Source organism: Pempheris klunzingeri, chromosome 13 (genome assembly GCF_042242105.1).
Source record: "Pempheris klunzingeri isolate RE-2024b chromosome 13, fPemKlu1.hap1, whole genome shotgun sequence".
Taxonomy (NCBI): Eukaryota; Metazoa; Chordata; class Actinopteri; order Acropomatiformes; family Pempheridae; genus Pempheris; species Pempheris klunzingeri.
This window is the reverse complement of record NC_092024.1, coordinates 17,328,835-17,399,107: the sequence shown is the minus strand read 5'-3', so window position 1 is coordinate 17,399,107 and position 70,273 is coordinate 17,328,835. Positions and strand designations below refer to the sequence as shown.

Here is a 70,273-nt window from a genome sequence, read left to right as displayed (position 1 = left end):
GAATGTGTGTGTGAGACAGGGCCTGTGTGAGGAGGAGCTTTGTGTGGGTGTGTGTGGGTATGTGTGGGTATGTGTGGGTATGTGTGGGTATGTGTGGGTATGTGTGGGTGGGTGTGTGTGTGTAAGATGAACAGGAGAACATGCCCAACCCGTGTAGCCCTGCAGCTATGGAATTCCTACTGAGAGACAACTTGTCTCTGCCTGGCCAGCCAGCACCCAACATTCAGTCCAACACACACACACACACACACACACACACACACACACACACACACACACACACACACACACACACACACACACACACACACACACATACACACAGAGCCTTTGAAAATGCACATTAACACTGGACTGGGTCTAATTTTATCCTGCCGGGGCAAGTATACACTTGTCCCATCCAAGATTGCTGAGGAATGAGGCAGCCTGCTAGGACCTGCCCTGAGAAGGCAGAAAAGACGGAGAGAGGGTTGAGGAAGAAGTGAGAGCTAAGTAGATGGATGAGCACTGGAGAAAGAGCCGCACACACTTCCTGGGAATACAACAGATTTCATTCATTACCTGGTCTTCTGTAAGACGCAGAAGAGGCAACAAACAGGTGAGTACTTAGCAGCTTGTATGAAAGAGGTGAAGACTTTGAAGGGGCGTAAGGTGAGTTATTTAGGAGTGTCTCATTGTCTGAAGGCAGACTAGCTCATTTGGTTTTATGCTTTATAACGGTTTGACTCTTTTCATGATCACTTAACATGATCTAAGGTGGTGTCAGGAGCAGTTATATCTGAGATAGCATCCATCATAAAGCATCAGTACAATGAATGTTGTGGGTGGGGGGTTGATGTGTCTTCAGCTTGTGGCCTGAGGACATTTTGTGAAAAATGGCTATTTTTTTGAACCACGAAGGCCTAATGTTGTGTGCACTGGTTAATGTGTGAAGGAAAGGATCCTGTATTTGGATATCTTCACTGGTGGAGCCTGATTTCATTTATCTCAAGTGGCAGAGCTCTTGCAGGAGCAGCACTTCATAGGCAAACCTACCTGAGCCACGTCTGTTATCCGTGTTTGATACACGCTGTGTCATCGGCGGTCAGACACAGGAAGTGAGGAAACCTTTGTTTGCTTCCTGTTTCCTGTCTGTGATGTCACCATAAATGCAGGCTGCAGCGCAGAGTTGATTGAACCGCTTGCTCTGCAAGACTGGATGAGGTGCTTTTGTGGTTGAAGGTTTTATGTGTGAGTCTACAATCTCAGTTTTCACCTTATTAGGGTAATGGACAACACACAGAGAGTCTATAGTGGTGGAAGAAATAGTCATATCAAGAACCAATACAACAGCGTGGAATGCTCCTTTTATAAGCAAGTCTTTAACTCAAAATCCAACTGAAGTGAAAGTTCAGTGAAAGTATTACCAGCGAAAATAAGTAAAAGTCCTTGTTCTGCAGAAACATGGCTCATGGATGCATCAATAACATTTTAGTGTTGGAGCTGTGCACAGTTGGTAATTTAGTCCAGTCTTTTCCAACCTAAATGGTCACAAGATAAATCTGAGCGGCTGTGAGATGATTAATGGAAGAGGGAAGAAGAAAAACTAAAGTTCCGCTACACATTTGTATTTTTTTTTTTTTCTTTTCCCAGATCTCTCAGTTTTTGCAAAATATTGGTTAGTTGTATCTGTTTGGGGCGCAAAACAGTTACTTAATAAACCATCGTCAACCTTTAAGAGGTGAAATGCGTCTTTAGAAATGCTGACAGTTCACAGAGACATCTGAAATGTGACAAGGGGACCCAAGACACAAGGGGTTCCAATGCAAAACCAGTGATTCAATATATGACATTACACTGAATATGATAAGCATATCATGTCTTTTTTTATGGCAAAAGTTACAATCTGAAAAGGTGGTAGTAACTGTAGCTTTCAGATTCATGTAGTGGAGTAAATAGTAGAATATTTCCCCCTGAAATCTAGTGGAGTAGAAGTATGGCTACATCATGCTACCCTGCTCAGTTCTTCTCCTCCTTAGTGTTTTAACTCCAGTTATTTTACCATTCTCACTCACTCACTTATAGGCTCTCTGACTCTCTCTCTCTCTCTCTCTCTCTGCCTCCTTTCCTTCCTCATTCATTTGTACCCATGAGCGAGACTCAACACGTCACTTTGCCTTTTCAGTGTTGCTTCCTGTTCACACTCTCTGTTCCCTTCGCTCCAACAGCCAGTGCTGATCCACAGATTGTGGCATGGACTGATTAATGAAGTCTGTATGAGTTTTTCTTAATGTGTTATTGAGTTGTGTCCTTCTCTGTGTAATGTAGGCTAAGCTATAGTTGGATGTGGAGCCTTTTCTCTGTGGCATTTTGGGCTAACGTACATTTTTGGCTCGTATTGTGAAATGTACAAAAAACAGGAAGAAGTCAGCCAGTGTTTGAGCGTGCGACAGACTTACTGTGTTTCTTGTATGTATTGTCATTTGTGCGTCTCATCCCGTCTGCGCAGGTGTACGTGTGTGTAGATGTGCGACAGCGGAGTGTGTGAGGACAAGCCCCCTGCCCCCCCTGTCAGGATGAGCAGCCAAGGAGGAGGACCCAAGGACTCCCAGTCAGCCAATCACAGCTCTCGGCCACTGCCGTCTGTACCGGAAGAGAGGAAGTCCAGAAACAAGATCATCTCCATGTTTGCCTCTGAGAAAGGTGTGAAGAATTCACACATCTGCAGTACGTAGACGCTAAAAAACATTGTATTGCAGTTGATGACCAACACTGACCGTTACCTGCAGGTGGCAGGAAGAAGGACCGGGACAAGGACAGGCCCGAGATCTCCTCCCCTTCAGACTTTGAACACACCATCCATGTGGGCTTTGATGCTGTCACTGGAGAGTTCACTGTAAGCATCTAACCTGAACACTATGCACTGTGCTTGTTTATATTTGTGACATTTTACAGACCAGAATTTGGGTTTCACCAGCTATTCATGAATCATAAATCATTAGAAATAAAAGCTTCAAACTAGTGATTTACTAAATTGTGTTGCACTGTTCAAACGTTGCTAGCTGTACACTTTGGGAAATGTGTTTATTTTCTCTTTACTGAGAGTTAGATGAGAAGATTGACATCACTGCCATGTCTGTATGGTAAATATGTAGCTGGAGTTAAGCCGGTTAAGTTAGTTTAGCTTAGCATAAAGACTGGAAACAGAGGGCAACAGCTAGCCTGCCTCTGTCCAAGGTCATTTCCAGCTACATATTTACTTTACAGACATTAGAACCACATCAGTCTACTTACTGTTTGCAAATACTACTAACCTTTCCATAAGAACTAGTTTGTGCAGTGCCTAAGCTGTCCCTTAGTAAACACTCAGCTAAGTTTGAACCTATGAAAAGCTGGTGCAAAAGGCTTGAGTTGACATTTGCATCACTGAAGCTGGAAGCTGCAAGTTGGTAATTGAAAAAAATTGGGATACTGGATGGACTCCCAACCAGTTATGACTAAAGCTGAGACCTGTGGCTCCAGGAGATCCACATATGCAGTTTAGGTGCACAATCTGCGTTAATAGCGTCTTATTTTTGTTCAGTTTGTTTAACGGGAAGATCCCTGTACATGTATTTTCAATATGTGTGTGTGTTTGTTTATCCAGGGCATGCCGGAGCAGTGGGCCCGTCTCCTTCAAACCTCCAACATCAGTAAATCAGAACAGAAACAGAATCCCCAGGCCGTGCTCGACATTCTCAAGTTCTACGACTCCACCAGTGGAAAACAGAAATACCTCGGTTTTTCAGCGTCGGGTCAGTTCTCTTTTGCTCAACACATAAATTAAAGTCCAGTGTTGTGACTGCATAGACTCACTGCTCTGTCTCTTCCAGATAAAGACTCGCAGTTGGTGAGTAGTTCATCACTCCCACTCTCATCCACAACATCACGTTGAATGCTTTCAGCCATTTTTGACTATTATTCTGTTAAATCTTTGTTTGTTTGCTGTTGCAGACAGGCAAGCAGGATACAGCAACCTCCCCATCAAGTGGGAAGGATGGAGAAGATGATGACGATGACGATACACCACCTCCAGTTGTTGCACCACGGCCAGAACACACGAAATCAGTGAGACGAGACAAAAAGATTACGATATTTTGTTTTTTAAAGCTTGTAAATACAGGAAAGTGGCGCCGGAGAACACATTTCATTTCATAAAGAAATAGTTGTACTTAGTGTGTGCTAATCTGATCTAGTTTACCATTTTATTTAAGGCAATTAATTGATGCTGTTACTATAGTTGTTACTTTAAAGTAAGTAAAAACGAGGAGGACATGATCATCCAAGGTCAGCCTTCCTGAATTTTTCATGTGTCAGGTATACACGAGGTCGGTGATAGACCCACTCCCGGCCCCAGATGGAGACGCCGCCTCGAAGGCAGCTGACAAACAGAAGAAGAAGGGAGGCAAGATGACCGATGAGGAGATCATGGACAAACTCCGTAAGTAAAACACACCGGAAATGACTCATCACAGGCAGAGCTGCATCTTTTTTTGGCTTCAGTAGAGCTGACTTAGCTGTTTTTTTTGTTGTGACTCTTAGGAACTATTGTCAGTATTGGAGATCCTAAGAAGAAATACACTCGTTACGAAAAGATTGGCCAGGGGTGAGTCAGAATTAAGGATAAAATAAACTTTGAACATTTGAATTTGATGGAGGCTCATGGAGGCTAAAGTTAAAGGCAAATTTTATTTCACATCTTACTGTTTTTCACTTCCAGGGCATCTGGCACAGTTTACACAGCCATAGATGTTGCCACGGGACAAGAGGTACGTTTACTTCATTTTGTGTCTCTGCCACAGCAAAAATCACATCAATGTCCCCTCAATATGAGGTCAAGGTTGGATTGAACTGTGAAACAACAACCCAAACATCAGTGGTAGAGTCGAAGGGTACCTGGGATTTTAAAATGATTGCTTCCCATGAATGTGTCACTCTGTTTCTGGGATTACCAGGATTTCTCACCATAGGGAGGAAATGTGGATTATTGATTATAAAATCATGTTTACTTTTTTCATATTCATTAGTTCATGTAGTAATAGATCTCGCAGCACATGCAGCCATGTGACGTGTTGCTTTTGTGGTTTAAGTAACCAGAAAATTGACTTAGGGACGTTTTTGCACTTTGCTTTTTTTCACACTTCTCTCTAAATACTATTTAGAGCTGGACTGCAAGTATAAGGAATAAAAGTAGCTGATCCTGTTATATTTCTGTAATTATGGCATTTTAAGATTAGTCTATTGCACAATAGTTGCATTACTGCAGTTTTGAATTTTTCAATACAGGTATTTTTCTCGGAAAACCTGTTAGAGGAGAGTTATTTTATCCCATTGCAAAAAGATTTTTACTCAAAATGCACACTTAAGACCGAATTTATCTTCCATGGCAACTTTACATCTTACAAAAAGTATGCTAACAGTATAAACAGGTACCTTGGCAAGTTAATTAGTTGTGCTTTGATAGATGTGTGGTAGCACATTCACAGGATGTTGTGTTCTGCAGGTGGCCATCAAACAGATCAACTTGCAGAAGCAGCCAAAGAAAGAGCTCATTATCAATGAGATCCTGGTCATGAAGGAGCTGAAGAACCCAAACATTGTCAACTTTGTGGACAGGTAACACTGACCTCAGACATGCTGTACAGACAAAACATAGAGCATACACCCACAGCACTGAGTGTGAGTCGACTGCTTTGTGGACGTGACCGTGTGTGTTTGTTTTTTTAGCTTCCTCGTAGGAGACGAGCTCTTTGTGGTGATGGAGTACCTGGCTGGTGGCTCCCTAACTGATGTTGTGACGGAGACGTGCATGGACGAGGCACAGATCGCCGCTGTCTGCAGAGAGGTAGGATTGTTTTCAGACAACAACAAAAGTAATTAACAAACCCTCATATAAATATCAGTGAAACCCAGTCAAAGCACCTGGGTCACATGATCCACGTCTCACACAAAAGCAACGCCCGTACAGCCTCATGGCAACAGAAAAAATGTAGCTCGATAACTCTTACAGCACCTCAGATTATACACAGACTTATATGATGCTGCGTTCATGCAAATCGTTTAAGTGATTATGCAGCTATGCAGTTCTGTAATACTCTGTTATAGGTATTATGAAATGATGCGAGAGATGATTCAAGTCACCTCCTATTTTTATTGTACATATATTTCTTTTTTAAGCTCATGCAAATTGCTTATTGGTAAATATCCTCAAGAGATATCAGGTGTATCAGGTACCAGAATCCTGTACCAGGATTTTGACAGTATTAAAATACTTTTTGAACAAAGTCCATGAAATTACCTCTCGCCCTTTTGTATTTACCGAAACATATTAATAATATCACAAAACTGTGTACATTTTCTAATTCTTTTATATTTGTCTGTGTAATTCTAGTGTGCATAGCGCATTAGTCTTAGCGGATCCTAACCTTTCTCCCTCTCTGCTTCCAGGTCCTTCAGGCTCTGGAGTTTCTTCATGCCAACCAGGTCATCCACAGAGACATCAAGAGTGACAACGTATTGCTGGGGATGGACGGATCGGTCAAACTCAGTGAGGGAGAACACACGCAAAAACACGCACAGATCCACAGACACACTGATTTTTTAATTTGCGTATGTACCTCAGTCTTAACGACCTTAACTGTGGCGAGGACCCTGATTGAATTGGTCTCAACAGATATTTTTCTCTCTCTTTGCAGCTGACTTCGGCTTCTGCGCCCAGATCACTCCGGAGCAGAGCAAACGCAGCACCATGGTGGGGACCCCGTACTGGATGGCCCCAGAGGTGGTGACCAGGAAAGCCTACGGACCCAAAGTGGACATTTGGTCTCTGGGGATCATGGCCATCGAGATGGTGGAGGGAGAGCCTCCATATCTCAACGAGAACCCTCTCAGGGTGAGTTTGGGGTTTGCGTTTAAATAATGATTATTCTCAACTTCATAAATCTTTTGAACGTTTTTCAATTAATCTTTTAGTTTATTAAATGTAATGGAAATTACACACGTACATACCAGACGAATATTTCAGGACATGCAGGATTATACTATACTATACTATATATGTCAAACTATAATAGGATACGATGGATGTGAAATATTTTTCAAAGGCATTTGACAGATATTTTGGGAAATTTGCTTACTGCACATTTGCTTTCTGAAAGAGACTTTGGTGAGAAGACGGATACAACTCTGATGTCTGGTGGTTAGATATAAGGCTACAGTCAGCAGCTAGTTAGCTTAGCTTTGCTCAAAGCAAACTGGAGACCATAGCTTAGTTTCTGTTTTTTTCACTGTCTCTACTTACCTAGTAGTGACCATTAAGCATCACATTTTATCCTGATTCATTAGTTTGGCGTACTTTGTCATCTGCCAGGTGTTGCGAGAGTCGACCACTGAGAAGGAATTAATGTCGAAATGGTCCAAGATTGTATTATGCTGCTTTTCTTACATGTTATTTTGCTGCTCTTAGGCATTGTATTTAATCGCCACCAATGGGACTCCTGAGCTGCAGAGTCCAGAGAAGCTGTCTCCTGTCTTCAGATCCTTCCTGTCCCGCTGTCTGGAGATGGACGTGGAGAAACGAGGATCAGGCAGAGAACTGCTGCAGGTAGAAGAGGCCTACACACTCATGTTGAATATATCGCTCTGAAAACCACACCAAACATTAGGATCATTATTTTCATTATTAAGTAATCAGCTAAATGTTTTTGTTCAATTAATCATTTCATTGTTTTGTCTAAGAAATGTCAGAAAATTGTGAAAAGTGTCTCACGGCGTATGTTGACATATTGAAATTGTTTGTTGTATCCGACCAACAGTCCACAAAGTAAAGGTGTTCATTTTTACAATCACATGAGACAATTAGCACATTTTCCCAACTAATAATCTGGAACAAGAGAATGCTTTGCATTTGTGTGCAGAAGTTATTTTTCGTGCACTGTATGATGGTAACTGATATTCACATATTTGTCAAAGTTGATCCTTAAGATGGAAGTGATTCCTCAACATTTCATGTGTGCACTCCTTTGCCTGTAGCACCCATTCCTGAAGCTGGCCAAGCCTCTGTCCAGCCTCACTCCGCTCATCCTGGCAGCCAAGGAGGCCATGAGGAGCAACCGCTAAATCCCAGTCTCTAAAAGACTAAGAGCGAACACCAGTGACAGCCAAACCAGCCAGCGTCTTCTACTGGTCTACGTATCATGACCATCAGCGACCACCTAGTGTTTTGTTTTTATTTCTTTTTTCCAAATGGTCACAAAATGCCTCTCCAGTCCTCCCAGCACTTCTGTACTGATGTCAGACATATCTTACCTCTGTGCCTCGTTCTAAAGCTGCACACAGCCATAAATGTGTTTTCTACATGTTGCAGCAGGAGTTCTTGTGTTGTTCTTGTTGACATTGGTTACTACAGTATGTATATCAGGGATGCAGGATCACTGTTGCAAAGGTTCAAGACTCTTTGCGCACCAAGGGCCACACAAAGGATCTTAATCTAAAAGGTCTAAACGGTGCTATAAATTGGAATTGAAGATATTGCAAGTACACTAGGACAGGAAACTGCATTTGTCCAGGTAGTTGCAAGTTTGATTTCATCATTTGAGTCATCATTTTTGATTTATGGGTCCGCTGCTTGGACCCATAACAGCTACCTGCGGCTGATAGTCACCTGGACTATGTGTCAGACTTTGTAGCTAGTTTTAGCTCAGAATTTCTCTTTTAGATTTAGAAAAAAAACCCGTCAGGTAACTTTAATCATTTTTAGTTTCTTGTTTTCGGCCAGTTAGGAGCTACTTTTAGCCATAGTGTGTTTTGTGAAATCTTTTAGATATTTTTAATTTTGCGTATCAAAGTTTCATGAAAGGTGTGAACCTTTGTGTGCGGAGAGGCTGGAAACCTTTTGCAACTGGTTTCTGCGGTTGCTGTTGCTGTAGTTACACATGTGCATTCTAACAGGGTCCAATAGTTTTGAAATTGGTGTGGAAAGTGAAACTGTACCAATGCTGTGCTGTACTGTGGCCAAGCATGGGACAGGGCAGTCTTTGTGCAGTACAAATGTCCTTGTTTGACCTTATATCTCACTCAAAATAAAGCCATTCCAGAAGTTTTTTACAGTCTGGTTTAGTAAATAAAATTTCTGTCTGAGCAAGCTGTTCTTCAAACTATGCAAAGGCATCTGAACACTCTGATGCGTCAAAAACTCTGTTGGATTCTTGAGCTTAATGGACCTAAAAGCCACATTTCTGTCTCTATGATGTTTCAGTTCAATGTTCTGTTTGTCTCTAGATGTGCCTTTTGCAACACACGCCTTACTGCTGGTGTGTTGTTGCAAGTAGAACACAAATACTGTATGAAATTGTCTGTCTGAATGTGTTAAACTGGAGGTAGACTTTTGTTTTTTTTGTATATTATGTATTGGTGATGTCCTCTATTTTTAAACGGCTTTGAAAAAGTATGTATATCATTGTTTTATATTTGTAACTAACACAACAGAAGACAAATTTGTTTTTTTCACCATGTTTTTGTGTACCAATTCATCTCTGGTTCCCTGAACTGTGCAGTTATAGTCTAATTGATAAGCCTGATGAGTCAGTCACGCCAGACACAAGTTAAGAAGAATTTGGAAACAGTTCTTTGTTTTGCCAAATGAGATTTGTTCATACCTCATTTTCCAGCAAGTTTAGACAATCACTGGAAAACATTTGAAATGTTTATTAATTTCCTTTAACAGATGCATGATGCAGTAAAACCCATTTGAGTACTTGCAAATTCTATTAACATGCAGAAATACACTGTTATGTGGCTTTTGAAAAGAACACACATTCCAGTTATACGTGTAATACGAGTGATTGGAGAGTTTAAAATGAACGTGCTGTTGCTCATCATGAAACCATCAAGTTCTGGTGTTGAATAAAATCCATCCAGTATGTAAATTATTATTAAAGGTGACCTAAATAAGTGTGTGGTCTGGATCATTGAACAGGCCTTAGGGGCCCAAGCGTCTGGGGGCTTCTATTTAAAGTGACTCTTGGCACATCTAATGCTAAAGTCAACCAAACAACTACCAAGAGATACAAACTGACACAGAAAACCAAAAAGGGATGCAAAATGACCATAAAATAGACCCCACTAAAAACAGTGTGTCTCCCATAAAAGAGGCATGGTGGGCCTTTGATATGTCTGTGACAATTGTTTCTTAATCCAACCATGATGTGAGTGATTTCAATTCTTTTACATTCTCCTATTTTGACACAAGAGAGCAGTATTTATCCATATGTGGCAGAAACTCACAGACAATTCTCAAGTGTGTTCACCCTTAGACACTGGAATTTGAATTTCTGTTACGCTTCTCTGCACATCAGATCTTTTTAAGGCGCCACATCTTGTGCCAAGTGATGCATAATTATACATTTTTGTCACACATCCAGAATGACGCCGCTACTGGTTTTCCTGCTGGTGTTAGCAGCCCACATTCAGGGTGAGATACTGATTTATTGATTTGACTCTTGTGCATGTTAGTCATGTTTTTACATCAGAATTGTTCTTTATAATAATAATAATAATGTTTTATTTTTTTGCGGGACCAGGTGTGAGTTCTTCCGTGACTCAGTCTCCTGTATCAAAGTCTGCTGGTGTGGGAGAGACTGTGTCTCTGAGCTGCACAGCCAGCACAGGAGTTGATGATGATCTCAGTTGGTACCTGCAAAAACCCGGACAGCCTCCCAAACTGCTCTTTTATAAAATAAGCAGCCGTCAATCTGATACTCCGAGTCATTTCAACAGCAGCGGATCTGAACCTGAATTCACTCTGACAATCAGAGGAGTCCAGGCTGGAGATGCAGGAGATTACTACTGTATGGCAGCTTATGTGGGCCTGCGCACACAGTAATATAGAGTCATACAAAAACCTCCGTCACATTAGACTGCGTACAGATTGCAGTGCGTTGCATCTGGGACCTGCTGCAGGAGATTCTCACATGCACCACTGCTCACCTGAACATGGCTCAGTCAGCCAAAGCACAAGCACAACTTAGAGAAACGTCCTCCTCAGTCAAAAGGGAAGTGAAACAGTCAGGTTTTGTTCCCTTTTACAGCTCCACGTGGTAAACGTACACTCAGTCATCAGAGAATGTGATGTATACTTTTTGACATAGCCTGCTTTGTTGTACATTTTTCGGCAAACAAGAAAAAAAAAAAAAATCAATGATCTGAACAGCATGTTAGATTTGTCTTTGAGGAAAGATTAAGCACTGTTGTGTCATCACTGAGTGGTTCCAGGGTTTAGTCCGAATAGAATATACAGTACGAGTAGCAGTATGTTGTATAACCTGTAATCTACAGTAATTACCAACAGGGACAAGAGGCTACAGCTGCTAGTGCTTGTGTGAGGCTGTACTTAGGCTTTCAGCCAAATGCCAATGGTCAGCATGCTAACATTCTCACAGTGACCATGAAAACATAACGTTAAAGCCTGAATACACAGTTTGCAAAGGTTAATTGTGGTTTAAGTTTCACTGTGATATGTTTGGAAGAGTTTGATCAATAAAGTTGAGAAGATATACACTTTATTTATCAAGAATAAATCACGTTGTCACAATCACTTCATGAGAACAAGTAAAAAACATTTTATTCCAATTTTATGGGCAACAGTGTAGATAAAAGAAGAAAACATGACAACAAAACAATATGGTGCTTTATTCAGAGAAGCATCCAAAATACCGGTTTTACATGTGTCTGCTTTTCTCTTATCCTCATATATGTAGCGCCTGCAGCCGGTGTGTCAGAACGATGAATCATGAAAATAAGGAGGGAAATCAAAATGAATCAAACAGTGCTACTGCAAGTAAAGACAAGTTGATGTTGCATTCAAGATGGATTAATTCACCAGCAGGGGGCACCATAGACCTGTTAATGGGGACAAAATCATGTGTTGATATTAAGAAGAATGAAGGACAATATTTATGTAATGAAGTACATGGGCTAAATAGACGAGATGGACTTGAATGACCAAATGATCGTCAAGATGATGAGCTGTCACTTCCCACCTCTGCTTTTCCTGTTTCACAAGAACAGGTGTGCGTTTGCCTTCTTGAACATATTTGCATGACTTTTATGCATCACTGCTCCTCACAGTTTTAAGTTCTTATGTCACAGAGAGTCTGAACTGTTTTCATGCACTCAGACTGAAAACTGCATCAAGATGAAGTTGGCAATAACTCTGTTTGTCATGTTGGGTTTCCTGATTCAGGGTGAGAGAGTTTTATTGTGTGGTGCAATTTCTGTCAGTTATTTTCAGATTTTTTGGATAGTTTGCTTTCTGTTTTCATCTTCTTTTTAATGTTATGATTATAAAACTGCCGCTCCATGTTGTTCCCTATTAAATATTTATTCTCAAACTCTTTTTTTCACTTTTCTCATTTCAGAGTCTTCTGCCAACAATTTTCTGACTCAGACTGACAAATCCAAGTTTGTTAGTGTTGGAGGGACTGTGACCATCAGCGCCACAGGGAGTTCAAACATTGGTGCTGATCTCAGTTGGTATCTTCAGAAACCTGGACAAGCTCCCAAACTTCTTATATACGGGGCATCAACTCGCTACTCAGGGACTCCGTCTCGATTCAGTGGCAGTAGATCTGGTTCTCACTACACTCTGACCATCAGTGGTGTTCAGGCTGAAGATGCTGCAGATTACTACTGTCTGGGTGCTCATGGTGGTGCGTTCACACAATGATTTGTCGTCGTACAAAAACCTCCCTCAGTTTGACTGAAGTGAACGCGGCCTGCTGCAGGTGCAGAGGGTTGGTGAGGAGACTGTGATGAGGATAACTGGTCCAGTGAGCACAACACAAGAGTCATCAAGCAGAACCACAATGAACCTAAATAAAACTGAAACCAACTCACACACACTCCTCCATAAACAGCTTTAGACTCATAGTTAAGTAAGTTAAAGTCTTGCTGGACTATAGCCGGTGACATCAAAGCATCTTTGCCAGTGTCTCTACTGACAATAGTATAATATCAAAAGTCTACACAGAAACACAATTTTACCGATTTCTTACTCAACATTCTGAAAATACAAATGGTTTGAAACTCAAAATGAAATATTTTCTTATCAAATGTCATAAAGTCATGAAAAATAACCATCTCCCCTATTATCATGTGACTCGTTTAATGTTCATGCCAAATTTTTTGAGAAAATAATAGTTTTTCTTTCAGTAAAACTGAGTGAAACAGACAGATCATACCAACCACAGTGGACACAAACTTCTCCTTAAATCTTAAATGTATCTTCTAATATAAATATTTCCTCTATTCCATTAAGATCCTAGATGGTGTAAATTCAGCAGTATATTTTGTGCCCTCGTTGCCTTCAGTGTGCTGAGAGCAGAGAAATCATTTCCATACAGAGGAGGCTTTGCATCGTCAGCTGATCCTCCAGTGAGCTGAGAAGGTTTATAGTCCTGTGAGTTCAACACTGCAGGACTCACATCTGTCAGCCAGCACAGCAGAAACCACAACCACCATGACTCTGATCACCATCCTCATCTGGACGCTGGCCTGCTGCTTCATCAAAGGTCAGGATTAGTTTGAACATAAACAAGTTTTTCACTAAAAACATTATAATTCATTGTCTAATCACTGGATTTAACAGATATGTGTGCAGATGTTAAAACAAGTCAATTTATGTAGTGCTCTTCTCCTTTTTTTCAGGATCTAGCAGTGAACTGACTGTGACTCAACCTGCTGTGGTGTTGTCTTCTCTTGGATCTGCCGTGACTCTGAACTGTGAAACCAGCCCAAAAGTTATGACATGGACGGACGGAACCAACAGAGTGCACTGGTATCAGCAGAAAAGAGGACAAGCTCCTAAGTTGGTCATGAAAAATGCTAAAAATCCCACGAGTGAGTTTTCCTCCAGATTCTCTGGCAGAGGAGACGGAGTGAACACCGCTTTGACCATCAGTGGAGTCCAGACTGAAGATGCAGCAGTTTACTACTGTCAGAGATACGATGAAATAAACAGCAAGTGGGTGTTCACACAGTGATTTGTCGTCGTACAAAAACCTCCCTCAGTCAGACTGCAGAGACTCTGAGCTGTTGCAGCAGGAACCGACTGCAGCTGCTGAAGAAGGAGAGACTCTGACTCAGACCACTGAACACAGAGCTGACAGTAACCTCACCAAGCACAGACTACAGATTCATACACACTAATTAAATCTTAAAAATCTAATGACAACATCATGATCCGTTAATATTTAATGTCAACTAAAGAGACAAATGTTACCTGCTCACATATTTGAGTTATGAAACCAAAAACCTATTTTCTTCATCGTGATAAAAGCATGTGTTCTTGAGTTTTTCATATTGTTAATATTGTAAAGTTCATTATAAATGAAAAAGTGATGTTTTACATATATTCATGCATATATTTAATATTTACATGATCTATACACAAACTTTTCTTTTCAAAATCATTTCATTTCTCATTTGTCTTCATAAGATAAAAGACCAAACACTTCATAAAGTCATTTATCAGAGCAAGCTTTATTAGCAGAAACATCAGTGATCAACATGACAGTTATGAAGCACACTCACATCCAGCTGCTGAGCTACACACATTACTCTCTAAGTTGCTGTTGTCCAACACTTTACAGCAGTGTTGTTCTCTGTCACACAGTTTCCTCTACAAACATTAAAGCTCATATTGATGAGAGCGACAGGTGTGTTCCTCCTGCTCCCCCGACACAGAGCTCCTGTCCTGGGCTCCAGCCAGCCCCTCTAGCCCTTACACTGGCTCCTGTGGAGGGACTGGGTCTGCCTGTGGTCCTGATGGAGGACCTTGCAGGAGTACAGCTCTCCTGCCATCCAGCGCTCCTGGCTCAGGCTCAGGGTGCTGCTGCTGCTGTAGCGTCCGCTCTTCTCCTCCTCTGAGCTGGCCAGCACCCCCTCTGTCACCTCTCTGCCGTCCACCTCCCAGCTCACCACGGCTCCCTCAGGAGAGTAGCCGGTCAGCAGGCAGGCCAGCGTGGCCGAGCCCCCGGAGAGCTGCACAGAGGAGGGGGGAAGCAGAGAGACTGAGGGCCTGACCGCGGTGCCGGCTAGAGGGGGGAGCAGAGACACATGAGGAACAGATTAACTTCCACTGCAGGACAGACGGCTGAACACCAGACACTTGTGATACATGACAGAGGTTAAAACTGCTGTGGATTAGCTGTGTGCACGATACTGTGATCAGACAGAGGAGAGGAGGAGAGAGAGGGGAGGAAATGAGGGTTCAACTAATAAAACAAGTTGGTAAAACTTGTCAGGATTTTGACATTTAAAGTGATGAATGTTCTATTGTGGCAATAATTATAAATCACTAAGAATTCAACAATCATTTCCTACATAACTGAGGTGTAATTGCAATTGGCATTTTTAGTAATCGTTGAATGAAATGTTACATCATATCTGCCTTATAATACATGACAGTAAATCATTTTCGTGTGGAAAAAAAAAAGGTTAAGTCTGTCGCCGGTTGAAGACTTTATCATCTGTCTGTTTCACTTCCTTTTCACCTCTTTAAACTAACGAACTGTGAAGGCAAACTACAGCTCTACTGGATGTTCATATAAACTCACTTATTCACTTTTAAACGTATTGAATTTCATTTTAACAACCGTTTGAATCTTAAAAATACAAAAACAAGAATCTTGATGTTAGTTTTGAGCATTAAAATGATCCTCTGACAAATTCTACAACCACATTTGTTGAACAAAACCTCATTTGAAAATAAAATATAAGAAAATTCAAGTTATTTGGCAGATATTTCTAATGATGACATTATCTACTATGAACATGAATCTCTGCACAATGTTAATGCCAAAATGCGATATCAACCAAGCTCGATAAACAATAAAATATATCCACACCATTTAAAATACCCACAATAATGTCTTGTTTTCTGACATTATTTTGCTAAATTTACTGTAATGTTTCATGTTGTAGGAATTAGAAACCTCTGGTACTTACAGTTAATGATGAGTTTGGTTCCTCCACCAAAAGTGTACCACAGTGATACAAACTCATTGAGTGGCCGTACAAAAACCTCCTGCACTGTGAACAAGCATCTATCCACTGAAAATTCACATCTTATTCTCTCAAAAGTGGATTATTATAACTTTAACTAATGTACAAAATGTTTTAAAGCATGTAAATTCAATTTTTGTCTTGAATTTTTGTCATTTCTATCACTACTGAGAAAGTTTTTCAACTAACACAATTACAAACAGATAACAAATTTAGATTTTCTATAATAATTTCATAATTCTAATAATGATAATAATTTTACATTAGTCTACATTATTTTAGACAACAGTAAACATAAAGTTTACAATTAATCATAGATTTAAAAATGGTTTCACATCGTATCTGTGAAACCAATAAAAAAAACTTCAAATACCAACCAGTCCCACAACACTATATACAGTAAATCCTCATCTGTATTTCTAAAATGTTTCCTCTATTCCATTAAGATCCTAGATGGTGTAAATCCAGCAGTATATTTTGTGTCCTCGTTGCCTTCAGTGTGCTGAGAGCAGAGAAATCATTTCCATATAGAGGAGGCTTTGCATCGTCAGCTGATCCTCCAGTGAGCTGAGAAGGTTTATAGTCCTGTGAGTTCAACACTGCAGGACTCACATCTGTCAGCCAGCACAGCAGAAACCACAACCACCATGACTCCCATCACCATCCTCATCTGGACGCTGGCCTGCTGCTGTTTTACAGGTTACTTCACTCAGCAACATCTCAAACACGATGTGCTGCCTTTTCTCTCGTTTATTTCTGCTGATAAATGAATGACATGTTTTTGTCTGCAGGATGCAGCGCTCAGGTGACTGTGACTCAGCCTCCAGTAGTGACATTTACTCCAGGATCCACTGTCACCCTCACCTGTAAAACTAACCCAGCTGTTCACAGATGGTCTGATGGTGATGAGGGTATGTACTGGTATCAACAGAAATCTGGACAGCCTCCAAAGCTCCTGATATATTATGTGAAAAAGCTGCTGTCAGGAACACCAGCTCGGTTTAGTGGCAGTGGAAGCAGCACTGACTTCACTTTGACCATCAGTGGAGTCCAGACTGAAGATGCAGCAGTTTATTACTGTCTGGGCCTCCATACTGGTGATGTGTTCACACAGTGATTTGTCGTCGTACAAAAACCTCCCTCAGTCAGACTGCAGAGACTCTGAGCTGTTACAGCAGGAACTGACTGCAGCTGCTGAAGAGGAAGAGACTCTGACTCAGACCACTGAACACAGAGCTGACAGTAACCTCACCAAGCACAGACTACAGATTCACACTAATTTATTGGCACATTATAACTTTCATTTATCTTTCAGACTTGCTTTGGCCGGCTTTGCGAAAAAGCCTTTAAACAGCTTCATTGCCTTCGTGATAAATCTGTCTAAAAATTTCAATTTTAATTCCATTATTTCCCTGTGACCCCACACATTAAGGTACTGAAACTCATATTTGCATGCTATTTTTTGGTTTTCCCCAGACAAAAGTCTAGGTAGAAGATATACTTTCAGAATATAAGTAAAGTATATACATTCACTGAAGGGCTGCAGCCTAACTAACAAGAGTTTGGAGGTTCTTATAGCGACTTGAGATTTCCCACTTTCTGCTACATTCTTTTTCTATTGCAGTACATTTGAAAGAAGCATATATTGTACAATCATTTTGAAATCAACAGACACACACAGTGTGTGTATCCAGTTTGTACCATTTGTTGATCTCGCTGCCTGCATAGTTCAAGAAAAGGATTAAACGTTATTGGATTGGTTACAGGTGACGTACGCAGACATTGCTGAACAGGAGAGAGTCAAATTTGGATCTGTTCCCAGGTCAGCATGGACGCTGTGACGTCGGCAGACGTAGGTCAAGACATGCAAACAACACAATAGAGAGAGATAACTGGGATGGATTATAGCAGCGGCATGCAATGACTTCTGTCAGCACCTCTACTGGTCGCAGAGACTTTACTTTAGATTACCTTCCTCTGATCTACAGCCACACATGAATAAATCTGATTTTACACATTCTCTTTAACAGCCTGTTGGGTTCCCAGTTCACGCTGCCACCTCCAAGTTCATTTGAGGCACCTCACTGAGCCAAGAAGGTATTATTTACTAGTTAAAAGGTCCTGACGTTGAGGCCTCTTAGTGTCCTTGCAACTGAACGGACAACAAATCCTGGTAAGGTCAAGGAACAACAAGTGTCAGGGCATGTTCTCAGCACGAGCTCTGATGGTGGTATTGTACCTTTGGCCTCGGCCCTCTGATGAGGCTGCTTGTGCAGTGTAACTCCTTCACTTGCACGTGGTGAAACCAAAATCCGCCTGTATGTCCTTAGAAAGCAACAACTGCATCAATGTTCATTTAAACAGCAACAGTCTGGGTCACACGTCACCTTTAATACAACGGCTTTTATCTTGTTTAGATAACTCTAATTTGTAATTCCTTTCAATAACCTCTGTCCTGTGACTCATTGTAATCTAATTAGTTAATTAAGCCAAAACACGATTGATTGGAGGATGACCTTGTCCATATGAGAGCTGAGTGCAAGTCACAGAGGTGAAAGTTCGAGCCCCTGTTTTATGAATGGGATGACTTGGAGGGGGAGTAGTAATAACTCATAATGAGCTATAAATGGAGGAGCTAATCAGTCTTGCCTTTATCCTCTTTAATAAGCCTATGTCGCTGTAGAAGAACCTCTGTTGGCATGGGATAGGGATAATCCTTTTAGGCAATGGTTTACCAGGAATCAATTAGTCAACGCTTCCGCTCTCAGATGGGCTGAGCTCTTCAGCGTGAAACAGGACCAACATTTGATCAGTTTCACTCACCACCTTCCACCTCGGATCTTGTGGAAAAACATACTGATCGATCTCGCTCACCAGGAGACTCGGATATCTGTGGTCACTCGGGGGAGGGGGGGACTGCAGGACCACAAACCAAGCCTGAATAATGATGGAGTGGTTGAAGAAGATGTTGAAGAGTATGGTGTCGGTAAAAGTTAGGGAGTGCGTGAAGGACTACTGCAAGAGGAATGGCCTGCTGACGCTCTCGGTCATTGCTGTGGTGACGGGCTGTGTGCTTGGATTTCTCCTCAGGTCGCTCAACCTTTCCACACAGGTATGAATGGATGGATAGATATTTAACAGGAGGCAATGTGACTGGCTTTGGGTCTGACAGTCTTCCTTTTTGTATGATATCATGTAGTGGGATTTTTAATATTGTGTGCAAATTAACCCAACATTCAGGATGGGAAGTTCCAGCCAGTCTGTCTTGTTCATTGTGGGTAAATCCTGTTATGTCACAGTGAGAGTGGCGGCAGATAGAAGCAGGAAGTCAAGTATAACAAGAAAGAAGGAGTGCAGAAATAGTCAAAGCTCCTATAATTAATATTTCTACATTAACATTGGATCACTTGAGTACTAAAAGGAAGGCATTGCTTGTAGTGAAGGTCATTCAGAGCTGCGCAGTTCTCCTCAGCTTCATGCAGCTTTACTGTTTCCATAACTTTACTGTTTTGATTCGCTCTCACTGCTCCCATAGTGTCGCAAAAAAGTTCTATAAACTCACTGTGCGGTACCTGTTCAACACCAAACAGCAGACAGACATAGTTGAAGACGTAGCTGGTGGTGAACAAAGCAGAGCACATTTGGCAGAACCAAATATTTCCCTGAGGATTTGGTTGGGACCAAAACAGAGCTAAAAGAGCCTTACTGTACATTTACCAGGTGGTCATAAAACCACTAAAAGTGAACAAAAGTGCTATATCAACCCAAAAGTTGATGTCAGTGTTGTGTTTACAGTTTGTTTCCGCTAATGACCAAACAAATCAGTAATTTTAAGTACATGTTATTTGTATGATAAATTTGGTTTATGGAACAAGTTTCATTTTCATTTCATGATCATGTTTTCAGCAGTATCCACCATCCAGCAAATTATCATAAATGTTCGCATGCCTGTTTAAAGGCTACATCCTCACCTGCAGAGAAAACAAAGAATCTGTGAAACACAAATGGCAAATTGAAACAAAGGGATATGATCACAACAACGTGTTGAACGCAATATTAAGAAATGACCTACATGTGATTTGACATGTTTGAAGTGGATCTCCTTCATTTGATTTCAAACAGCTTTCATTTACACATTTGTGCAATAAATAAAAGCAGTTCACACACATATTCAGTTCACAGTTAAATGCACAAACATAACAGCTAGACAGTTAGATGTTGGCATAAAAGAAGTCATCCTGACCTCTAAATTGCACAAGATGACACAAAAAACACCAAGGCCGCGCCATGTCTTGGGTGATTTACTCCTTACGGCTTTAAGAAATCAGATGAATACAATTGCAGGGCTGATCTAATTAGTCTGAAGTAACTCCATGCCTGCTGTATCCTGCTGTGGCTGCTCTTCTGTCAGGTTCATTCATCTAAACAGTTGTCCAAGGATGTCAGAATCAAAACAGTTCATTTCCAACATCCAGGAGAAGATTACAAAAACAATCATTCAATCATTCATCATTCAATCATTTCAAACTACCTGCTTCCACTGTCAGAAACATCATCAGAAAATGGAAGATAATTGGAACAGGCCATGAAAAATGTCAGATAGGATGGCCTGAGAGCAGGTGAGCAATGCTCAAAAGGAGCCATGCATCACTGCAAGAGAGCTGCAAAACAGAGTGGCAGACACAGGTCGAGTTGTTCAAAGGACAACAACACAATGCACTTTGAACAACAAAGACCTACATGGCATGTATGCAAATGCAAACCCTCAGAAGCAAAGAAAGTATGTATGTTTGGTGAAAAAAGGGCAAAGGAACAAGAAATACTGTGCAAGTGGAAGGAAGAATGGATTCCACCAAATATAGTTGAGTTGAAGAGAGGATCGGTATTGCAGCATTGAAGACAATGATCCAAAGCATACCTGAAAATCAGCCATGAGGTACCTCCAGTAAAGACATATGAAGGTTTTTGAATAGCCACCAGAGTTTGGAATATTATTGAACTGTTATAGGATCATGTTATGTGTCATAACCTTGTACCATTTAGCCATTTAGAGGTCAGGTCAGCTTCTGTTCACTTAGATATTCATTGTAAAAAATGTTTTGATTGCCACTGTGTTTTTATATATATATATATACAAATAAATGTTGTGATAATGTTCATATTACTACATTTTGATGTTTTAGTAACATTGTTCTTGAATGAATAAAGCCATTTGAACTGAATAAAAAATAAGATTAGGTATACAGGGCAAAAGTGCAAAAACAAGTGAATAAAGAGGAATTTCAGTCCTGGGGGTTTACATAATATATAATATACTATACTAAACTATACTAAATATACTTAGCATCACATTTATTAAGGCAGATTGTAGTAGCCATGTGTCCGAACAGGATTTTCAGTGGTGACATGTTATTTGGTTTTTACAGTATGATGGTAAACTGTCATTTACAGGGATATGATTTTTTTCTCTCTCACACAGGCAAAGATCTACTTCTCCTTCCCTGGAGAACTGCTGATGAGGATGTTAAAGATGTTGATTCTGCCCCTCATCACCTCCAGGTAAGAAAAGTCGTCCTCCTCTGCCAAACCACCAGATAAACGCTCTGATGGTATCATAGCTGTAAGAGAAAAGTTCCAATATTCATATTAGCTATTCTCATCCTGTCACCTGGAATTCTGGATGAAAAGCTTGTACGTGCATGTCTTAATGGAAACCCAATTAACAAAACCCAAAACCTAAACATTTTACCAAGAGAAATCCACAGTCTTACAGGTGCAAAATCTACATCTAAATAGTAAACACTGAATATCATTACTGAATAACGCTGCATCAACCAATTTATTTTTACTGTTTTAATTACAGTAGTTGATAATTGTTCGCTGACTAAAACATCAGAAATAAGAAAAATAAAATAAATAAAAAGAAATAATAAGTAAAATAGAAACATAAGAAAATCATGCAACATGTCATGCTTCAAAAAAACGGAGAATTTCACTATTTATACAAGTTAATTGTTACCTCCTGAGTTAACTGAACACCCCCTGTTTTCCCATCCAGTCTTATGTCCGGTCTGTCAGCCATGGACACAAAGGCAAGCGGTCGGCTGGGAGTCCTGACCATCACCTACTACCTGTGGACGACCTTCATCGCTGTCATCGTCGGCATCATCCTGGTGCTCATCATTCACCCGGGGACGGGCTCAGAGAAGGAGGGCCACCATTCGAGTTCAGGGCCTGTTATGACCTCCGCTGACGCTCTGCTGGACCTCATCAGGTTAACACTGACACTATCACACTTTGACCAAGTGGACTTAGGGATGTGAATGCCGTCATTCAAACTTTTACCTTTTGGCCTCTAATACCTGACCAATTCTTTGAGCCAAACAGTGCCAATCCATCTGATATATGTCAAGATATATCACTGGAGTAGTGAGAATTTTAAAAGTAGATATTTTTGCTGAAAATACATTAAAATGTGCACTCTTAACCTGTAGAAGAAAACTCAGGGGATCGCCAAAGTCTCTGGGCAGCATGAATATGTTTACCACATTTCATGGCAATCCATCAAATAGTTGTTAAGGTATTTCAGTCTGGACCAAAGTGGCGGACCTACATACCGACATTGCCATTCGTAGACCCTCGCTGCTAGCATGACTTCAAACTATGAGTAATAAAGGTCATCTCGTCTTTCAGTCGACACAGTTAAGTTGCTCTTTCTCTTTACTACAGCAACTTGTTAAAGAAAACAAAGAACTAAACCAGGCTTTACTTGTACGCAGATTTTTCATGCATTTGTCGCGTGTTCCTAAGTGGATTTCCCATCAGGAACAACAGAAGAAACAGTGACATGGGGTCTGTGCTATTTTTAGGACATATGTAACTGGACTGTACTCTCCTGGTGGGAGCTTGTCAGGAGATTCCAGATCTTCCACTCTATCTATCCAGTTCAGACCAGCACGGATCCAGTTCCCTCAGGAACAAGAAGGTCCCTAATCACAAAATCTCAAGGCATCAGTTTGATCTTGGGAGCTTAAGTAATAGCATTCACAAAAAACAATATCAAAAATCATGAAATTCTCAGCGAGTAAAACTGAAAACTGAAAATGTGTTGTTCTAATATTTACTGGACTCCAGGGGTTCCAAAAATATCAATACTTACACTACACTAGACCTAGAAGTCTATTAGTCAGCAGGTGAAGGACTCCAGCGTTAGAATAAAGATGACGGGAAGAAAATGTGATTGTTAGATAGTTGCAGTGTCACTCCTGCAGCAGGATCAGCTAAGAATAGGGAGACACTTAATTGTGATCTGTTAAGCCTGCACTTTCTCAGAAGGTCCTTGTGCAATGTTCTGCAGTGTGAGACAGAGCCTGCGGTCCGGTGTGTGTGTGTGTGTGTGTGTGTGTGTGCTCAGGCTTACTGCTGTGCCATTCATGTGAGAGGCCCACTAATACCTTCTTCTTAAACCTGATTATTTTGGAGAGCTGTGTGTGTCCAGTGTGTATCAGGTGTACATTTCAGTCCTCTTACGTGTTTGATGTGCTTTGTGCCTGGGTTCACTGTCATTGACGTATGCTGTGTAAAGACAGTCCAAGTGCAGGCGTCCATGCTCCTTCTACATTATTCACATGCTGAGGTCTCTCTCCATGTTTTTATGTTGTGTCACAGTGTATCCCCTCGTTCAGTTGGAGATTATTTTGTTGTTATTCTTGTGTTGCATATAAAACAGCAACAGACATGTAGGAGCAGAGATCAGGCTATTAATAAGAAAGTATGGAGAAAGATGGAGAAAGTATTCAGACCATTAACTTAAGTAAACACAGCACTCCCACATAATGACAAATATAAAAAGTTTCAAAGAGTTCATTGTTGACTTTGGAAAAACCAGCTGAGATCCATTTAGTAGCTGTTCTGGAGCTTTCAGTCACACCATATCATCTTAATCAGTAAAGATTTGAACATAAATTAAGGACAGTGCATCTGCTGACTAAGATTGTGTCTTAGGAAAACTCAAGAACACTTACTAAATCAGCTTGTGGTAAAGTTATAGATGATGAAAACATGGACAAAAATGTAAAAAATTGTAGTGAAATATATCCATATTAAATATACTGTATTAGCCAGGCTGTCTATTGTTTAAAGAATGATATGACACATAAACTACTTATCAAAAAAACACAAAAAGTACAGATTGAATTGCATATTTCACCACAGACATGATCTGATTTATCTGTCCGTGTGTTGTCTTTCATAGGAACATGATCCCGTCAAATCTAATTGAAGCCACTTTTCAGCAGGTGAGTGGACAAACAGAAGAAACTCACAATCCATTGTGCAACACTGTTCTTTAAATGCAATGTTCAGTAGCCACATATTAACAGCTCACTGTGTTTGTTCTCTGTCCTCCCACTCCAGTACCGAACAGACCTGCTACCTATTGTGCAGAGCGCTGATGTAAAAGAGTCCCAGGCCAATTACGTATACGTCATGCCCGACTACCACAACCCTCAACTGGGCCACCCAGTCTTCCTGGAGATCACCCCCGCTCCCGACATCAAGTATAAAATTGTCCCCAGTACCAGCAAAGGCATGAACGTGCTGGGGATTGTCATCTTCTCGGCCACCATGGGTAAGACAGTCTCAAAAACCCTAACCCTTATTTATCTAAGTATAATGCTCATGGTACAACTTTCTGATGAGTAATCTTCTAATAAGTTGTGATTAATGGCTTCATTGGTTGTTAATAAGTCTAATACAATCTAATGCTTTATAGATCCATTACTTTATGAGACATAACAACCTTTGAGTTGCCAGGTTGTGTAGAATCCTGCTCCAACATGGCGCCCTTTTTTTTTTTTTTTTTCTTCAGTTCATCACTGTTTCAGTGGAGCATCAGTACATAACAAGCTGATCATTTCTGATAGAAAGTTAAGAGCTTCAACACTTTATTGATGACCCGTGGTAGAGGAAGTATTAATGCTTGTGCAGAAGTATCATCAGCAAACTACACCTTAAGTTTCACAAGTGAATGTACTCATTCTGCAGAAAAAATTGCCCCTGTAACTGATGTAAAAACAGCATTTTACCCTTGTAGCAGGTTGACGTGCTGTTAAAAGTATGGTATATACAGCTAGGTATAGTCTGACGGTTCCCAGTGTAGGGCTTGGGTCCTTTTTAATCTAAATCTAAGGGGTCGCGAGAGGCTTATAGAGGCATGAAAGAAGAAAAAAAAAACACTCCTGCAACATAAATCTGCACTTGTGTTTTGGACTTTACTCTGATGTTTGTTTTATTTTTTTGATTATTGGCTAATTTGACCTCTTTGAGCCGTTATTGAAACCTGAGAGGTGAAATGGTTGAACTGCGAACAACTCATAGACATCAGATACGTGATAATGGGCCACAACTACACACTGCGTTTTATAAAGAGGTATAAGTAAATGTACTTTACATGTACATTATTGTTACTTTCCATCACTGTATGGACAGTATAACCAACCAAAGGGACTTTACACAACCTGCCAAAGTTGCTTCTATTAATGGCTTATATCCGATCTATAAAGCATTAGTAAATGATTAAATGACTGCTAATTAAGTAAGTAGTCACAACATATGAACCCTTTCAGGACTGACTTGTAATCCCTGTGAATGTACTGTCTGTTCTCAGGTCTGCTGTTGGGGAAGATGGGAGAACGTGGAGCGCCGCTGGTCAACGTGTGTCAGTGCATCAACGAGTGCGTCATGAAGATCATTAACGCTGCTATGTGGTGAGACTGCACTCACGCACACGCTGTCACTTTTTCTGTCAGGTACATGCATCCAAAAAAAGAACTGTTCACTGAGCAGACACAGATTATATCTAAAAATAAACTTGTGGCGTCTGAAGTGTCCTCGCTACTTCACATGGGAGCTGACGAGGTGACTCTTGGATTACATTTGTGTGAATGGAGCAAAGAGGCACCTTCAGTAATAAGATTAGTGCTGAGTAAAACAAACTCAAATGTTCAGGATGGTGGACACTCAAGAAAATATTGTGACCACGCAAACATTCTACACACACATCTCATCTCATCCTCTCCAAAGTCATGGGCATTAATCTGCTGCTGTAACAGCCTCCACACTCCTGCAGCCTGGTTGCAGGGATTTGCTCCCCTGCAGCCACAGGAGCATTAGGTAGGCCGGCCGCCGATGCTGGCCGATAAGACCTGATAAGGCTCACAGTCTCAGATCCAATCAATCCCAACGGTGTTGGATGAGGTTAAGGTCAGGACAGTCAAATTCTTCCACACCCAACCCGGAAACCTCTCTTTAGGGACCTGGCACAGGAGGATTGTCGAGTTAAAAGGCAGGAGCCATCCCTCTATGGGGTGTATATGCTTTTTGGCCATATAGTGTATTAATAAGTACAATGCATCACATGCAGCTCATCCCCTCCTGAGTTTGTTATTTTCAGATAACAAAGAAGTGTGTTACAAAGTCTGTTGTGGAAATACACATGCTCAGCCAGAAGGTGACGGGTGAGATCAACACTTTCATAATAACGTCAGTGATCCCGAACCTCTCTCTTCTTCTCTCCTCCGTGCAGGTATTTCCCTTTCGGTATTGTGTTCCTTGTGGCGGGGAAGATCCTGGACATGCACGACCCTGCCCACCTGGGAGAGAAGCTGGGCATGTACTTTATCACGGTCCTGTCTGGTTTGTTTGTGCATGGGCTCATCCTGCTGCCACTCTTCTTCTTCTTCTTCACTCGCAAAAACCCCTTCACGTATATCAGGGGGCTGCTGCAGGCCCTTGTCATTGCACTGGCCACCTCATCAAGGTAAGAGGAGACAGGTTTTTAATGTTTGTTTTTGTTAAAAACAGAAATATGTACTATAAGGACATTTCAACGGTTCTTCTTCTCTTCCTCCTCTGCAGCTCAGCCACATTGCCAATCACCATGAAGTGTCTCCTGGAGAACTGTGGAGTGGACCGACAGATCGCTCGCTTCGTGCTCCCAGTGGGTGCCACCATCAACATGGATGGCACAGCCCTTTACGAGGCAGTGGCGGCCATCTTTATCGCTCAGGTCAATGAGTATGACTTGGACTTCGGCCAGCTGGTCACTATTAGGTGAGAATGAGCTCATTATTTTCCCCACGATAGGTTTTCTGTGTCGAGAAGCAATTTATTTTGCATTTCTAACATCCCGGCTCTTGTTCCATCAGTATAACGGCAACAGCAGCCAGCATCGGGGCAGCTGGGATACCTCAAGCAGGTCTGGTTACCATGGTGATTGTGCTGACCTCAGTGGGGTTACCGCCTGCTGACATCTCGCTGATCGTGGCCATCGATTGGGTTCTGTGAGTCCCACAACTACTCTTACACAACCATAGAGCATCAGTGTGTCTTATAGGGGCTGTTGGGGCAAACTTTAAATGATCTTTTCTGTCTCATTCTCAGCGATCGATTCCGCACGATGATCAATGTTCTTGGTGATGCATTAGCTGCTGGCATTATGGCTCATTTATGTAAGAAGGACTTTGAGACAGCAGCCAGTACTACTCCAGCTGCTTCCACTTCTACTGTCAATAACGGAGGTGGTCCCAAACGGGTAAGGAGGACAACTTCTTTTTGTTAAACCAATTAAAGGGGACATTTTTTATACCTCATCATAATTAAGTTCAAAGCCATTTTATAAACATTTTTTAAATCCAAGCCTTTATTCATTGGTTAACCCAGTTTTCATGTAATTCTAGAAAAACCCAACCTCTGAGAAACAACTTCTTCCACCTTAACTAACTGCACTGTCTGTGACTTCTTCCCCACAGAGAGACACAGTAATCTCCTTCGGTAATCAGAGCGTGGCATTGTCTGACGCTCCTCTGATCTCGCACCGCTGCGATTATGTGTTTGAGGTGGACGGCGACAACGTGCTGGAGAGACCTATGGCCTCCTACAACCTGTGCCAAGTCTAAGACAGGATGGACGGCAAGGGATACTGCCTTCTACAGCAGAGAGATTAACCTCTTGGGAACAAAGGGACCATCAGCTGAGAAATCCAGTTTGGTTAAGATCATGTTACATTTCCATCCTGAATGAGACCAAAGACTGAATACATTGTGGTGTCAGGGTTTAGCGGCTCGTATGGATTTCGCCTGTGCCATGCCGAAAAAACAAAAACCTTCATCACTTGTTGTACTGTATATTTCCACTCACTTTAGACACAGGCTGTGAGGGCATACGCACAAGTTCCACGTGTCACCTAAATCTCAGCCTCTCCAAGAGCGACCGCAGACATGATAAGGTTTTGTACTGACATGCATTAGTTGGATTAGAGTGATACTTAAAGTCACAGTGAGGCCGTCCTAATGAAGTTCGATTGCAGGTTTAGACTTCAGAACAAGGTTTTGAGTTGCCTTAACATGATCTCAGTTTTGCCAATAATACTGAGAATTTGAAAGACTTGAAAGCAAACAAACTGATAGACGAGGAGGAAATTAATTTTGTTGAAGTGACCCTTTATCGACATTAGACAATGCATTATTGGATATATTGCAGCAACATTAATAAGAATATTCATGTTATGCTTAGACTATCATTTGTGTTTTTATACCTATGCTTTCAATTATGTGGTCATGTTTTTTAATAAAACCACATTGAAATCAAAGCTGCACTCCAAGTCCAGTTGTCTAGAGTTAGAGTCTGTTGTGCTTTAGATCAGTGAGGTGCATGTTCCCTACGCCTTACTTCAGCTTTCAACAGGGGGCACATGGGAAGACTGTGGAGAAGCTCAACTAATTTGCCACAGTACAGATAGCGTTTTGGTTTGAATAATATACAATATGCTATCACCTGATTGAACCATTCATCTGTCACTTTTTATGTGGCCAAGACAGTAAACAAAGATTCAATTCTATATATATATATATATATATATATATATAAAAAACATGTTTATATATATATATATATACACACACACACACACATACATATATAAACATATGTTTTTATATATATAAATATAAACATGTTGATATATATATAAACATGCTTATATACATATATATATATACACATATATACACACACTTGTACACACACACACAGTACAGTCAAAGTTGATAGCTAAAAGTAAAGTGGTAAATAAATGGTTGAAATGCCCACTCCAAGTGGTAGTAATGTTATACTAATGCAAAATATCCAATCTATAGAGAAAAAACAAAAAGTAATCAGGCCTAGGATCTCCATGTCTGGTATGGAGGCTGTGGTTCAGGAGGTAACTCTTTGGGTAAAAGTGGCATTTAATACTATTTACACTTACCAGAAATCCACCGCAGCCAATGTGTTTTCTCTGTGGTGTCAAATTACAGGCTTGGAAGAAATGTGGGTGTGTTACTCCGTGTTGATTCTGCCATGTCTCCCCCATCTGGTCTCAGAAGGTGATAATTGGGTCAATATTATGGGATCAGCTTAAGGCCAGATGATATTGAAGATAAACCATCCGTCTTCCCGTAAACAAAACACAAATGCCTCTACTGGATCATACGTCTATGCTGATCTACTTTCTGATGAGTAAAACAGGAAATCGAATCATCTCACAACATTTGTTTGTCAAGCAAATCCACAATAAGCTTCTGACGAGACATTTCCATTCTTTCACTTTTGAGAAGCCACCATATTTTTATTGAAATGATCCAATGTTAGAGACATTAAATGGACTTCAACTTGGTGTCCTTCAAAAAGAAAGAAAACAAAAACCAACAATCCATTAAAAACACTCCAATAAGCAACAAGTATGACCGCATAAGTTGTCAAATAAATATTTGCGCCTCCTCTGATGTAAAATACACCACTTATAAATTAAGGCGGAATGCAGTTTATTCCGACTGCCCCTTAAAACAAATTCACCTGCAACTTTCATGAAATTCCAACTAGACTGCTGAGAAAACTAAGCAGTAACATATAACGTCAGTAGAAAAAAGAAATTATAAAAAACGGACAGTCCAAGACTACAATAAATTTCTAATTACTGGCTTTGAGCAAGCCATGAAATATTGCACAAATTTAAGGACACAATAAAATAACATGGAAACAAAATCAAAAAGCACTTTTAAGACCAAAATCTGAAGCCTGCAGCTGGAATACTTCTTTCATACTGGGGGCACACGGATCAAAGAGGCATTCAATGAAGCTTTGGGGTGATTATTGCTGGAAAGAAAACTCTTTTAAAAGTGACTCCTAAAAAAAAAAAAAAGGTGACCAGGTGCTTCTCCCAAGAATCACTTGGTTCTTGTTACTCTATGAAGTGGTTCCTCTGTTCAATTTGTGGTCAGGTTAAAAACGACAACAATTACAATACCAGTGCTAATCTTTTCTAAATGGGTGATATTAGAGGTGTTTCACTGGGCAAGTAAACAATGCAAAATCCTCACTAGTTAAAAGGAATCCTCAAAGTTGAGATCAATGGGTTTGTGGCTTAAGGCCTAAATCTCCAAATGAATGGTGTGTTTATATATATTAAATACTGCTGATGGGACAAAAATGTCCGGCTTCACTTCAGGTAACTACACTGGAGCAGACAAATCAAATGAAATCAAAAAACAGATTTACTGATCCACTTGTCGATAAATAAGCCTGACATTCAAGTCATAACTTGCTGAAAAGACAACTGTGCAGACACAAGCTTCAACTTGCTGATTATGTTGCTTCTGTGGCTAAAACTTATCAGGAAATGTTCAAGAAACTGCTTCATGAAATGTTTGAACAATCATTCATTCTAGTGTCTGTGTACAAGTTAAATAACCTTATCTTAACTATCACGGTCCATATAAATCTGTAAAACATTTCTAGCCTCCCTCAGTCATTTAAAAGCCTCCAGTGGCAACACTTATAGTAACAGCTTGTTTTTGCTTGAGATCTCGACCATGGATCTTTTGTCAGTATTGCCGATTTGCAACTAGAAAAATAATAGAACAAAACTCCAAACTTTCTTTAAAAAAGGTAAATAAAAAAAGAAACAAACCAAACAAAACTTTCAGCAAAAAGAAATAAAATTTAATGTTTATGTTCAAAGTGAAACAACCAAAACAAAAGAAAGGAAGAAAAGAAAGCAAATCTAAACTGAATTCATTAACAAAGGCCATTAATTTCTCTCCAAACTTGAGATAAGCACTCGTTAAAACAAGTTTGTAACTTAGAGTAACAAATAGAAATCTATGCCTTTAGAAAGGAAAAAAGTTCCAAACAAAAAAAAAAAAAAACCTCAAAATTAACTCAAAAAACAAAGAAAAGAAAGAAAAAAAACAGAACAGCAAACTGAGCCAATGTGATGTTTCTCTCAGTCAGCATCAGATATAACCTTCGTACCTCTTCCAAAACAAGAACACAAACAAAACAAAAAAATTCCAAAAGTGTAAATTTACCTTGTGAAAATCTGCTCAGAAAACTCTTCTGCAGTATTAGGATCACATCTCTCTGCCTTTGGTCCATCTTAACTCCCTACTCATTGACTGGGGTTCATATTCAACAGGACTCTCAACACAACTTAGAATAAAAAGACACTTTACACAGGGATAACAAAACAAAAGACATTTCCCTCCAGAGGTCGTCAAGTTTAAATTCGTTAACCTGGTAGGAAAAAGTCAGAGATTAACACCAAAAAGACTGATATTAATAACCTAAAACAGATCAGTTAAAAGTGCTTTGCTCTTATAATAACTCAAGACAGTGAGTGGTATTGTAGGTCTGTGTGTCCACTGGATGATAATTTAAGGCATCTATTTCTACTTATGAAGAGGACCCAGAACAGAGCACTGCTTTTCCAAAATGAAAGAGTCACTGGCTATGGGCAAAATATTGTTCCTCACCTTCTTTTGACTAAATCGGCCACTAACATATCAACACTCGGACAACAATTGCAAGGCGTTCCTTATGCTCCATATTTTCGGTGCCGAGAACCTTTTGCCTGCCTCCGTTATCTAGTCCCCACAATTTCACATGCAACACATACGGACAGTATTTTAGCTTTTTAGATAATTTTCAGAAGTTATCTTGGGGGTGTCATGGATTTCTGCCCTCTCCATCCCCTCCCTAAAAATGAAAACAACTGAGTGTCCTCAAGCCCCAAGCATGAGTACAAAGATGAAAAAAAAAACAAAAAACAACAACAACTTTTAGACAAGTACAAAGGTGCAGAAGAGTGAGCGTCTCATTTAACTCTGAATACAGTAAAACCCAAACAGATGTGTCAGACTTTGCAAATACTTTTGCTCTCTGCAACAAAAGCCTGGCGCAGGTCATTTCCACCTCTCCTCTACACCCAATTGTCCTGCCCTCTCTACTTGTGGCCCTTGCTGGTCTTAAAGGACACTTGCAGTATCTTGTCTCCGAGCCGGTAGCCGTTCAGGCTGGCGATGGCCATAGCCGCCTCCTCGTAGTTTGTCATGGTGACGAAGCCGAAGCCCTTGCACTTGTTGGTGTTGAAGTCTCGGATCACCTTAACGTTGGTGACGGCGCCGAAGGGGCCGAACATCTGCCAGAGGATGCTCTCGTCGGCGTCCTGGCCCAGGTTGTAGATGAAGATGCACCAACCGGAGGTGGAGTTCCCGGGGACGCTGACGCCTCCCATGCTGCCCATATGATCAACACCCATGGGGGAGAACCTGAAAATGTAAAGCATTTGTACATTCATCTACAACACTGACACTGAGGTCACATAACATAATGTGATCTATTCATTTTAAGGCTGAAATTAATTATTTTCATTGTCAAATGTGATGATGACTTTCTATATTTCTCATTTTCATTTCTGTAATTTTCTGTAAATAGTCTAATTGATTAACCCACTAATCATTTCACCTCTTTACTGCTGTGATATGCATTTAAATTCCCTTAGTGAGAAACCACACTGGCTTAATTATAACGAGACTAAAAGGAGCATTGAACAGAGTAATGGCAGCCGCAATGTTCTTCTTCTGACTAGAGTAACAGACTCATTAACAAATAACGTTTTGTTTTGTTTTTTTTAAATCTGAAGCTATCTTAGTGGCTCAGTGTCTGAACATTCACAACTTGTCTCACCTAAACCGTTGTGCCTGGTGGTGTAAGGGCCCTCCAAAGCGTCGGGACTGGTTGTGGTAGAGCTGAGAGATGAGCTGCGTGTTCTTCGCCTGGTTTGGGTTGGCGGCAAATTTCACCGTGATTGGCTCCGAAGCCCCGGGTGGTTTTTGGCCATTCAGGTTTTTGACGGCATCCTCTGCCTCTGCCCGCTTGTCAAACCGGATGAAAGCCACGCCGCGTGACGCACCTGGACACAAGAGAGCAGCTGGTGACTAAGCTATTCCAATACAAGCAGTCTAATGCCATCGGTTATTGAAGAGAAATTTTTGAAAGCAAGGAAGTCATTCACCTGTCGTACCTGTGGCTTGATCAACAAGCACACGGGAGTTAATGATGTGTCCATAACGTGAAAACATGTCCTCCACGTCCTTCTGGGTCATGGACTTTGGCAAGCCACTGATGTACAGGTTGGCATCCTTTATTGTATCAGAGCTGGGACGTGCATATGAAACCTGGTAACAGGAAGCAACAATTTCAGGATTAAAACTCAACTGATACAAATGTATAAAACAAACTAGCAGAAAACATACAATGAGTACTTAGTTCTATCCAACTGCTGACATTAACATTTTTTGTATCTACAAGGGCAATTATATTAGGCTTCTAAAAGTTACTATCCTTCATCTGAAATGTTTGTTTATTAAAAACAACACATTTGTACTCTATAAAAACAGAGAACTAAATAAAACAAACTGATAAGCAAACTGTCGCTAAAGTTCCTTTAGGTATTTTGGCTTCAAGCTGGGCAAAAATGAGTGGAGTTGGAAGCATAAGAAGGACACTACATCAACAAAAAAATGAAATCAAACTCATCGAAAAGGTGCTTTTTTAGGAATTACATACATTGAATTTGAAATAATGTGTCAAATAAAATAAGTAGAATTAAAGTCAAACTCAACAGACATGTCAGAAAGGGCAGTAAGTGAGCTGTAAAAGCAGTATCACTTCCTCGGGCTGACATGTACTAGCTAGTTAGCGGACAGCACAGGAGCCACAGGAGAGTTATATGACATGACATCTTTGGTTTGAGAATTGTAGAACACCTTATTGCACGTTACCTTGATAGTTTTGGACTGTAGCCTTAGTCCATTCAGTGTACTGATAGCTCTGTCTGCATCACTAGGGTTAAGATAGTTAACAAATCCGTACCCTAAACTGTGGCCTAGAGAAAAAAAAAGGAAAACAATAAAATAAAACAAAAAAACGTTGTATAGTTCAAAAAAATCTGCAAACAAATAAATATTTAAAAACAAAAACAAATCTTAACATTGCATGCTAGTCTAAACAAACAAACAGACTATCTACAGTTAAACAGGGTTGGACTGGTTGGAATAAAAAAAACTTTGTGGTGGTGAAGAAACTGAGTGAAAGAGTTAAGACTCAACTCAAGCAGGAAATCAATTTGGGATATCTGTCAAATAAAAATTACATCATAAAATCATTGTGGAAAAAGGCCCTTTATAGGATATCCTGCCAATAAAGACAGCCATTTCAAAAGGAGCAATGGGTCTATTCTCCAAGTCATAAAGTTGAACCACCACTGAAATATTCAGAGGTTTCTGCCAGAACTTGTATTTTTGCTAAGTCTGCAACACAAATCTCTCGCCATTTAGAACAAAATCTCTTGTTTAAGTGTCGATCTGGTCTGTCACAGGTCTTATCACTTCAGAGCGTAGCATACCTGCGACTTTGTCTCGAATCAGCTTGGCCGACTCCACCTCTCCAATGCTGCTGAAGAGGCTCCGCAGCTCGTCCTGGGTCATGCTCTGAGGCAGGTAGTTCACTATCAGGTTGGTCTTGGAGTCCTTCCCCTCGTCCCCTCCCATGTGGTCTTCATAACCGTTTGACATGTCATACACCTCCTGCAGGTCGGCCAGGTGGGCCGAAGGAACACAAGGCAAGGTAAGCACATTGGATACGCAAAAGTGGAGCTGAAACAATTAGCCGATTGACAGAAAATCATTTTCATCCATTTTTCAAGAAAAAACCCAAAAAATTTACTGGACTCTGCTTCTCAAATTTGACCTTTTCTTTTTTATAAATAATAGTAAACTTAATAAATTAGATTTTTGACTTGTGAGGAATGAAACAAGTTATCAAATAATTGATACAATTTTTCACTGTTTTCTAGCATTTTTTAGATAATTTAACAATAGGTAAATCCGTCACCAGACTAAATCGATAATGAAAAAAGCCTTAGTTGCAGCCCCACACTGGTCTCAAAATGTTTTTGTGCACAAACACACAAAATTACAATTAATTTTCTAAGACACTAAAGGAAATCAGTTCAAATACATAACTTTCAAATTTAAGTGTAGTCAGCTGGTCAGTGGATGTACAAAGTCAAAAACGTGTCCCGTAGACGTCCTATAATTTATACTCTTTAGGCTCCTCCGACCTCCCATCGCCTTGCTACCTCGAACAACCCTGTTATATCACAGACTGTGACACAGAAAGTAGGGCACACAGCTGGTGCAATAACACAACAGACGTGCATGAATTCTGAAAAAAATAAATAAATCCCCACTTAATTAAAACATTTTAATTTGAAAATATTTGTTTGCCGTTTTCCCCCAACCTCTATTCCTTAAAAAAAAAAAAAAAAAAAAAAAAAAAAAGACTTGTCTGTTTGTGGTAACTCTCTCAAGCATTAAGGAAATTCATGAAGACCACAATGAATTCAGTCAACCGAGAGAAACCAGGGGCTAAATTTGGATAAAAGGCGTGAAGAATCCATACTCCATGGGTAGTGAAGCAACTGAAAGCATAAAGTTTGCTGGACTGACTGTCGCTGATTAATCAATCACAAACTGTCGACTGCTCTAACTTGTGTACCGCTTCACCAATAACAAAGGAAGTTCTGTGGTAAGACAGTAGGAGGAATAGACATATTGTTGTTTATTAACGTTAAAACTAATGTTTTAAAGAAAGAACAAGATAAAGAGGGGCATGAAAAAGGCCTGCGAACACACATGAAGACACCAGGAAAATTCGTTTAGAATTCGGTTTATAACTGAAACTGAATCTTCAAACACGATAAAGCAGAGTCATCCTGTTTTCTGCATTTACTGTGTCATGACTCATGAGGTGAAAATGCAAAGAGTAATATTCAAAGGTGACTCTCAGGTCCTAGTTTGGTTCCTTCTGGATCAAAAACACATAGAATTCATTTTACAGATTTCAATGCATCAGACAAATCAGGCGTTAAAATAATGGTGATGGTAATGCCATGGTAATTATATTAGACAAGCATGTGACTAGATTTGAGCTGCAAATTAGTCTCAATGCAGTTTACGGCAAGCCAACTAAAAATTTAAACAATGAAATGTCATGCATTTAAAAGAAAAGGCCACACACATTCTGCATCTACATCTGCAACGTACATAAGTGACTCTTTAATACCTAGATTACCAGTCACATGACAGTCTGCAAACTAGGCTAAAGTGTCTGAGATTAGTTAACAATGTGCCTTCAACGGGCATTGAGTCTGACTTCAAAATGCTTTTTTAAAAAAAGTGTCTTTGGCTGTTCAGCAGAACATTTCTGGTGGACACTTTTGCTGGTGGCTGAAATGGGATCAGGCCTGAAAAGGAAACCAGTCCAGTGGTCAACCTGACAGAGGTCTATTCATGCAAGAGAAGGGTTGTGATTGTGTATTCTGGTGGGTAAGATGCAGTGCCTGAGAGGATGAATGAGACTCCTGTATTAATCCAGTAAACACAGGCATCGTCGGTGGGCGCTGGAATGCGTCTGCGTTTCTGATGTCGCTCTTTTAACGAATGTTAAATGATCAATTCCAGGAAAATAAAAACTGATCACTGCTTACATCTGTTACACAAATGAACTAATAAGGCTTTGTGCAGTTTTCAGTTTGAGGTGAAACGTTAGTGAGTCTGTATATTGAGCCAAATTTGTTAACAAATGGACAACTTTGATTTCTTGTCAACCACCTGAACACCAAAACGATCAGATTATACTGATAACGTTCAACTGACGCGGTCACATACTGTAGAACTGCTCGTGGGGGAGCTGAGATCTCATACTCACTTTCAAATACTTAATGTGTCCTCGACGAACTGCCATGAAGACACTTCACTGCTCCTGAGGCTGTGTGGGGATAAACAAAAGCAAACAGTGAGGCAGTGTGTGAACAAGCAAGCTCACTGTTTTAAGATAATGACATTTTGAAAATGTGCACTTAAGACAGGTGACAAGCTTTTCTTTTTTAAACATCACCAGAATGTATGTGAACATCCCACATTGTTGTAACCTCTTAATAAAGTCTCACAAGACACATTTGAGGCCTGTTAAACAGACAGATAACTAGATAACTCATGCAGCTTTCAACATTTACTATAGGTTGCAGAGTACAAAGCTTGCTAATTTTGCATTCACCACCTGGTTGCACCAATGTGCCCTATGTGATAGCAGCCAATTCTGCAGGTTTTTTCTAACGCATTAACTGTAACTCATGTGTTTACTGGTCAGTATTGACATTTCTGGATTGTGGCTTTAGCCAGACCTGCTAAGCAAAATGGTCAAATTGGTTTAACAGGACATGCACAGAAGGCCACCAGCCATTTCCTCTATCAAAAGCCCGAAACGTACACCTTTTTATTTGCTGTGTACAATTTTCCCATTTTAAGGCCCTGATCTTGGTTAACATGATGGAAAGGGAACATCCCAATGAAAGAAAACATTGCGTTGTAATGAATTTCACTTCAGTGGTGCTGCTACATGTTTCAGAGATGAGTGTCGATGCTCCTGGTGGAAAAATAGTCCGTTGAGCTAGTGTTTTGTAGAGTATCCGGAGGAGAGAGGAGTGTCAAAGCGGAGCTGTTGTGGCATGAGGGTTACATCAGACTTTGGACGTGCAGCATTTCAATTAATACCTGCTAAGTATAGCGGAAATATCAGCTGCTGTCATCACAACTTGACCTGCTTTCTCTGCATGAGCAACCTCAGTCAAGCTCAGACTGAGACAGCAGCTGAAGCCGTCTGAAAATCTGGGCTTTATTACACAAACGCAGCGCTACAAATGGGCGTCACTACCTTAACAATCACCATAGCTAGCATTAAAATTACTATGGACGCGGCTTCACGTAGCTTCCCTGCAGCCACAAACGCCATTTTAACAGTGGGGAGTTTCCCTTTTGTTTATTTTCATTATAGGTCAGCAGCACATGAATGCATGGGTTTATCTCCAAGTCTGAAACGTGCAGAGGCCTGACTAGCTTTGCTAGCATTAGCAAGTTGCACGCTCGCTCTCTCCTCTGATTAGAAAGGTGAACATATGTTGAACCAGGCTCGACTAAAACAAGGCACACTGTTCAATGCTTTGGCGCACACAGACGAACACAACCACTCGCATTAGGTAAAGAAAGAGGAGGTGATACGCGACGGTGTCTTGTCGGCTAGCTACCATAAAGCACCGTGCCCTTATTTTGGAGAGCGTCTGTTTAATGTCTTTCTGTCGCCGCGCCTAAACCCCAGCGGCCTGCTAACAGGCCACGGTGGCTAACGTTAGCCTAAGCTAAGCTAGGCTAGGCTAACATTAGCCACCGCTAGCTGGTCAACGGCTCCATGGGCCGCGAGGGGAGCATGTCACAAACCTCCAAATATCAAAAAGTAAACAGCCGAGAGGCTTCGGGAAACGTTTGTAGGATTTTAAATCTCACCAGCTTGTTTGGGGGGGTAGTTGCTGTTGCTGTTTCGGCCCTCTCCTCCTGATTTTTCCCTTTCTTGGCGACGTTCACTTCCCTCCAAGTCGGCCTCACGTAGTGAAGGAGCCGAGGAAGAAGCTGCGTGACAAATCCCGCCACGCCCACGCGTGTCCTGCCACGCCTCTGCAGAGGAGACAGCGTGGTCAACATGCAAGATCAACACGCACCATGGCTGTTTTGTTTATGCAAGCATTATCTATGCACTCCTAAAGAGCATGGCTTTGATGTGTTACTGTCATACATACAGAGTTCATTCAAAAAAAGTGTGGTGCCAAACGCACTAACAGATGCGATATACACGTTAAACATTTTGAACTTACATTTCCTGCAGCTAAATGATTATTATCATTGTTGAAGGCCCACAGTGGAGAGAGACTTCCTGTTTGGTCTCTTTTTAAAAATGTACTGTATATTAATCACCTGTCCTAAAGTCCTAAATTGACCGAAAACATAAGAAAGCCACTATGTAGGATTGCATATTTTTCTTTATCTTCTTGTATAACACTTGGCAAACAAAAGATTTGGTCATGCAGAGCCGATACAACACATGAAATATCAGATATTTGCTTGTTTGATGTTATGACAATGATATATGACATTTATATAATAATAATTAATTATAATATAACATATTATTGCAGTTTCTGTATTTTTCACTCTCATCAAATGTGCAAGCAAAGGGAAGAGTTACCATTTCAATACTTTGACTCATTTTGAATGTCATTAGACTAAATGAAATATTTTGGAAGTACTTTAATTATGTTGTTGAGGTGTCTATTATGTAGAAAAAACAAAGACTGCAATGTGAAGCTTATCTCAACACCAAATAGGGGAAGATGTTATGGTTCAAGTAACGGTGTGATATGCAACCAGCACATACAGCATGTAGTACATTATAGTGCTCGCAGAGACGCTCTAATGTTGGTGACAATGCAGTGAGTGCAGAATATATATATATATATATATATATATATAACCAACAGAGACAGTGCAAGCAAATGAGGTTTAGTTTAGTTTATTGTTCTGTTTATCAATTCTGTATGCATGACAATATCTGACACATACAACATAGATAGAATTTAAAAAGTGCTGGTACACAACAATAACATCAAGGATAAGCTAATGTAATTTTACATATCATTATTATATTCACTAAGCAGGAGATCATTAAGAAGTGTTTGACTTTTATTACCACTCAGCAGTATCATTAGACTTAATGGTGCAGCAATATATTTAAGGCAATAAACAGGCTTCTGTAAACCATCATCATATTTTTGGTGTCAAAAATACCGATGAATCTCATGAAGCACATTTCACCACTTTTATGTCACATACTTGTAGTGTACTACAGTAAAGCGGTATTAATCAGCGGTAGTGGGGCAAGTGAGAGTTCTGCAGATAAGGAGCAATCATTGTAACAACAATAGAAGTAAAGCTTTGATCAACATGTACATGATATGATATGACATATTACGTAGTATTACAATTTCTGTGCAGAGCGCAGTGTTGTCCCATGTGTCACAGTGTCTTTAGTTTGCGCCAGTGCTTGATATTCCACAAATGGCTGGTCCCTCATCAGCTGTGCCACCGTCAGAAACAAAGCAAACTGCATGGTAAGAGGAAAGAAAGAAGAAGGGGTTAACTGTCAAATCAAAAATGCTTAATAATCAATTTCTGACACTTAACAGGTGAATTTCTTTATTGGGGTATTTAGATAAAAACACAGCAATGCAGCGTGCAATTAATCAAAATGTGTACACACTGTTGGCTAGTGATGAAAGGCACTGTATAATGTGATGATTCTGACCACCAGCAGGCCATAAAGGGATTTTGTGTCTCCGGTGTTCACAAAGTTGAATGTAATTCGAAGGGAGCCAAAATGTTCAGCAAAATTTTTCAGACTTTATTCATGTAAGTGTTGGTTTTTGGAAAACAGAGCTCTAAGAGATTGAATGTTGGATGTAAATTCACTGAGTGGTCATAAATGTTATGTTTATGCTGTATATGCCGGATGAATGAATAGATCACTGTTTGCTAATAGTTTGGCCAAAGTAAAGTTTAAAAAAATCAATTACTGGAGCTTTAAGGAAACACCAATCTAATAATAGCAAAAGATCCTCAGTATCTGTGTTTCATCTCTCAGTCATGGTGTATTTTGCATGAACTGTTGTGAAGTCTTTCGCACCTCCAGCAGAAAAACCAGCAGGGATCCCCAGATGATAAAACTCAGCACAAACTGTAAGGCCATCTTCAGCTTCACCTGGCAGCCCTGAGAGACAGAGACACACAGGGATCCAGTCAGACGCTGGAGCTTGCTTTATGTTTATGAGTGTTGAATGTATCTGGGTGCATACGTCCACCTGCGTGTAAAGCTGCCACGGCTGGTCAACGGTGCCATTGCAGGCTGGGAAAGTAGAGTTACAGCAGCTGTGAGGAACCCAGAGGCCTCCTGTAAGATTAAACCAGGACGTATCGCACCAGTCCCTGTAGTCATGGACGCCACAACACTGCAACTAAATCACAAGATAAGATATACTATAACTATCGGTCACTGTAAATCAAATCTCATTTAAATTAAGTTAACATGAGAGGGATTACAGGCGGGAGTTTGGTTTAGGCTTTAGTGGAATTCTGTTTAGGTATGTGCTGCTTGTTTGGATATTTACTGTTAAAATGCTGCATATTTTTTTACGTTGCCTTACGATGCCTATATGAACCACTTCATGTGAGTTATGAGTGAACACACACCTCCTCCTGTGTAACATCCACAGCTCGAGAGTGTGGGTCCTGGCTGCTGCCTGTGTATTTCTGAAACACTCCACTTAAGGGAGCTATTTCTGAATCCAACTTGACAAAAAGGAAATGGATACAAAGAACATGAATGCAAAATTGTTCTTGCAGAATAATGTGGAGTATGCTGAAAGCAACACAACTGCGCAAATGAATATTTGTGTAGCTGGAGTACCTTTGTGGAGTGAAAATAAGCCAACGCCGAAGCTGTACTTGCCAGACAAAAGACCACAACTAGCAGATAAACAAACTGGAGAAGAAAACACTTTGTTATGTATAATCCAAACACTAATGCGCGTGTACATGATACCCACATTCACACATAGACATCCTCACCAGTCCCTGCAGGAAGGTGGAATCCCTGAGGCTGAGCCAGGAGCCGAGACACCCGCTGGCCACGAGGGACGCAGCGCTGGCCAGAGCGAGGACAGCCGGCAGGGTGATGTAGCTCTGAGAAAAAAATAAGCTGCTCTGCCTGTACTTCATCAGCAGGTAAACTCCACTCAGGCCCACCACCAACCCTACCACCTGGTAAGTAAAAATATTTCTTCATGATTAATTACACAACAGACAGCGTGAGTCCATTGTTCTCTCAGGACCACTCATAATCCCCCTTTGATATTCCATCTGTCTTTCTTAAGGAATAATGTAATCGTTTTCCAATTTGGGAAATGGATTTATGTGTTTTCTTGCTGGTAGTTAGACGAGAAGATCAAAACCACACTCATGACTGTGCAGCTGACTTGTGCTTACAGAAATCTTCATCTGAAAATGAATGAACTGCATGTTATTTCTTTTTTTTTAAATGTTATTTAACTTTATCCAAACATTCACACAGTCAGAACAGAGCAGAGTAGCATGAGGAAGACAATAAAGCCCACTAAAATACAGTGCAGTTCACGTGTGTGTTGAATATATTATATAAATCCATCCTCAGGTGTGTGTGTGTGTGTGTGTGTGTGTGTGTGTGTGTGTGTGTGTGTGTGTGTGTGTGTGCCCTGCTCTGTGTGGTGTTCATATTGTAGGCCACTTCTACTTCCTGTTTCTACGGAACACGTGTGCACATTCACTCTTGTGTCACTTGATGTGTGACACATGAAACTGAATCATATACCTGTAATGTAAATCACATAATATACTGTAGCCTACACACAAAACAGAAGCGATGTCTACTTGCTCTGTTCTTATATCATCTTAAACAGAAGTAAATATCAAGAACGGGCTGAAATAGTAACATAATAAAGATAATTAGTGGCAGAATACAAAAAACAACAGAAAATCGTGGAAATACAGCAGCACCGACAAAGTCTTACGTACCCAAAGAAGTTGAGACATCAACTGAAGTATTGCTTTGACACCTTTTCTTCTCTGATCGCTCATTTTCACACTTTAAGAGCTGCCAGGACCTAACGCGCAATAATGGACGCAACCTGACGAGTGGACGGCGCAGTCATAACTAAACAGTGAAGCCCGTACATGTGACCTACAGATAATACAGAGCTGGAAGAGACGTGCTGTAAACGAAAACAACTTTCCTTCCGCGATGGCCAAAGATCAACTTCCTCAAAGAACGCGGAAACATCTCAGTGTTAGTTGGCCACACATCAGCTTTTCTTTGGAGGGATCAAAACTGGAAAGCAACCAAGTACATGTGCGCTAGTACTTGCAGGCCTATGCCACTGGAGTTCTTCCATTAAATGCAGCATTATAGAATTTGAATTTAAAGGTTTCTGAGAAGTATGTAGTGTTCCTTTATGAGCTGAGAAAAGTATCTTAAATAAACAATTAAAAACAAAACAAAAAAAGAAACTACCTTGGATTAGCTGGAAATCCACCCCAGGCCTAATGAGTCTTTGCAGATGCTAAAACCAAAGGAATATCCAGCATGTTGTGCTTGATTCAATTTGAAAGATGAGATATGTTTCAGTCTGTGCTTGGTGAGGTTACTGTCAGCTCTGTGTTCAGTGGTCTGAGTCAGAGTCTCTTCTTCTTCAGCAGCTGCAGTCGGTTCCTGCTGTAACAGCTGAGAGTCTCTGCAGTCTGACTGAGGGAGGTTTTTGTACGACGACAAATCACTGTGTGAACACATTACCACTGTGGTAACTCTGACAGTAATAAACTGCTGCATCTTCAGTCTGGACTCCACTGATGGTCAAAGTGAAGTCAGTGCTGCTTCCACTGCCACTAAACCGAGCTGGTGTTCCTGACTGCAGCTTTTTCACAGAAAATATCAGGCGCTTTGGAGGCTGTCCAGATTTCTGTTGATACCAGTGCATACCCTCATTACCATCAGACCATCTGTAAACAGCTGGGTTAGTTTTACAGGTGAGGGTGACAGTGGATCCTGGAGTAGATGTCACTACTGGAGGCTGAGTCACAGTCACCTGAGCGCTGCATCCTGCAGACAAAAACAAATCATTCATTTATCAGCAGAAATAAACGAGAGAAAAGGCAGCACATCGTGTTTGAGATGTTGCTGAGTGAAGTAACCTGTAAAACAGCAGCAGGCCAGCGTCCAGATGAGGATGGTGATGAGAGTCATGGTGGTTGTGGTTTCTGCTGTGCTGGCTGACAGATGTGAGTCCTGCAGTGTTGAACTCACAGGACTATAAACCTTCTCAGCTCACTGGAGGATCAGCTGACGATGCAAAGCCTCCTCTGTATGGAAATGATTTCTCTGCTCTCAGCACACTGAAGGCAACGAGGGCACAAAATATACTGCTGGATTTACACCATCTAGGATCTTAATGGAATAGAGGAAACATTTTAGTTTTTAGCTCAGTGTCTGCACTGCTCTTTATTTCATGGAGACTCTTAGAATGATAAACTGCTCCATCTATTATATTATATTATATGTGGTTTACATATTTATATATTTAATACACAGAATACAGCAAGACAGTTCCAGGTTTGAGTTTTCTTTCTGTGTGGAGTTTGTATGTTCTCCCTGTGCTTGTGTGGGGATTGGTTAATTGTTCACTCTAAATTGCATTCCCCCACGGGACCCTGAAGAATAAGCGTTTTAGATGACGGATCAATGGAATATGAGTCTAAAGCTGTTTATGGAGGAGTGTGTGTGAGTTGGTTTCAGTTTTATTTAGGTTCATTGTGGTTCTGCTTGATGACTCTTGTGTTGTGCTCACTGGACCAGTTATCCTCATCACAGTCTCCCCACCAACCCTCTGCACCTGCAGCAGGCCACATTCACTTCAGTCAAACTGAAGGAGGTTTTTGTACGACGACAAATCACCGTGTGAACACTTCACCAGTATGGTAGCCCAGACAGTAGTAATCTGCAGCATCTTCAGCCTGAACACCACTGATGGTCAGAGTGTAGCGAGAACCAGATCTACTGCCACTGAATCGAGACGGAGTCCCTGAGTTTATACTTGATGCCTTGTATATAAGAAGTTTGGGAGCTTGTCCAGGTTTCTGAAGATACCAACTGAGATCAGCACCAATATCAGAACTCCCTGTGGCGCTGATGGTCACAGTCCCTCCAACACTAACAGACTTGGATTTGTCAGTCTGAGTCAGAAATTTGTTGGCAGAAGACTCTGAAATGAGAAATGAAACACAAACATTGAGAACCAACAATTTGTATTAATAGATAAGACATTAATTGAAGAGAGATTTCAGGCAAAAGGCAAGTTCAGTGATCTTTCCACCGAATGACAATTTGACAATTTAACAGTGTTAAATTATTTAAAAAAACTCTCTCACCCTGAATTAGAAAACCCAACATGACAAACAGAGTTATTGCCAACTTCATCTTGATGCAGTTTTCAGTCTGAGTGCATGAAAACAGTTCAGATTCTCTGTGACATAAGAACTTAAAACTGTGAGGAGCAGTGATGCATAAAAGTTATGCAAATATATTCAAGAAGGCAAACGCACACCTGTTCTTGTGAAACAGGAAAAGCAGAGGTGAGAAGAAGTGACAGTTTATCTTGTCCATACACTAAGAAACTTGTGAGTTCATGTTGCTTTATGTTGTTTCCCTTCATAGTGAACGTTCCTATTTTACTTTTGTCTTGTCTCAAATGACTTTGAGCTCATTAACAAATGAATAGTTCCCCCTGCTGGTGAATCACATCAACACTGGACTCCGAATGAAGTGCCACAAGATTTAATTGATTTTTTTAACTTGTTTTTTACTTTGTATTCACATTCGTTTTGTTCTCCTCTTACTGGTGATAGACTGAGGATAGTAGAAAAACTCTCCCCAGGTTTAGGTCCTGGAGGTAACCAGTAACCTAATGTTTCCATTCATTGCAACATGATGACAGGTTGACAAGTATAAGATACTTTGTTTTTGATTTATCTGAAGAAATGATGATTAGATATTTTTCTTCTTTTGGCGTACAGCATCTGAGACATCCACTAAATGAGTGTGCTTCACTTTCAGCACCTTCAGCGTTTTTGTGCTTCTAAACTGAAATAGTTGGAGGAAATGAAGAATGAGTTTCCCTGAAATCAGAGAACAACCCTCTTGTAAAATGTTCTTTAAGACAACATCTTAAAGAATAATGCCATGAGCTCAGCAACTAGATGTGAGTGTGTTGAATAACTGGTGGGGTTGGTCTTTTCATGGAGAGTATTCAATATTTGAATTATCTTAAAATATCTGCTGATACATTAAGCGTAGAAAAAAAAATGTGATTTCACATCTAACCAGAAGTGCAAAAAGCAGTAAAAGTCAGAGGAATGTGCATGTGTATGGTAGTATAGTGGATCTTGGGTAGATATGAATACATTAAGATATAAACAGAATGAACACAAGTTACAGTAGGAAAATGTATAGTGAACGTGCAAGTCATGGCAAAAGCAAGATAATGTAGGTCGGTTCCTGCTGTCACAGCTCAGAGTCTCTGCAGTCTGACTGAGGGAGGTTTTTGTACGACGACAAATCACTGTGTGAACACTCCACCACTGTGGTAACTCTTACAGTAATAAACTGCTGCATCTTCAGTCTGGACTCCACTGATGGTCAAAGTGAAGTCAGTGCTGCTTCCACTGCCACTAAACCGAGCTGGTGTTCCTGACTGAAGCTTTTTCACATAATATATCAGGCGCTTTGGAGGCTGTCCAGACTTTTGTTGATACCAGTGCATACCCTCATCACCATCAGACCATCTGTAAACAGCTGGGTTAGTTTTACAGGTGAGGGTGACAGTGGATCCTGGAGTAAATGTCACTACTGGAGGCTGAGTCACAGTCACCTGAGCGCTGCATCCTGCAGACAAAAACATGTCATTCATTTATCAGCAGAAATAAACGAGAGAAAAGGCAGCACATCGTGTTTGCTGAGTGAAGTAACCTGTAAAACAGCAGCAGGCCAGCGTCCAGATGAGGATGGTGATGAGAGTCATGGTGGTTGTGGTTTCTGCTGTGCTGGCTGACAGATGTGAGTCCTGCAGTGTTGAACTCACAGGACTATAAACCTTCTCAGCTCACTGGAGGATCAGCTGACGATGCAAAGCCTCCTCTGTATGGAAATGATTTCTCTGCTCTCAGCACACTGAAGGCAACGAGGGCACAAAATATACTGCTGGATTTACACCATCTAGGATCTTAATGGAATAGAGGAAATATTTTAGAAATACAGATGAGGATTTACTGTATATAGTGTTGTGGGACTGGTTGGTATTTGAAGTTTTTTTTACTGGTTTCACAGATACGATGTGAAACCATTTTTAAATCTATGATTAATTGTAAACTTTATGTTTACAGTTGTTCTAAAATAATGTAGACTAATGTAAAATTATTATCATTATTAATATGATGAACTTATTATTGAAAATCTAAATTTGTTATCTGTTTGTAATTGGGTTACTTGAAAAACTTTCTCAGTAGTGATAAAAATGACAAAAATTCAAGACAAAAATGGAATTTACATGCTTTAAAACATTTTGTACATTAGATAAAGTTATAAAAATCCACTTTTGAGAGAATAAAATGTGAATTTTCAGTGGATAGATGCTTGTTCACAGTGCAGGAGGTTTTTGTACGGCCACTCAATGAGTTTGTATCACTGTGGTGGACTTTTGGTGGAGGAACCAAACTCATCATTAACTGTAAGTACCAGAGGTTTATAATTCCTACAACATGAAACATTACAGTAAATTTAGCAAAATAATGTCGGAAAACAAGACATTATTGTGGGTATTTTAAATGGTGTGGATATATTTTATTATTTATCGAGCTTGGTTGATATCGCATTTTGGCATTAACATTGTGCAGAGATTCATGTTCATAGTAGATAATGTCATCATTATAAATATCTGCCAAATAACTTGAATTTTGTTATATTCTATTTTCAAATGAGGTTTTCTTCAACAAATGTGGTTGTAGAATTTGTCAGAGGATCATTTTAATGCTCAAAACTAACATCAGGATTCTTGTTTTTGTATTTTTAAGATTCAAACGGTTGTTAAAATGAAATTTAATATGTTTTAAAATGAATAAGTGAGTTTATATGAACATCCAGTAGAGCTGTAGTTTGCCTTCACAGTTCGTTAGTTTAAAGAGGTGAAAAGGAAGTGAAACAGACAGATGATAAAGTCTTCAACCGGCGACAGACTTAACCTTTTTTTTTTCCACACGAAAATGATTTACTGTCATGTATTATAAGGCAGATATGATGTAACATTTCATTCAACGATTACTAAAAATGCCAATTGCAATTACACCTCAGTGATGTAGGAAATGTTTGTTGAATTCTTAGTGATTTATAATTATTGCCACAATAGAACATTCATCACTTTAAATGTCAAAATCCTGACAAGTTTTACCAACTTGTTTTATTAGTTGAACCCTCATTTCCTCCCCTCTCTCTCCTCCTCTCCTCTGTCTGATCACAGTATCGTGCACACAGCTAATCCACAGCAGTTTTAACCTCTGTCATGTATCACAAGTGTCTGGTGTTCAGCCGTCTGTCCTGCAGTGGAAGTTAATCTGTTCCTCATGTGTCTCTGCTCCCCCCTCTAGCCGGCACCGCGGTCAGGCCCTCAGTCTCTCTGCTTCCCCCCTCCTCTGTGCAGCTCTCCGGGGGCTCGGCCACGCTGGCCTGCCTGCTGACCGGCTACTCTCCTGAGGGAGCCGTGGTGAGCTGGGAGGTGGACGGCAGAGAGGTGACAGAAGGGGTGCTGGCCAGCTCAGAGGAGGAGAAGAGCGGACGCTACAGCAGCAGCAGCACCCTGAGCCTGAGCCAGGAGCGCTGGATGGCAGGAGAGCTGTACTCCTGCAAGGTCCTCCATCAGGACCACAGGCAGACCCAGTCCCTCCACAGGAGCCAGTGTAAGGGCTAGAGGGGCTGGCTGGAGCCCAGGACAGGAGCTCTGTGTGGGGGGAGCAGGAGGAACACACCTGTCGCTCTCATCAATATGAGCTTTAATGTTTGTAGAGGAAACTGTGTGACAGAGAACAACACTGCTGTAAAGTGTTGGACAACAGCAACTTAGAGAGTAATGTGTGTAGCTCAGCAGCTGGATGTGAGTGTGCTTCATAACTGTCATGTTGATCACTGATGTTTCTGCTAATAAAGCTTGCTCTGATAAATGACTTTATGAAGTGTTTGGTCTTTTATCTTATGAAGACAAATGAGAAATGAAATGATTTTGAAAAGAAAAGTTTGTGGATAGATCATCTACATATTAAATATATGCATGAATATATGTAAAACATCACTTTTTCATTTATAATGAACTTTACAATATTAACAATATGAAAAACTCAAGAACACATGCTTTTATCACAATGAAGAAAATAGGTTTTTGGTTTCATAACTCAAATATGTGAGCAGGTAACATTTGTCTCTTTAGTTGACATTAGATATTAACGGATCATGATGTTGTCATTAGATTTTTAAGATTTAATTAGTGTGTATGAATCTGTAGTCTGTGCTTGGTGAGGTTACTGTCAGCTCTGTGTTCAGTGGTCTGAGTCAGAGTCTCTTCTTCTTCAGCAGCTGCAGTCGGTTCCTGCTGTAACAGCTGAGAGTCTCTGCAGTCAAACTGAGGGAGGTTTTTGTACGACGACAAATCACTGTGTGAACACTCCACCACCATGGTAGCCCAGACAGTAGTAATCTGCAGCATCTTCAGCCTGAACACCACTGATGGTCAGAGTGTAGTGAGAACCAGAGCTACTGCCACTGAATCGAGACGGAGTCCCTGAGTTTATACTTGATACCCTGTATATAAGAAGTTTGGGAGCTTGTCCAGGTTTCTGAAGATACCAACTGAGATCAGCACCAATGTTTGAACTCCCTGTGGCGCTGATGGTCACAGTCCCTCCAACACTAACAAACTTGGATTTGTCAGTCTGAGTCAGAAAATTGTTGGCAGAAGACTCTGAAATGAGAAATGAAACACAAACCTTGAGAACCAACAATTTGTATTAATATATAAGACATTAATTGAAGAGAGATTTCAGGCAAAAGGCAAGTTCAGTGATCTTTCCACCGAATGACAAGATTTAACAGTGTTACATTATTTTAAAAAATTCTCTCACCCTGAATTAGAAAACCCAACATGACAAACAGAGTTATTGCCAACTTCATCTTGATGCAGTTTTCAGTCTGAGTGCATGAAAACAGTTCAGATTCTCTGTGACATATGAACTTAAAACTGTGAGGAGCAGTGATGCATAAAAGTTATGCAAATATATTCAAGAAGGCAAACGCACACCTGTTCTTGTGAAACAGGAAAAGCAGAGGTGAGAAGAAGTGACAGTTTATCTTGTCCATACACTAAGAAACTTGTGAGTTCATGTTGCTTTTTGTTGTTTCCCTTCATAGTGAACGTTCCTATTTTACTTTTGTCTTGTCTCAAATGACTTTGAGCTCATTAACAAATGAATAGTTCCCCCTGCTGGTGAATCACATCAACACTGGACTCCGAATGAAGTGCCACAAGATTTAATTGATTTTTTTAACTTGTTTTTTACTTTGTATTCACATTCGTTTTGTTCTCCTCTTACTGGTGATAGACTGAGGATAGTAGAAAAACTCTCCCCAGGTTTAGGTCCTGGAGGTAACCAGTAACCTAATGTTTCCATTCATTGCAACATGATGACAGGTTGACAAGTATAAGATACTTTGTTTTTGATTTATCTGAAGAAATGATGATTAGATATTTTTCTTCTTTTGGCGTACAGCATCTGAGACATCCACTAAATGAGTGTGCTTCACTTTCAGCACCTTCAGCGTTTTTGTGCTTCTAAACTGAAATAGTTGGAGGAAATGAAGAATGAGTTTCCCTGAAATCAGAGAACAACCCTCTTGTAAAATGTTCTTTAAGACAACATCTTAAAGAATAATGCCATGAGCTCAGCAACTAGATGTGAGTGTGTTGAATAACTGGTGGGGTTGGTCTTTTCATGGAGAGTATTCAATATTTGAATTATCTTAAAATATCTGCTGATACATTAAGCGTAAAAAAAAAAATGTGATTTCACATCTAACCAGAAGTGCAAAAAACAGTAAAAGTCAGAGGAATGTGCATATGTATGGTAGTATAGTGGATCTTGGCTAGATATGAATACATTAAGATATAAACAGAATGAACACAAGTTACAGTAGGAAAATGTATAGTGAACGTGCAAGTCATGGCAAAAGCAAGATAATGTAGGTCGGTTCCTGCTGTCACAGCTCAGAGTCTCTGCAGTCTGACTGAGGGAGGTTTTTGTACGACGACAAATCACTGTGTGAACACATAACCACTGTGGTAACTCTGACAGTAATAAACTGCTGCATCTTCAGTCTGGACTCCACTGATGGTCAAAGTGAAGTCAGTGCTGCTTCCACTGCCACTAAACCGAGCTGGTGTTCCTGACTGCAGCTTTTTCACATAAGATATCAGGAGCTTTGGAGGCTGTCCAGACTTTTGTTGATACCAGTGCATACCCTCATTACCATCAGACCATCTGTAAACAGCTGGGTTAGTTTTACAGGTGAGGGTGACAGTGGATCCTGGAGTAGATGTCACTACTGGAGGCTGAGTCACAGTCACCTGAGCGCTGCATCTTGCAGACAAAAACATGTCATTCATTTATCAGCAGAAATAAACGAGAGAAAAGGCAGCACATCGTGTTTGAGATGTTGCTGAGTGAAGTAACCTGTAAAACAGCAGCAGGCCAGCGTCCAGATGAGGATGGTGATCAGAGTCATGGTGGTTGTGGTTTCTGCTGTGCTGGCTGACAGATGTGAGTCCTGCAGTGTTGAACTCACAGGACTATAAACCTTCTCAGCTCACTGGAGGATCAGCTGACGATGCAAAGCCTCCTCTGTATGGAAATGATTTCTCTGCTCTGTTGATAATGATGCTGCTTCTTTGACAGAGATATTGATGAAGCTACAGATCTCCTCCGCTCAGATATTTCTAAAACTGTGAAAACTCAGTGCTTTAGCGTGCTTGATGTTTTCTAATACTGATCCTCAGCATATTCTTCTTTATGATCATTACTTTTTGTATCAAATTGTATCAATTTCACTTACGGAGAAACAATTCATTAAAAAAATGTGGATTAGAATGACTCAGTGTCTCAGTGTCTCAGTACCTGATCATACAGGAAATGTCTCCATTTTATTACTTTTACATCTAAATGATGGACACTTTTAAAACATAGTATATATTAAGTTATTTAAATTAACCCAATATACTAACTTAACATACAATTCCATTTTTTACTCGACATAGTACATATATAAATATCTATATCTTCTTGTGGGGTTGTTTTGTGTATCAGAAGAGCCACAGTTTAAGATAACTAACCTTTGATTTCAGAGGTTATAGTCCAACAAGAATGAGTTTACTCACGAAGATACTGAACGAACTGTTTATGGAGGAGTGTGTGTGAGTTGGTTTCAGTTTTATTTAGGTTCATTGTGGTTCTGCTTGATGACTCTTGTGTTGTGTTCACTGGACCAGTTATCCTCATCACAGTCTCCTCACCAACCCTCTGCACCTGCAGCAGGCCGCATTCACTTCAGTCAAACTGAGGGAGGTTTTTGTACGACGACAAATCACTGTGTGAACACTCCACCACCATGATCACCCAGACAGTAGTAATCTGCAGCATCTTCAGCCTGAACACCACTGATGGTCAGAGTGTAGTGAGAACCAGATCTACTGCCACTGAATCGAGACGGAGTCCCTGAGAAGCGAGTTGATGTAGTGTATATAAGAAGTTTGGGAGCTTGTCCAGGTTTCTGAAGATACCAACTGAGATCAGCATCAATATCAGAACTCCCTGTGGCGCTGATGGTCACAGTCCCTCCAACACTAACAGACTTGAATTTGTCAGTCTGAGTCAGAAATTTGTTGGCAGAAGACTCTGAAATGAGAAATGAAACACAAACCTTAATCTGGCATAATTGAATTGAAGATAGGTTTCAGGCAAATGGAAAGTTCAGTGATCACCGAATGACAATTTGACAATATAACAAAATATGTTTAAAAACTCTCTCACCCTGAATCAGGAAACCCAACATGACAAGCAGAGTTATTGCCAACTTCATCTTGATGCAGTTTTTAGTCTGAGTGCATGAAAACAGTTCAGACTCTCTGTGACATAAGAATTTAAAACTGTGAGGAGCAGTGATGCATAAAAGTTATGCAAACTTCATTGGTACACACCTGTCCTTGTGAAACTGAAAAAGAGATGGAATGATTAAGCACATGTAAAAACTTAAGACTTTCTGTTCCTCTTCTTTCCCAAAGGCATTTGAACTCATGAATGGAAGCAGGCTGCCCTCTGCTGGCAGTCCAGCTTCACGTTGAAATGAGATTCATTTTGTATTCAGTCCTTTCATGTAAATCATTCTGTTAATCCAGATGCCCCAACTGTGGCATTAAAAAATGAACTGCACATTCAAACAGTGACCAGTGTAACAGTGTGACCTCAGTGTTTCCATGCTTTTATTTTCAGGAAGTAAGTCTTCTTACCCTCGTAGGTTACCGTCAGCACTCATAGGTCTTTGTGTGTCATTTACCACACAGCTCATCTGTAACTTTCAGGCCCTTTTAAACTGAAGAGTCCTACTAGTAATAAATTGATAACAGGTGTAGAAATTCTCTCTCAAATTTTAAGCCATCACGTACTATAAGTTCCTAAAGTGCTCAGAGAAAAATGGCAATTTTAACAGGTACAGTCATATTATTTTTGTTTCGAGATTATATACAAACTTACTATTGTTACAACCCTGGCTCACGGGTTGCAACAAAGGAGAGAGTCCACACCAAAAGTAGCTAGGAGATATTTATTAACACAACATAAATTAACAGAAATATGAATGTACTAAACAACAAAGGTTTGCTGGCCATGTGGTCAGCGCCAGAGAGAGAGCAGGAGAACAGAGACGGCCTTTTATCAGGTAGGACCTGGCAACTCGATGCCCACTTCTCCAGACTCAGGACGGAGAACAGCAGGGTAGCAGACACAAATCAGCAAGGCCGTCCCCCCCCCCCCCCCCCCCCCCCCCATAAAGATGAGGCCCCAAAGGGTACTCAATCCACTCCAACCTGCAACTTTGGTAGCTAAAAGAAGCAAATTAAGAGAGTGAGGGAGAGAGGAGCAGTTCAAAAGAATGAAATGGACCATCACGCTGGAAAGACTCAAGGAAGGAATGCACGTGACAGCATCAGCCACAACATTCGCAGAACCTTTTATATGTCGAATGTCGAGACTGAAAGGCTGAAGGAACAAACACCACCGCATCAGACGTTGGTTTGAGAGCCAATGCCTCCTTCTCCACAATAGAATTCAACTGGTCATCAGGACCAGTCTGCAAAAGTGCAGCTCCTGCACCCAAATTACTGGCATCTACTTGAAGCTGGAAAGGTTCATCGAAACGTGGAGCTGCCAAAAAAAGAGCAGAGGAGATCAAACTTAACATTTTCAAATGCACACAGACACTGGGGGGACCAGTCAAACTTAACATTTGAAATCAACAAATTACTAAGAGGTGCAGCTACAGTCGAGAAATTTTTACAAAAACCTCGGCAGTACCCTACCATACCGAGAAAGCGCATCAGCTCTTTCTTAGTGGGAGTTGGAAATCGGTCAATAGCGAGAACTTTTGCTCTAACGGGATGGACCTGACCCTGACCAACCACCTTCCCCAAATAGGTGGCCGTTCCCTGGGCAAACTCACATTTGGCCAGATTTATGGTAAAGTTAGCCCATGCCAGGCGGTCACAGAGAGCACGGATGCAACGCACATGCTCTTCCCTAAATAAACTGCACATCCCTCTAACCCTACTACCACTTTGTTCATTAGCCTTTAAAAGGTTGCAGGAGCATTTCTCAACCCAAACAGCATGACAGCATAAGAATAGAGGCCTGAGGGTGTTATAAATGCAGCAATGTCAAACTCGTTTTGACAGTGGCACTTGCCAGTAACCCTTTAAGAGATCAAACTTACTGACCCATTTCGCTGTGCCCACCCGATCAACACAATCCTCCATACGAGGAAGTGGATAGGAGTCTGGCTTAGTGATTTTATTTACTTTGCGAAAATCTGTACAGGGTCTGAATGTTTGATCTGGCTTACCGACTAACACACATGGGGAAACCCAGCTAGAACAGGATGGCTCTGCAATGTTGTGCTCTAACATGTATTTCACCTCTGACTCAAGCTGAGTGCGTTTTTCCTGAGAAACTCGGTAAAACCTCTGGCGAATTGGCTCAGCATCACCCACGTCAATATCGTGCTCTATCAGATGGGTTCGTGAGGGAGTGTCTGAGAACAGAGAAAGAAATTCCAAAATGAGGATCAACAACTCTTTCCTTTCAGACTCTGGCAAATGTCCTTATCCAAGTTACTCAGTGATTCTGAATTTTTAAGTCTGCCTTGCATCAGACCGTCATTTGGATCACTCATTGTCTCTTTCCCACCTTCCTCCACCAAAGAGGAACAGGATACAGCACCCACCGAAACCACCAGGGCCGCTGACTTTATTTCTCCCTCAGTGGAACAAGGAAAATAAGGTTTCAACATATTTACATGGCACAACTGTGTAGTCTTCTGTCTGTCAGGAGTGGAAACCAGATAATTCAAATCAGGTTAACTGGACATATTTAATATGAAGTTGTTTCAGCATATCTGCAAACATCCTTGAGGTAAAATTTGTTTGGACTCACTTTGGACAACCTTGGGAATGCCAAAAACAGAAATGAACTGTGTCAAAGCTTTCATTATAGACTTGGTGGTTATGTTGCGCAAGGGAAAAGCAGCTGGATATCTGGTTGTTTGACACATCACTGTAAACAGATACAAACTACCAGATTTGGATTTAGGCAGTGGGCCTTAATCAACAAATGCTCAAACGGTTGACTTGCTACCGCTATGGGCCGCAAAGCAGCTGGTTTAATGGACTGATTCGGTTTTCCTGTGAGTTGACAAGTGTGACAGGTTTTGATGTAGTCAGAAATATCCTTCTTCAACCAAGGCCAGTAAAAGTACCTTAAAATCTTGTCATAGGTTTTTTTTAACCCCCACATGCCCAGCTACCATGTCATGAGCAATTTTCAAAATACCATCCCTTAACTTGGTAGGAACAACAATCTGGAAAATGGCATCACCGATAAACTTATCACCCTGAGGCAACCATTTTCTGACCAACATGCCCTCTTCAAGGAAGTAACCATGGGTTACACTTTCCAACTCCTCCACTGGACGCACCGGCTGAAACAGTTCAGACAAAGCATAATCCTCTTTCTGCCCCTGTATTAGATCAGCATGCAACACAGAAATGAGAAAGTCAGGTAAGGGAAACTGAACATTTGGAGCAGTTTTTTTTTTTTGATTTCCAACTTATTTTTATTCAGTGACTGAGGCCTAATACATACTGGATAAACCTGCTTGTAATTTTTATACTCAACCTGATCCCCAGAAGGAGAACAAGCAACCACTGGGGAGGGAGATGAACAACAGCAGCTAAACCACACAGACCAGATACTTAACTGAAAAATGTTCCCTGCCAAAAAACCCAGGGCTAAACCAACCTCTGTTAACCTGCCACAAAAATTTAACCTGAGATTACCCATAAAATGTTGTCCTGGTAGAGATCTGGAGCTAGAATATTATTTGGCTGAACTAAAAACTAAAACTAGAGAATAGCTGAAACAATATTGTGTACTTCAAAAACAAACTAAAATAAAATAAAGGCGATGTGTTTTGTTTTATTCTTTGTCAGTTTGGACAAATGCGTCGACACAGTAAGCAGCAGGAGTCACTGTTGCAGATGTTTATTGAGGCTGGAGGTCTGCATGACTGGGAGTCAACTGCCTTAGCAAAGTGTTGTTAATATTGTAATGCTAGTTCTGAACTTGCCCCTGACAAATGGGCCTACCCCACATTGGTTCATTTATTCCCCAACATAATGTTTCATATTTTTCCCTTTCCTATGAAAATGTATTGTTTGGCTTTTTTAATTACCCATCTACCAAAACCCATGCATTCTATGTCACTAATCTGATCTTATTACTTGCAAAATCACATATTCATAAATGTAATTATTCAAATGTTTTCACATTATACACTCAAACTTTACAAAGTTTTAAAATGAAGTCAAACAACACGTCACCTCAATTCAACTTTCCAAAAATAAAAAAGCAATTAAAACACTGAACATATGTACCCAATATAACATATTCTTACCTCTAGCATTGTTTATTCATATAAAGTCTATGTTTGTCATGCTATTTGTCAATGAAATGTTTTCAAAGTAGGCCTACCCTTCATACAATGATAAAAAATAATACTAAAACTAATAAAAACAAAACATTTTGAGCTAATCTGAAACGTGCAAACCCACAGTGGAAAGTAACTGAGACAAAATTGCAAGAATAAAAACTCATGCAAAATACAAAGTTATATTGCTGTCATCAGTTTACAAAGAAAAGCACTCATGAAACACCAACCTGATAAAACAGTGCAGCGCATGTTTAAAGTGTTTAAAAGGGCACAAACGGTCCTCCGGTCACCTGCAGCAGTGAACGTCACTCCGCGGAGCTCCGTCATTGGTCAGCGGGCAAACTTCTAACTCCTCCCCCGCCGCCGCCTCCGTTCGGCGGACTCAGCAGCCAGACAGCCCGCGGCAACTCTCCGGGCCAGTTATCAAGCCAAGGTTAGTACAACAACCCCCGTGTTCAAACACAAATCCTCCAGACGTCGACTCGTGTGACATTTATTTTGTTTTCTGTGCAGTTCGTGTCGGCCTCAGGCTCAGGAAAGCCCGAAAATGAGTCAGTTCAAGGAGCGCTTCGTGAATATGCTCCATGAGAAGAACTTTGTGACAGATCAGTTGGCGGCGCTGGAGCAAAAAACGGGAGTGAAGAGGGAGTACATCGCCCTGGGTGAGTTAACGGAGCGGAGAAAAGGCAACAAGACGTATTAAATATTCCTTAATGTGCCCTAAGTTAATGGAGATAACACTAAACTTACTTTAGCGTTTAACGTCTGCTCCAAAAACTAGCTTACATTCTTCATGTTTAGCTAGCAAACAAGCCAACATTAGTTAGCCCTTTTTGCTGATAAGTTGCCACCCAAACTGGCAACCAGTTGTGGCCACACTGCCGCACGAATACTTCACTTTTCTGTGCAGTTTCATATCCTGTGGCACTGCTGGCTCATTTTATTACCCCTCTCAGGCTCACGAATACCAAAGTTCATCCAGCTCAGACCTTTATTACAAGATTAGATTTGGTGTATACTCTTCTCTACACACACCTATTTCAAAATATTGCTGCTTCGGTGAAGTGCTTCTGATACTACCACCAGCTGGCCCCAGGGGTATTTTTATCACATCCTGAAATATCTCCTGCAAGGCAGATATATGGAAGGAGATTCTAGGATGACTGCAGTCCGGCCCTAGTTAGCTTTTAGGAGTTAAAGTCAGTGTGCGCAGTCAATAAAGGCCAGACACCTCAGGCTATGTAGTATGTAGCTTTTTGTCAAGGATGCCACTCTGTTACAGGAAGCAGGCTGACCTACATTCAAACCCACTGTCTTTGCACAAAATTGATCTGACACAAATGTGTGTTCACAACGTCTGTATGGATTTAAACAACAAATTTCACAGGTCACAGAGGATGTGAATGCCTGTGGATGTTCAATGCTTTATGTGGAATGTGTTGTCGGTATTTAGCTGCACTAAATCAGACCTTGATCACATGCACGCTTGCAAATAGCCTTGAGGATTTTTGCTATTTTCAGTGAGGGTTTACAGCATCAAATATAGCACTTCATAGTGATTGCCTCATTATAACCTGACTGATATGGGATTTTGAAAAAATCTGGTACCAAAATATCGACAAATATGAATATGAAAACAAATAATTTTAGGCAAGGATCCTTTAAGTTTAAGAACTGTGCACTAACATGCATTCTCTAAACAAGAGCTGAAGAGATCAGTCAGTTAATCAGTTGATTGACAGAAAACTACCCAGCAGCAATTTTGATATGGATTGTTTGCCGTAGTAATATTTTAAACAATTAATGGTTAGTTGTGAAATCAGGCTGACAGTCCAGTCGATAGCTTGAAAAAACGTCTGATGTTGATCTTAAACTCCCCCCATCATATATTTTGCATTCCTCTAGTGCAGTTTCTTCTGGTTAATTGGCTGACATTAACTTTGACACCCGTGATAAGCCAATGTGGGCCCATATATAGGTCAGGCAATTTATTGGTCTGGCTGCTTTCATATTTTTGTCCTCCACACACCACCGAACTAGCTTGCAAAGCACATACTGAGGATTATATGTAAATACCAGCTGATTCCTCTTTACCCTGCACTTAGCAGAAGACAGAAGAGCAGCCAAATTATACCATGACCAGAACTTCCTTGTTACTGAGGCAGCAGCCATTCATTTCATACTTTGGCCACATTTCAGGCTTGTTACAAACTTGAGCACTGATAATAGGTTGCATACGAGAAATTCTTTCCTGTGGCCTCATTATAATGTTATGTTGTACTTTGTCTTGATCTGGACACGTCAGTCGAACGGAGTTACAAAGTGGTGTCATTTAAACTGTCCTCTGTTAAGCTGAGAAACGTCTCAAGTTCATGCTGACTCCTGTGGCACTCTGAAGTGTGAAGACTGTGCTGACTGGAGTAGAGCAGACTCATCTCTACTACAGCCACACTCTCTGAACGAGTGGCCGTCGTTTGTCAGCTTCAGGATTTTAAAAGCTAACTTCAACCCCTCACCCACTTCAATCTTAGACTGATCTTAACAGATTGAAGTGGAGAATAGATTTTTGTGGTGATTCTATGGTACGATGAACTTAATTTTCAGCTGTATTACAGCTCCTGCACCTCTAATGACTAGTTTGAGTCATACATTACAGGATTATGCAACTCTGTAATGACTTTTGCGCCCTCATTTATAGCTTTTTATAGGACGTGTGTTTTTATTTAAAGCGTTAGTCTGAAGTTTTATGACATTGACGTTTGGAGAAGTAGACAGAAACACTGAAGCTAAGCAACATACTGCTGTGGACTGCAGCAAAAAAAACGTATTTTGGCTACAAACACAAATCAACATCTGTAAGTATACGGCTGGGATGAGAGTCAGCACCTCTAAGTCTGAGGTCGTGGTTCTCTGCTGGAAAACGGTGGATTGCCCCCTCAGGGTTGGGAGCAAGTTGCTGCCCCAAGTGGGGGAGTTAAAGTATCTCGGGGTCTTGTTCTTGAGTGAGGGTGACCTCAAACTACAACCGTTGTACCCATCTACGTTCGGTTCAAAGCCACCAGACTTCTTTTAACAAAAACAGTGATTTTACCTCACAGAACATGTTTTCTTTTCTGGCATCCTGCTGATTAGGTTGGTTTGTTTGTTTTATTGTGTAGCTTTAAAACACTAAATTGATATAACGGCAGACCACCAACTTCTGTACACTTCTTGCACTGACTGTGGAAAAGTATCTCATATAACCCCACTTCAAAAAAACTTCCTTTAAGGCTTTGAAATCTGCGCTCTATCACATGGATGTATTGTTCATTTTCTCAGAGAAATTCAGGAGTTGCTTACTCAAAGTATAGAGCCAGATGGCATGCAGGTTTGTTGCAGTCAAAAAGGTCCTGCTGTCAGCTTTTTCTTATTCATCACTGACTAATTAAAAGTGTCAGTTTATGATTTCTCTGTGCAAAGAGTTGCTGTGCAGACTGGAGTGTGTGCGCTTATGTCAGCTTTCGTCTCTACAGGGTCCTCTATTTCAACCAGTTCCTCCAGTTTAGCTTTCATTGGAGAGGGAGAGGGGCCGACTGGTAACTGCAGGGATATTTGTGTATGAGCTGGGACAAACAAATGAGATGTAAAGAGCAGGCAATGGTTAGACCGGTATCAAAGGCTTTCAAGTGGTAGGATACTGGTGACTTCATTACATTTATGGCAGTTGAATTTTATATCAACTGTTGAGTTTTGCATTCATTTGAATGATGTATGGCATTACCCACAGTTAGACTGTCATTACTCTTGTCCCATTTTGCATCAAATCTGTCTCCAGGTTTGTTTCCGCCGACACAAAAGCTCTGGAAAAGAACTGAAATTGTTTTCTAGGCCTGGGTGTGTTTTGAAGAAGATGCAACTATAATTGAGCATTAAGTTATAAACGTTTGAGTGATCCTATTTGATAACCTAAGAAAAAACATGACTAATTTGAAGAAATCCAAAATTCCACTAATGGAAGAAATGGATTGGCTAAAATGGTCAGACTGCCCTGCGTTTGCTTTGAAGTCAGTGTTGTGCTGCCAGTTTACCAGCAAGCTGCTTAAGCCTCTGAGGTTTTGAACAATGCAGCCAACTTTCTGTTGTTTAAGCACAAGCATACGGGGCTGATTGTCCGCTATATTTTTGTGTGTGCGTGTTTGAGTATGTAGGATCTTTTGCATGTGAGCGTAGCATGTTGTGGGACTTCAAAAACCTGTTCCACCAGCCACATGTGTATGTTATCCACGTACAAAACGCAGACCTCTGCTCCCTTGTGCAGAATCCAAAGATCGTGAAGATGTGTAACCCTGTTGCTTCGCGGTAACGCCACATTAGCTGTGGGGCGTCCTGACATGCATGATTGTGTGATGGCTGTTTGCAGCTTAATACACACGCACACACGCACACACACACACACACACACACACACACACACTTCAATTCTCATTCCTGTCTGCCATGATAAACAATCTTGGAAAAAAAACAAGGGCCATATTTGCATGTAACTAAAAAGTCACAGTCTGGCGTTCAGTCAAACCAGCAGCATTTGTGGAATCTCTCACATACTTGAGGTGCACAGTATAGCCCAGGGTGTTTCACATGACTATATGAGCTTTGTGCTAGATTAAAAGTCAACTCTGCCACTGACTGGATTTGAATATCAGTGTTTGACTTGTGTTTAGTGCTCCACCTGATCCTGGTGCAGTGCTGTCCTGACATCCTGCTATCAGACGCACTGTGTTGACAGTGAATTAATATGGCTTGACATTGGAGGCGTTTGTCAAGTAACTGGATAACCTCACCCTCCCCTTTGTGTCCAGCCTCCTGCTCTCCCACCACTGATGCCTCTCTCCTCTCTCCCTCTGCAGCTGCCCTGAGTCTTGTCGGGCTGTATCTTCTGTTTGGATATGGCGCCTCACTGCTCTGCAACCTGATTGGCTTTGCCTATCCAGCATATTTCTCGTATGTATGAAGGGTATTTCAGCAAATGACAAAATGTCAACAAAAAAAAAATGCATCTCATCCCTTTTCAGTTTTCATTTCTTTAATTTATGGGTGCTTAATTTAATACAACGCTCAGTGGCAACCAGCAGGCATTTTGAGTTGTCTGCACAAGTGTCTGTAGCCTAATTATCTCTCTGTACAGTCAGCCAATATGCACAATATGAGAGCTTTGGAAGTGACATATCTAAAAGGAATGCAGCTATTGTTAATTATTAAATGTCATTGATAATACCTATCCTTTTCCTGCTATAGCCTGACAAAATGTGTGTTGTGGAGAGGAGGGTCTGAGTAAAGGTTGGAAAACAAGATTAATAGGCTAGTCTTAATGCAATACCCTTCTCATCGCCCTTATGTGCACTGAAAGTTGTACTAGTCCCTGTAATGTCTCCTCTCCTTACTGACATTAAAATGATCTCTTCCTAAGTGGTCTTTTCAGGACAAAAATGCAGTCTGGGAAAATTAAATAAAAGAGAATAAAAGACTCCATTCTGTTCTTTCATTGGAGAGACAGGAAAATACCCACTTTAATTGGTTAAACTCTGATCACTGAAGCGTCATATTGACTTTAGCTGAACTTCTAAACGCTGTTGTTCACAGAAAAAGGACTGTGGATTTTGTCCCTCATTACTTGCAAGGGGGTTGTGCTTGCAAGGGGATTACTGATTATTACAGTATGGAGAAGAGGAATAGTTACAGTGGCCAGTACCTCTTTCACTGTACATATGGGCATGCAAGTGTTGTACTAAGACACACTTGGGTTCAGATTTATGTACTATCCTTCAAGGACTCCTTAAAGGTACCCTATGGGGTTGTGTATCCATCAAGCCAAACAGGCACTGTGTACATTACCTGCAATGAATGAGTGGTAGAAACTTGTTCCACAAAAAGTCCACAGCATACTTTTTAAATGCAACTCACAAGTCAGACTTTGTGACTTTTGATATCCATGTAGTGTTTCATGTTTTCCTGAATCAAGCTGTCCCCCCTCTTTATTCAGCATTAAGGCCATTGAGAGCAATATTAAAGAGGACGACACACAGTGGCTGACCTACTGGGTTGTTTACGGACTCTTCAGCATCGTCGAGGCCTTCTCTGACATCTTCCTTTTCTGGTTCCCCTTTTATTACGCTGGCAAGGTAGGCTGACCTTTTAGTAGTGTAAAAGTGTGTTGAAACCTCAGACAGTTTTGTGGTGTTGAATCGCAAGTGTTGATTTTTCTACGTCATAGCTTTCCAACAGCACACTCTTGTGGACTAAAGGAAAATAAGGAAGACGGCCTATGCAGGCATTTGCTGTGTCCTACCAAGAGGTGGCAAAAGGACACACATTAGAAGAACAGATACTTGTGTAAAAAGGGACAAGTAAAGAAGTTAAACAGTACCTCTACCTTTACCAAAGTGCAAATATACTGGAAGTAGAAAAGGAAAAAGTACATTCCTTACATTTCTCTTAAATAAGGCTGTATATGTGTCATCCATGTTGCTTCCAGTTCTTCCTGCTTGGATGCCACACTCACAGGCACCTTTTCTCCCTGGGCGAGTCTCTCTTTCTAGTCTGTTTTGTATTGTAACGTCTGCTCTGTGTGATGTGCACTGATGGGTATATCTAGCAGCTGTCTTTTCTGTGTGTTACTGTCCCATCCATTTAGGTTGAAATTGGTTTTGATGTTGGAAAGGTGAGCAGTGATGTAAAATAAGAAAGAAATTGATAATCCCCCTTACATTTCTTAAAACTAAAGTAACAGGCCTGTTTTGAAAATGTAAGGAGAGCGTGCAGATGTTTATGTTAAACTATAGGGAGTAAAAGTTGGAAGAAAAATAAATATTCAAGATAAGCACCTGAAAGCTCCATTCAAGTATAGTAATGAAGTATTTATACTTCCTCTTTTTTTTTCAGACAAGACAAAGTTACACAGCAGAATAATGTCTAACATCTGCTCCCTCCTCAGTGTTTGTTCCTCATATGGTGTATGGCTCCGGTGACGTGGAACGGCTCTGAAATCCTGTACAAGCGTGTGATCCGGCCGTTTTTCTTGAAACACCAGGCTGCCATGGACAACATGGTCAGCGATCTGAGTGCCAAGGCCAAGAACATAACTGAGACTGTCACAAAGGAGGGTGAGAAACCCACAGTATACATGCAAGTACAGCCACATCCACATACTACATAGATAACATAATATCACAGCAGAAAAATGTCTGTCACCCCTCATAGGGCTGGGCTGTATCACCTGTGCACAGGATTCTCAGTCCTCACAGTGAACCTCATATTAATTATCAGAAAGTAGGATAGGTTTGCTTAAACAGGAAAATCGAGGTGAAATATATCTATTCCGACTATCAAAATAAGAATTATTAAGCATTAGCAACAGTATTAATGCTATCAGCCAGATGTTTTACAGTATGGAGTCAAACTAGTGTAACAAAAACATGTGTAATAGACTGCTGCGTCTGACTTGCTTCAGCCTCTGGCCTTTGGTTTAGGGCCACTCCTTTACTGTTCCAGGGCAGGGGTGCAGCTAACTTCAGGGTTACTCTTAAGCAAAACTAGTGATCTATGCTTTGGTCTTGAAGAAGTTCTCGTATTGCTCATTATTATAACAAACAATCTCCTACTAAACAATCACTGCTATTTTCACAGTTTAAATGGTAAATGGACCGTACTTGTATAGTGCCTGTAGTCTTTTAGACCACTCAATGTGCCACCAAACACAAAGGAAATTCCATACGAAGTCAATGCAAAGACACAAATAGAAATGAGATGAGGCGAAATTGCAGCAGGCGACACAATAGACGCAAGTGACGTGAAATTCACATACCGCACAAGTTGAAAATGATAAACTTGTTTACTCCAACTAATAAAGTAGATAAACACAAACAATCTGGCGATCTAACTGAAGTGAGTGATGCAAAGTGAATATTTGCTTCGCCTTTGGTGGAAACACTCTTTAACACTACATTCACATTCACCCAGTCACACACCGTTCATACGCTGATAGGAGCCGCTGCCATGTAAGATGCCAACATGCTCATCATGGATACTAAGGTGATGACGCGCTGTATGACAGAGCCACAGCCACTACTTACTGCTAACTCGACTCTGCTCTCACTCGCTTGTCACACACATACACAGGGTCGCTCAGTGTGCTGGGCCAGTCATCTTTTTTCCAACGGCATCTCCGTTTAGCTCCATTTTGTCTTTTCTCGAGGGCCCACATGACAAAAAGGCATTTGGGCTGACATGCTTTTTCGTGTCTGTTCTTTCTTAACGTCTCCGGCCTCCAGCTGCTTTTCTTCAATATTCAAGTGCTTTTGTCTCTCCAAGTTAGAGCGGACACGCATAATTACATCATTGAGAAGTCCAGGCTGGAATAAAGCTGACTCGACCTATGAAATGAACCCACACAGCAAACTCTGGCTGGGTTTTTACTTTTGGGGACATCACAGGAGGAGATGACGGCCTGATACGGCAAAGATAGCTCTGTAATTTTTTGATGTAATTGCCAAGCCCTAACCTCGCAGATTCACACTAAAATACATCCTCAAATACAATAATCAGATGTATCTTTTGAGTCTGTTTAACATTTCTGCAAAATATAGTGTTGTTTTCTTCTCTGTTTGTTCCACCAGCTGTTAACCGGGCCCTTAACCATGACAAGGACCAGTGAGAAACATGGGAAGGCTTTGTGTGTAAGTGTGTATGTGTGTGTGTGTGTGTTTAGGTACTTGAAAGAGTGACTAAATGAGTGTGTGATCGTTGTGTGTGTTCGCGTTTGGTTTGTCCTCCACCTCCTCTGTGACGAATGATGATGATCAACCAACTCATCATGTGGAGAAATGAAGCTTCACAGTCCTGAAAATAAATAAATAAAAGCTTGTTTGTGCATTCACATCGGTGCCGCCAAGACAATCGGTAATACTGTGACCTTTTTATGTGATCTTATTTTCTTTGTTGTTGTGTGACAGAATAAGTACGAAGAAATGCGCTGAGAGCAGGAATCATGAGGCAGGTTTCAGCAACACTCGTCAATGTTATTCTGTCTAATTGAGCCATTTGTGACAGAAACTGAGGCTTGAAAACATTACGGTTATAAAAGCAGGTCTTTGATTGTGTCACTCAACATTTTCTAACATTGTCAATCAAAACTGGAATTTTTACAGGTCCTTAATGTCTTCTTACTCTTAAAAGCTTTACTCTTGAATGTGCCGAGCAGCCTTTAAGGTCCGTCTGGGCTACTGGAAGGTCCCCAATCTGTACATTTAACTGGATGACTTCTGCCTTTTGATATGTCTTAATTAATTAACAATAAAACTGGAACCTTAATGAACTGAAGAACCGTGTCTGCCTGTCTGGCTTCAAACATTCACTCACCCCTCCCCTGTTTCTTCTGTTGCCCTCTCACCCAGCAGTGTCACTCCTCACAAAGTGGGAAATGGGATTTTATTCGGTCCAAATTGCAATGTTCACACACCAGTGATTTCTGTAATTGTTTTTTTTTAATAGCAGCGGGAGAGTAGGGGAAATTGTATTTCTGTATCCATGACCTCTGTGGATTTGGTTCTAGTTTATTTAGCAGCACCAATTTTTCTTATTAATGAACTTTATATGTTGCAACTGAAAATTGTGCCCAAATATCTCGCTCTGTGTCTTGGGAAACATTAAAGGTTTCAGTTACAATTTTCTAAATTGTTATATTTCCACCTAAAAGAATGATTACTGCTTAAGCTGCATCTCACATTTGCTGTTGCAGGAAATGCTGATTTTGTTGTGATTTGCTGCAGGGAAAAGTACTAATCCTTTGCATATTTTCTCTCCCATCCTACGTATCCACTTGATCTTTTGACCTGTCACCCTCAAGTGCTTTTACCGGCATTCAGACAGCCTAACCACCCGCTTTAATTTGTGTTTGGCTCTGTATTCACGCTTGAGGGGCTGTGAATTGGAGGCCCTTTTGTGTTCGTGCACTGGATGTAATGCATATGAAATGGTGGACACACACCGGCACAGCGAGAGGGAGAGAGGGAGAGGAAAGCACCCATCTGGAAATGGCTGCTGTGAAGATGTGTTTGTCATGTATCTCCTCAGCCGCTGGTGGCCGACGAGTTATTGATTAAACAGACATTGGACTCAGAAACCAATTATTGCATCGTGTTGCTGTGCGGTTCTATCTGAGGCCTTGTGTTGGGTGTGTGGCTTATGACGGAAGAAGAAAAGAAGTGATTGTAATGAAAGCACATTTCGTCCTTCCAACATTTAGCAGCATGAGTCTAAAGATGAGTTGGTGAATAGACTGGCATGAAATTTTGCAAAGGCATTCATGTTCCCCAGAGGATGAATCCCACCGACTTTGGCGGTCTCTTGACTTGTGCCATTAGCAGGCTGGCATTTTTGTTTTTAGCAACATCTTGAAAGAATATAGATGGAGTTGGCTACAGATATATTAATGGTGCCCAGATGATGAATCCTGATAGTTTTGGTGATAGTCAAGCTTTTCATATAGCACCACCGCCAACTCAAGGGTTTCACTTAAGCTTTGAAATATCTCAATATTTACTAGATAGATAGGCGCAAGGTTTTGTAGAGACTTTCATGGTTTCCAGATGATGAATCCTGCTGACTGGGTGTTTCCTCTGACTTTAAATCTGGTAACCTCAGATAGTGACCATGCTAAACATTATAACTGCTAAACATCAACACTTTTATCATTATCACTGTGAGCATGGTAGCACGGCTGTAGACTTGGCACTAAGCGGACTTCTCTTACAACTTGAAACAAACTGAAATCCCTTTGCTTCAGGACGACTTTCCATCTGCATCTTCTTGCAATAATCTTTTCTCCTGCCTAACTCTGTCTTATCCCCCCTCCCTCTCCTGATCTTCTGCTCATTATCCGCCACCCTGGCTTAAACAATCAATGCTACTTGTAATCACCATGTCTGCCTCCCTGACTGTCTCTACCTGCTGTGCAACCTCTACCTGCAGTTCCCATGCTGGCCGACAGAGGGGGACAAACACCAGGCTGTCCGGGTGTGGAGTTGGTGAGTCATACAGTGAAGCCGTCACGTACTGACAAACAGCTCAAAACAAGGCCTGGTCTGACTCGGCCGGAGGCCTTTATTAGCACCAAGGCGAGACTTCCTCACACTTATCGGTGATTATAAAACGAAATGAAAGAAATGTTCTTATTCCGTTGATGGAGAAATCATGTGGGTGTCTCAGCACTGGGCTGGTGTACTTCCTGGTTTATCGGCTCCCTGGTCTCTTACATTCATCACCATCACATGTTGTTTTGCTCTATTATGTGTGTGTTTACCGCGCACGCAGCCTCCAGCCTCACTGCGCACAGCCTGCTTATTCATGGCTCTCTCCGCGGTGCTGAAACACAATCACGTCGCTGTCCGTGGTGCTGATCCTGGATCAGACAACTAGAGGTGTTTTTAAAGCTTGATAAACTAAACCATGTTAGCCACGTATTCCTGCTATCTCTAGATACACAGCATTTGTTACAGCTTATGTCTGATAAACAGTCACAGCCCTGATTTTAGGTCGGAGAGTACAAGATTAAACTTAAAGTGGGTTTGAATATAAGAGGATTCATTGAATCCAACCATTCTGACATTTTGCTCTCACATTTGGTCGTTTTTTTTTTTTTTTTTAAACAAATGGAGACATGAATAAGTGACATAAATCTGCCTTAATTGGCCCTGGAGATATCTGGTAGCTACAGTACACATGGCTGCGGCTGAAGCATCGACAAAACCATTTGGAGATGAAGTGGGGCTCTGCTTGGGTTACATTTTTGACCGTGAGTTTAATTTCATCAATTGGGCTGCTTTAACTTGATCTGTTGCTCAGGGACCATCAATAATTTGACCTCCAGGGTTTCTTAGATATTTCAGATTGTGGCTCCACTTTGGAACATTTGGATGATTTGTCTCATTATTTGTGTTATTTTATATTGTTTAAGCTACTCTCAACTTCTCAGGTATGGGGTTCCACTCTAGATCCTAGACATTTATTCATTTATTTATTTTAGAGGAAGTCGTTTTTAAATGGCTATTTTTTTTGTGGGTTTTTTTTTTTTTTTTTTTTTGGGCATCCAACCACTAGGAAGTGTATGAACTGAAAGAAATTCAAGTGTGGACAGAAAAGGGAGAGGGCATAGCACCTCCCACGTCCTATCTGCGATAGAGAGAAAAGGAGAGAGAGGGAGAGAGAGAGAGAGAGAGAGAGAGAGTCTGCTGTGGTGGGGTTGGAAATCGGACGACATGAGCTCTACATGAACCGTGTAAAATGCTTTAAGACGCTTTCGGCGTTTGTCTTCTATCCGTCTGAACCAAGGACGAGCCTGAAGCGGAGCTATCCTTCACGACCAGGTATGGAGATGCTCATCCACCACATCTTACATGGAGGGTAGATGTTGGTATTCAGTGGCGTTACCGCGGTCCTTCTGCCTGGATCACCGCTGAGCGCGCACGGTGCCTGCTGTTGGCGGCCAACACGGGACATCACGGCTCATCGTGTTTTATTATTTATCTGGTCGCTGTTGATTCAGATTGATCCGCACCGGCACCTATCACGGCTCACATTTGCGTTTGATCACCTCGGTCGTGTGAATTGAATGTAGGATATGCCCGCTCAGCCATATTGGCAGCCACCAGGAGAGAGAGAGAGAGAGAGAGAAGGAGGGAGAGGGAGGGAGAGATGAGGGTTTATCATATTGCTTTGAGGAGAGGAGTGGGGTGGGTGGGTGGGGGAGTGGTGGTGTTGGGGGGGTGGGGGAGGGCTGTGACTGCGAAATGATGGCACAGCTGCGAGATGGCGATCCTCTGGTATTTATGAATGAACCAAGCAG

At 40.9% G+C, this 70,273-nt stretch overlaps 5 protein-coding genes, 1 long non-coding RNA gene and 1 gene segment (V, D, J or C); 4 read left to right on the top strand and 3 right to left on the bottom strand.

Annotated features, from left to right (window-relative positions):
• LOC139211499 (serine/threonine-protein kinase PAK 2-like) overlaps positions 1 to 9,969 on the top strand; it is a 12,926-nt gene extending 2,957 nt beyond the window's left edge. The window contains exons 1-15 of one of the 3 annotated variants that reach the window (XM_070841695.1): positions 508 to 598; positions 2,489 to 2,682; positions 2,769 to 2,875; positions 3,626 to 3,773; positions 3,852 to 3,868; positions 3,973 to 4,086; positions 4,336 to 4,459; positions 4,561 to 4,624; positions 4,739 to 4,787; positions 5,522 to 5,634; positions 5,746 to 5,863; positions 6,466 to 6,565; positions 6,714 to 6,910; positions 7,484 to 7,621; positions 8,050 to 9,969. In XM_070841695.1, coding sequence (XP_070697796.1) covers positions 2,505 to 2,682; positions 2,769 to 2,875; positions 3,626 to 3,773; positions 3,852 to 3,868; positions 3,973 to 4,086; positions 4,336 to 4,459; positions 4,561 to 4,624; positions 4,739 to 4,787; positions 5,522 to 5,634; positions 5,746 to 5,863; positions 6,466 to 6,565; positions 6,714 to 6,910; positions 7,484 to 7,621; positions 8,050 to 8,136 — 1,554 coding nt within the window. In that variant the 5' untranslated portion in view covers positions 508 to 598; positions 2,489 to 2,504 and the 3' untranslated portion in view covers positions 8,137 to 9,969. Of the gene's footprint in view, positions 1 to 507; positions 599 to 2,169; positions 2,250 to 2,488; positions 2,683 to 2,768; positions 2,876 to 3,625; positions 3,774 to 3,851; positions 3,869 to 3,972; positions 4,087 to 4,335; positions 4,460 to 4,560; positions 4,625 to 4,738; positions 4,788 to 5,521; positions 5,635 to 5,745; positions 5,864 to 6,465; positions 6,566 to 6,713; positions 6,911 to 7,483; positions 7,622 to 8,049 lie in introns of those variants that run through there. The other 2 variants (XM_070841696.1, XM_070841694.1) reach the window with 2 other exon arrangements.
• Positions 9,970 to 14,537: 4,568 nt separating this feature from the next.
• Positions 14,538 to 44,262, bottom strand: LOC139211503 (Ig kappa chain V-III region MOPC 63-like). The segment is given in 4 exon segments: positions 14,538 to 15,110; positions 16,024 to 16,061; positions 43,782 to 44,094; positions 44,187 to 44,262. Coding segments are annotated over 4 exon segments (723 nt in total).
• On the top strand, positions 19,025 to 28,603 carry slc1a8b (solute carrier family 1 member 8b). 2 transcript variants are annotated; one of them, XM_070841692.1, is made up of 11 exons: positions 19,025 to 19,192; positions 21,560 to 21,639; positions 22,139 to 22,354; positions 24,335 to 24,377; positions 24,496 to 24,709; positions 25,748 to 25,847; positions 26,666 to 26,899; positions 26,998 to 27,192; positions 27,288 to 27,422; positions 27,523 to 27,673; positions 27,891 to 28,603. In XM_070841692.1, the coding sequence occupies exons 1-11, from the start codon at positions 19,025 to 19,027 to the stop codon at positions 28,035 to 28,037; spliced, it is 1,683 nt and encodes a 560-aa protein (XP_070697793.1). In that variant the 3' UTR covers positions 28,038 to 28,603. The 2 variants fall into 2 exon arrangements, with proteins under 2 accessions (XP_070697793.1, XP_070697794.1); XM_070841693.1 differs by having other exon boundaries at positions 19,028 to 19,192; positions 27,523 to 27,631.
• Positions 29,755 to 38,954, bottom strand: elavl1a (ELAV like RNA binding protein 1a). Of its 2 annotated transcripts, none has more exons than XM_070841697.1 (7): positions 38,862 to 38,954; positions 37,231 to 37,290; positions 34,865 to 35,045; positions 34,242 to 34,345; positions 33,473 to 33,635; positions 33,145 to 33,370; positions 29,755 to 32,726 (listed from the first exon to the last, which is right to left on the bottom strand). In XM_070841697.1, the coding sequence occupies exons 2-7, from the start codon at positions 37,264 to 37,266 to the stop codon at positions 32,402 to 32,404; spliced, it is 1,035 nt and encodes a 344-aa protein (XP_070697798.1). In that variant the 5' UTR covers positions 37,267 to 37,290; positions 38,862 to 38,954; the 3' UTR covers positions 29,755 to 32,401. The 2 variants fall into 2 exon arrangements, with proteins under 2 accessions (XP_070697798.1, XP_070697799.1); XM_070841698.1 differs by having other exon boundaries at positions 33,482 to 33,635.
• tspan37 (tetraspanin 37) lies at positions 39,906 to 43,178 on the bottom strand. The gene is made up of 7 exons (XM_070841699.1): positions 43,014 to 43,178; positions 42,033 to 42,224; positions 41,872 to 41,946; positions 41,655 to 41,753; positions 41,267 to 41,419; positions 41,092 to 41,175; positions 39,906 to 40,512 (listed from the first exon to the last, which is right to left on the bottom strand). The coding sequence occupies exons 1-7, from the start codon at positions 43,074 to 43,076 to the stop codon at positions 40,387 to 40,389; spliced, it is 792 nt and encodes a 263-aa protein (XP_070697800.1). The 5' UTR covers positions 43,077 to 43,178; the 3' UTR covers positions 39,906 to 40,386.
• Positions 44,263 to 47,394: 3,132 nt separating the features above from the next.
• Positions 47,395 to 49,259, top strand: LOC139211505 (uncharacterized). Its single transcript, XR_011585285.1, has 2 exons — positions 47,395 to 47,773; positions 48,687 to 49,259. It is a non-coding gene; the product is annotated as an uncharacterized lncRNA (long non-coding RNA).
• An 8,510-nt stretch (positions 49,260 to 57,769) lies between these two features.
• On the top strand, positions 57,770 to 66,753 carry LOC139212379 (receptor expression-enhancing protein 5). Its single transcript, XM_070842917.1, has 6 exons — positions 57,770 to 57,829; positions 57,910 to 58,058; positions 62,283 to 62,376; positions 63,416 to 63,554; positions 64,367 to 64,535; positions 66,048 to 66,753. Exons 2-6 carry the CDS (start codon positions 57,944 to 57,946, stop codon positions 66,083 to 66,085), a joined length of 555 nt encoding a protein of 184 aa, XP_070699018.1. The 5' UTR covers positions 57,770 to 57,829; positions 57,910 to 57,943; the 3' UTR covers positions 66,086 to 66,753.
• Positions 66,754 to 70,273: the final 3,520 nt, after the last annotated feature.

Coding starts and splice junctions, on each gene's coding strand:
- elavl1a (XM_070841697.1), bottom strand. CDS start 37,266: ATGGCAGTTCGTCGAGGACACATTAAGTATTTGAAA. Junction 33,636..34,241: donor TACAGTCCAAAACTATCAAG/GTAACGTGCAAT, acceptor TCCTGTTACCAG/GTTTCATATGCACGTCCCAG. Junction 33,371..33,472: donor TCAAGCCACAGGTACGACAG/GTGAATGACTTC, acceptor TCTTGTGTCCAG/GTGCGTCACGCGGCGTGGCT.
- slc1a8b (XM_070841692.1), top strand. CDS start 19,025: ATGATGGAGTGGTTGAAGAAGATGTTGAAGAGTATGGTGTCGGTAAAA. Junction 24,378..24,495: donor TTGAAGCCACTTTTCAGCAG/GTGAGTGGACAA, acceptor CTCCCACTCCAG/TACCGAACAGACCTGCTACC. Junction 27,674..27,890: donor ACGGAGGTGGTCCCAAACGG/GTAAGGAGGACA, acceptor TCTTCCCCACAG/AGAGACACAGTAATCTCCTT.
- tspan37 (XM_070841699.1), bottom strand. CDS start 43,076: ATGAGCGATCAGAGAAGAAAAGGTGTCAAAGCAATACTTCAGTTGATG. Junction 41,754..41,871: donor CTTATTTTCACTCCACAAAG/GTACTCCAGCTA, acceptor CTTTTTGTCAAG/TTGGATTCAGAAATAGCTCC. Junction 40,513..41,091: donor TGCTGGTTTTTCTGCTGGAG/GTGCGAAAGACT, acceptor CTTACCATGCAG/TTTGCTTTGTTTCTGACGGT.
- LOC139212379 (XM_070842917.1), top strand. CDS start 57,944: ATGAGTCAGTTCAAGGAGCGCTTCGTGAATATGCTCCATGAGAAGAAC. Junction 62,377..63,415: donor GCCTATCCAGCATATTTCTC/GTATGTATGAAG, acceptor CTCTTTATTCAG/CATTAAGGCCATTGAGAGCA. Junction 64,536..66,047: donor TGAGACTGTCACAAAGGAGG/GTGAGAAACCCA, acceptor TTGTTCCACCAG/CTGTTAACCGGGCCCTTAAC.